The 72,089-nt window shown below is 44.7% G+C and overlaps 1 protein-coding gene across 2 annotated transcripts; it reads right to left on the reverse strand.

Annotated features, from left to right (window-relative positions):
• Window positions 1-26,176: 26,176 nt before the first annotated feature.
• On the reverse strand, window positions 26,177-55,986 carry LOC115777514 (bifunctional heparan sulfate N-deacetylase/N-sulfotransferase 2-like). 2 transcript variants are annotated; one of them, XM_030725436.1, is made up of 15 exons: window positions 55,641-55,986; window positions 50,979-51,021; window positions 49,057-50,681; window positions 46,605-46,692; window positions 45,279-45,433; window positions 42,449-42,634; window positions 38,036-38,164; window positions 35,398-35,580; window positions 34,790-34,886; window positions 34,588-34,711; window positions 32,386-32,560; window positions 32,114-32,284; window positions 31,213-31,322; window positions 30,934-31,036; window positions 26,177-29,445 (listed from the first exon to the last, which is right to left on the reverse strand). In XM_030725436.1, exons 3-15 carry the CDS (start codon window positions 50,128-50,130, stop codon window positions 29,320-29,322), a joined length of 2,721 nt encoding a protein of 906 aa, XP_030581296.1. In that variant the 5' UTR covers window positions 50,131-50,681; window positions 50,979-51,021; window positions 55,641-55,986; the 3' UTR covers window positions 26,177-29,319. The 2 variants fall into 2 exon arrangements, with proteins under 2 accessions (XP_030581296.1, XP_030581295.1); XM_030725435.1 differs by having other exon boundaries at window positions 50,979-51,024.
• Window positions 55,987-72,089: the final 16,103 nt, after the last annotated feature.

Genomic DNA, 72,089 nt, shown 5'->3' on the forward strand with positions numbered 1-72,089 from the left:
TAACTGGAGCTGAGGGAGCGAAAGGGACCTAAACAGGGACTGAGGCTAAAGGGCAGGAGGGAGGGAGCAGGAGCTGTGGGTGCTGAAGCTAAAGCTAAGGGAGCAGAGGCCAAGGGAACTGCTAAGGCTGGCGTGGGCACAAGAGAACGTGGTCGTGGCTTGGGGGCTGCTGCAGCTAGCAGCTGTGACGGCTGAAGGGGAGGCTCCAAAGATGGTGGCTGTGAGTGCTGACGTGGGGCTGCTGCAGGCAGCTGATGTGGGGCTGCTGCAGGCGGCTGCGAGGACGTGGGCGGTGAAGTCCGCTCCGGCGGTGGTGAAGGCGTGATCCGCCCCGGCGACGGTGAAGACGTGATCCGCTCCGGCGGCGGTGAAGGCGTGGAGCAGGTAAGTTGACGGGTAACAGGAAGAAAGAGAGGTCATGTGGCAACAACTTGAAGCAGGGAGGATAAATCCACCTCCTTAACTGGGTGGCCAATGTGAAACAGTTCGTACTGAAGATTATCTCAGAGGGAAATGATTGAGTGAGCCAGGGAAGCTGTGGTAGGGCATTCTTGAAGCCAGGGCGTGGAGGAAATGAATCCACTGCAAAAGGTGAGTTGCAGGAGTCTCTCGCACTTGTCCTTGGCATTGAGAATCCGCAGAATATAGTCCATTAACTTATGAAGCGCTTCTTCCACCTCCCGTACAAATTCATTAGAGTCCGCAGGGTCCATTTCATGTTCCGCTGGTGCAGGCAAGGCTGAGGACCCCAATGCAGGACTCAGAGGCAAAGCGTACTTTAGCTCGGATTTTATTTAATACAGTCTGGACAGGTGCCAGCAGTACCAATTGCTAAACATAAGCATAAACATAAACATAAGCATAACTATGGACATGGCACGAAACGTGAAGCACACAGCAGGGCAGTGCAGACGACACTGCCCATACAGAGACGAGGACGTGACATAGAACAAAGCAAACCCAGGGGCTTAAATACATACAGGAGGTAATGGTGGGTAACAAGAAACAGCTGGGGAACACTGGGCACAGGTGAACAGAATCTACCTAACAAAGGGAAGCAAAACTAGACAGGACACACAGGGAGTACTAAAGTATCAAACTAAAACAGGAAGTAAACAAAGACACAAATGCAGACTAAGCACAACATAAGGAAATAACAGACAAGAGGCCAGTAACTAAAACGCTGAACACCGAGACGTGGAAAGACAAGAAAAGGATACAAAACCCCAACTAAACTCAAAACCATAACCAACTGAAGACCCACATGAAAGAAACCAAATAAACATAATCAGAGATAACAAAACATAACCAAAATGGTAAATGGACTAGTTCTTATATAGCGCTTTTCTACTCAGATATGAGCACTCAAAGCGCTTACACAACACGTTCACATTTACCCCATGCACACGCATTCATATAAGCACTTCCATGATTAATTAATTGAGCTAAGTGCTTTAATCGTCTAACATTCACTCACATTCATACTCCGACGGAACGGTCGGAGAGCAACTTGGGGTTAAGTATCTTGCCCACGGATACATTGGCACGCAGCCTGCAGTAGCCAGGAATTGAACCACTGACCTTCCAATCAGTAGGTGACCTGCTCTACCTACTGAGCTACAGCCACCCCAATGGGCAGGATCATGACAGAACCGGTGAAACGCTTAAGAACGGGCCCACGTTTCCACCGTGTTACTGTGAACTGCTCCTTTACTTATGAGTGTGTGTGTGTGTGTGGGGGGGGGTCCTCGTCTGTACACAGAAGCCGAAGCGCACAAACGTGGGAGAACAAGCTCCCCTTTCTTGTGCTGCAAACATGTTTTAGGGTCCAAACCAAACTACTGCAGCATCTGTGTGCAGCACAGAGGTAAACACAGACAGCGATTAGAGCAAGACGACAAGTACGCACTTTGTGTCCTTTTATCTGTGATATGAACTGATACAAAGCAGCAAGTTCAGCCTTAGAGCCCAACCTAATTCACAGCCGTGAAAATCTCTTCCCTTTTCTCATGTAATACACATGTTATATGGTAGAAATTTATTTTGAGATGGCAGAGTCACGCCCTTCTGCCGCTTTCATCACACATTCTTGTTTCGAGACCAGCTAGCTTGCGGGGCCCGAGTTGAACCCGTTTTTCGGCCGAGCACCGAGTTCATTCACGGTGGAAAACATCTGAATGGTTCAAATACTGGCACCGGTACCAGAACCCCTTCGGTGGAAAAGCGGCCTGTGTTAGCCCTGCAACAGGCTGGCGACCTGTACTGGGTGTACCCTGCCTCTCGCCCTGTGTCAGCTGGGATAGGCTCCAGAGATGACATGGGCCCGCCGTCCTGTAGGCCCACAACCTGCAGGAGGCATTGTAGGGGTTGGGTGCAGTGTGTGTCGGGCAGAGGGCCTGGCGGACCGATCCCCGGCTATCAAGACTGGCTATTGGGACATGGAATCTCACCTCTCTGTTGGGGAAGGAGCCTGAGCTAGTGCGCGAGGTTGAGAGATACCAGCTAGATATAGTTGGGCTCACCTCAACGCGTGGCCTGAGCTCTGGAACCAGTCTCCTGGAGAGGGGCTGGACTCTGTTCGAGTCTGGAGTTGCCCTTGGTGAGAGGCGGCAAGCGGGGTTGGGTATTCTCGTATCCTCCCCGGTTTGCTGCCTGTACATCGGAGCTTTCAGTGGTGGGTGAGCGAGTTGTTTCCCTGCGCCTTGGGGGAAAGGGTCCTGACTGTTGTTTGTGCTAAATGACAGTTCCGAGTACCCATTTCGAGTCGCTGGGTGGGGTACTCGAAGATTTTCCTTCCAGTGACTCCATTGTCTTGCTGAGAGACTTCAATGCTCACGTGGGCAATGACAGTGAGACCTGGAGGGGCATAATTGGGAGGAACGGCCTGCCCGATCTGAACCCGAATGGTGTTTTTTTATTGGACTTATGTATGAACCACAGTTTGTCGATAATGAACACCATGTTCAAACATAAGGATGTCCATAAGTGCACGTGGCACTAGGACACCCTAGGTCACAGGTCGATGATTGATTTTGTAATTGTATCACCAGATTTGCAACTGTATGTTCTGGACACTCGGGTGAAGAGAGGAGCTGAGCTGTCAACTGATCACCACCTGGTGGTGAGTTGGATCAGGTGGTGGGGGAAGATGCTGGACAGACCTGGGGCACCTAAATGTATTGTGAGGGTGCACTGGGAATGCCTGGCAGAAACCCCATTCCACGAGATCCTCTTCTTTTTTTTTTTCAACTCCCACCTCCAGCAGAACTTCAACAGCATTCTGAGGGAGGCTGAGGAGATCGAGTCTGAATGGACCATGTTCCGCACCTCCATTGTTGAGGCTGCTGCTCAGAGCTGTGGCTTCAAGGTGGTTGTTGCCTGTTGTGGTGGTGATCCTCAAACCAGATGGTGGTCACTGGAGGTGAAGGGAGCCATCAAGCTGAAGAAGGAGTCTTACTGGGCTTGGTTAGCCTGTGGGACTCTGGAGGCAGCTGACAGGTATCGACAGGCCAACCAGAACGCAGCTCGGACATTGGCTGAAGAAAAAAACTCGGATATGGGTGGAGTTCGGTGAGGCTATGGAAAAAGACTTTCAGATGCCATTGAAGTGATTTTGGCAAACCGTCAGGCGTCTCAGGAGGGAAAATCAGTGCTCTACTCGGGTGGTTTATAGTGTGGGTGGAGTGCTGCTGATTTCAACTGAGGTTATAGTCAGGTGGTGGAAGGAATACTTCGAATACCTCCTTAATCTCACTGACACACCTTCTGTTGTGGAAGCAGAGTCTGGGGATGAGGGGGATGACTCACCCATCACCGGGGTGAGGTCACTGAGGTGGTTAAACAACTCCTTGGTGGCAGGGCCCATGGGGTGGATGAGATTCGCCCTGAGTTCCTGAAGGCTCTGGATGTTGTAGGACTGTCTTGGTTGACACACCTCTGCAACATCGCATGGAGATCTGGGGCGGTGCCACTGGATTGGCAGACCAGTTGTTTTGAGGCTCACTGAAAATTTTGTTCCATGACTTCGCCCGGAACACCTCACCCAAGAGGCACCCAGGAGGCATCCTAGTCAGATGCCCGAACCATCTCAACCGGCTCCTTTCGATGTGGAGGAGCAGCGGCTCTACTTTAATCCACTCCGGAATGGCTGCACTCCTCACCCTATCTCTAAAGGAGAGGCCAGGGACCCTGGCTCATTTCTGTCACTTGTATCCGCAATCTCATTCTTTCAGTCTCTACCCAAAGCGCGTGACCATAGGTGAGTGTAGGAATGAATCAACAAGCTCAACTCCCTCTTTACTGCAATAGACAGGTGCAGCGTCCGCATCACTGCAGACACAGCCCCAATCTGTCTCACTCTCACTTCTCTTGTCACTCATGAACAAGGCCCCAAGATACTCAAACTCCCCCACCTGGGGCAGCAACTCATCCCTAAGTCGGAGTGGGCACGCCACCCTTTTCTGGCTGAGGACCATGGTCTCAGACTTAGAGGTGCTGATTCTCATGCCATCTGCTTCACACTCAGCTGCGAACCATTCCACTGTGAGCTGGAGGCCACCACCTGACTCCGCATCATCCGCAAAAACAGAGATGAGATTCTGAGGCCTCAAGGCAGAAGCCTTCCACCACTTGGCTGCACCTAGAAATTCTATAAAAATTATGAACAGAATTGGTCACTAAAGGCAGGCCTGATGAAGTCCAACACCTACAGGAAATGGGTCCGCTTATTGCCTGCAATACAGACCAAGCTCTCACTGCAGTTTTACAGGGACTGAATGACCCGCAACAATGGCCCAGATACCCCATACTCCTGCAGCAACAGGATACCCCACGGGATGGAGTCAAATGCCTTCTCCAAGTCCAGAAAACACATATAGACTGGATGGGCAAACTCCCAGGCACACTTGAATATACTTGAGAGGATGAAGAGCTGTTCCAGCATTCTGCAGCTAGGACGAAAAGTAAGTAAGTAATTAAGTAAAACTTTATTTATATAGCACCTCTCAAGACAGGTGTCATGAAGTGCTTCACAACAGGACAGAGAATGATAAAAACAATTAAACAATTGCGAAGCTAAAAAGATGAGTTTTTAAAAGACCTTTAAAACATATTAATGAGTCCGCTGCTCTAAGATGGCAGGAAGAGAGTTCCACAGACAGGGAGCCACTGAGGCAAAAGCTCTGTCTCTGTTCGGTTTCAGTCTTGTAGAATGTACAGCCAATAGTCCCTTATCACATGATCGCAGTGATCTAGAAGGGGCATATGAACGAAGGAGTTCACTGATATAAAATGGAGCTTACCTGTGTAGAGCACTAAAAGTAAGGACTAAAATCTTAAACTGTATTGTAAATTTCACAGGGAGCCAGTGTAACTGGATCAGAAACAGGGTAATGTGAGAATATTTGGAAGATTTAGTCAGAAGCCTAGCAGCAGCGTTCTGAACGGCCTGTAAGTGCTCCAGGGAATGTTTGCTAAGACAGGTAAACAATGCATTACAATAGTCCAAACGTGAGGATATAAATGCATGAATAATCATCTCGAGTTCTGAATGAGATACAATGGAGGTAAGCTTAGCAATATTCCTTAGGTGGAAGAAACAAGAGTGCTTCAAAGATTTAACGCGTGTCAAACATAAAAGCAGAATCAAAAGCTTACCCCAAGGTTCCTAATACACTTAGGAACTTCAGGACCTCCTCTCTGTAGGCTGCTTCATCTCCCCTCGAGATGAGTCTGACCACTGTGGTGTCGTCAGCAAATTTGAAGATGAGGTTGTTATTGTGGGCCGAACTGCAGACATGGGTGTAGAGGCAGTACAGGAGGGGGCTCAGCACACAGCCCTGTGGGGAGCCAGTGCTCAGTGTGCGGGTGGAGGAGAGATGGGGGCCAAGTCTCACAGTCTGGGGCCGGATGGTTAAGAAGTCCTTGATCCAGGAACATGTGAGAGGGGGGAGGCCCAGGGTGTGCAGTTTGGTGGTGAGCTGTAATCCACAAAGAGCATGCGAGCGTAGCTCTGCTGCTGCTCCAAGTGGCTCAACACAGAGTGGAGAGCTACAGCGATGGCGTCCTCTGTGGATCTGTTTGCACCATATACAAACTGATGGGTCTGAAAAGTGTGTGTGTGTGTGTGTGTGTGTGTGTGTGTGGGGGGGGGGGGGGGGGGGGCTTGATGTGCTGAAGAACCAGCCTCTCAAAGCACTTCATGATTACTGGTGTGAGGGCCACAGGGTGGTAATCATTTAGGCTGGTGATGGACCTTTTTGTCCGGAGCAGATGGGTGGTCCTGAGGTGTCTCAAAGCGAGCAAAGAAACAGTTAAGTTCCTCTGCTAGTGACACACTCAGGTCTTCTGCAGTCACATCACAGCCTCTGAAGTTTGTGATGCTCTGAATGTCCTGCCACACCTCCTGTGTGTTATTGCTGGACAGATGGGACTCTATTTTCCTCCTGTAGTTCGCCTTGGCTTTTTAAATTCCTCTTTTCAGGTCAGCTCAAGCAGCACTGTACAGAGCTCTGTCGCCTGACCTGAAGGCAGCATCGTGGGATTTGAGGAGTGAACGGAACTGGCTGTTCATCCAGGGTTTCTGGTTAGGGAAAACCCGGATGTCATATTTCCAATACAGAACTTAATGTAGTCCAGTACCATCCCTGTGAATGTTTCCAGGTCCTCATGGTGAATTAAGTCCCAGTCTGTGTGTGTGAAGGAGTCCTGTAGGTCGGAGAGTGCGTTTTCAGGCCAGGTTGTAAAGATGGTCGGACTGGCTGAGGTGGGGGAGGGGTTTGGCTCTGTAAGCGTGCTTAATGTTGGAGTAAACATGGTCCAGAGTGTTCTCCCCTCTTGTAGAACATTTGACATGTTTGTAGAATTTAGGGAGTATAGTCTTCAAGTTGGCCTTGTTAAAGTCTCCTACAATAATATGAACACTGTCAGGGTGGCCGTCTGTACTTGAGTAAAGAAGCTGAATGAGTACTTCAGCTTTTACCAGAGTATTTTTAACACAAGTATCTGTACTTCTACAGATTGTCTGTACTTGGCTGTTCCTCTGTACTTTAACCCTTTAGCTCCACAAAGCAGCTGCTGGGGTAGGAGCACTGCGGGAATTTAGTTTGGTCTAAATAAGAGATCACACAAGGATACATTCAGAAAACCAGTAGTGACACTGACAGACTGATGGGGTTGGGCCAGTGAGATACTCCTTTAGACCCACCACTGATAGATGAGTCTGCCACATGGAGCCACTCTTAAATGAAATCTATGCAGTTTGAGAGGAGCAAAAGCTCAGCTGCTCCACTGAGTGGCTTCCAATCAATGAAAACCTCTAGATTTAGAAATGAAGTCAAGGTGGAAAGCAAAAATATCAGTTCCACTAGGTGCCATGAAAGGGCGTTAGTCCCCACAGGCACAGCATTTAAAAGCATATTCAAGGATTCTTTATTGTCATTCGCATCACATTTGAATGCAGTGGAAAGGAAATTCTGTCCTCAGGTTCCTGTTGCCCATGTAATACTTATGACAGTTTAAGTAATTTAGGAAGAAGAAATATAAGTAACAATAATATAAAGAAAATACACACACACACACACACACACACACACACACACACACACACACACACACACACACATGCACACACATACATATATATACATATACAGGGGTTGGACAATGAAACTGAAACACGTGGTTTTAGACCACAATAATTTATTAGTATGGTGTAGGGCCTCCTTTTGCGGCCAATACAGCGTCAATTCGTCTTGGGAATTACATATACAAGTCCTGCACAGTGGGATTTTAAGCCATTCTTCTTGCAGGATAGTGGCCAGGTCACGACGTGATGCTGGTGGAGGAAAACGTTTCTTGACTCGCTCCTCCAAAACACCCCAAAGTGGCTCAATAATATTTAGATCTGGTGACTGTGCAGGCCATGGGAGATGTTCAGTACCTCCTCACTGGAGGCTTGCCACGTGCCTGTCTGCTTTAAAACCGCTACCATTGTTCCTGTCCCCAAGAAGCCAAGGATCACTGGACTTAATGACTACAGACCTGTGGCACTGACCTCTGTGGTCATGAAGTCATTTGAGTGTCTGGTGCTGTCCCACCTCAAGTCCCTCACAGCCCCCCTTCTGGACCCCCTGCAGTTTGCCTACAGAGCCAACAGGTCTGTGGACGACGCCATCAACCTGGCTCTGCACTTCATCCTACAGCATCTGGACTCCCAGGGAACCTACGCCAGGATCCTGTTTGTGGACTTCAGCTCTGCCTTCAACACCATCATCCCTGATCTCCTCCAAGACAAGCTGTCCCAGATGAACGTGCCAGATCCCATCTGCAGGTGGATCACTGACTTCCTGATGAACAGGAAGCAGCACGTGAGGCTGGGGAAGAATGTCTCGGACTCCCGGACCATCAGCACCGGCACTCCTCAGGGCTGTGTCCTCTCTCCTCTGCTCTTCTCCCTGTACACAAACTGCTGCACCTCTGACCACCAGTCTGTCAAGCTTATTAAGTTTGCAGATGACACGACTCTCATCGGACTCATCTCAGATGGGGATGAGTCGGCCTACAGGATGGAGGTCAAACGTCTGGTGTCCTGGTGCAGCCACAATAACCTGGTGCTGAACGCCCAGAAGACAGTGGAGATTATAGTGGACTTTAGGAAGCACACAGCCCCTCTACCCTCCATCATCCTGACTGGCACCCCCATCACCACAGTGGACTCTTTTCACTTCCTGGGAACTACCATCACCCAGGACCTCAAGTGGGAGCCCACCATCACCTCTGTCGTCAAAAAGGCCCAGCAGAGGATGTACTTCCTGCGGCAGTTGAAGAAATTCAACTTGCCAGCAAGGACCATGGTGCAGTTCTATACTGCCATCATTGAGTCCATCCTTACCTCCTCCATCACTGTGTGGTACGCTGGAGCCACCACTAGGGACAAAAAGAGACTACTGTAGGAGTCGGTGGAAGGAGACACGAGCAGGTATGTAGTCTCAGCTTTATTCGGTAAAACACACACACTAGAACTCCAAATATCTCTCCTCCAAAAGGAGGAGTCAAGCCCTTTTATCCCAGGCCTCTCTCTCCCGCCTTTTCCAGATCTATTCCCGTCTCTCTCTTCACAATAAGAGCTTGGGGCATTCTGGTGTGAAATGTGCATATATGTGGCCACCACACAGGCCCCCCCTGAACACACAGAATGGCAAACAATACAATCATAAAAACAGCAACCATTTTCAACACAACATAGCAAAAATAAAATACCACCTCAAGAGTATCTCCTAGGGGGTTTAACAAGGCGGCCGCTACGGCTGTGCTTGGCGACCACAGGTGGTGAAAACGAGGGAGGGGCATAGCCCCGACCACGGCGAGACTGCCCCCTGGCAGGGGAAAAAAACAGCAGCTGGGGGCAGGTCCTCCGAGTGAGGCATAGAAACGGGAGGACGACCGCGGCGCGGAGGTTGGGCCAACTCAATAGGACCATCCGGAAACATGTGAGCAGGCTTAAGGCGATCCACCGAAACCCGCTCCTGACGACCTCCCAGCTCAACCAAAAAATCCTTAGGTCCCACCTCTAGCACACGGAATGGACCATCATAAGGAGGTCGAAGTGGAGAACGGTGCGCGTCATGGCGGATAAAAACGTACTTGGCAGACATCAGGTCCTTTGGCACATATGACTGTGGAAGGCAGTGATGCGCCGCTACTGGGGCCAAAAACCTATCATTCCCCGGGAAAACCGGCCCGCTCCTTTTGTCGGCCCCCGAAGCAGATGCACCAGGAAGGAATTCCCCTGGAACCCTCAAAGGCTGGCCCAGGACCAGCTCGGCTGAAGAAGACTGCAGGTCCTCCTTAGGTGTCGCACGCAGGCCCAGCAGGACCCAAGGAAGGCGGTCAACCCAGCTGCTGTCCACCAGCGCAGCCCGTAAGGCAGCCTTCATGGTACGGTGGAACCTCTCGCAAAGGCCATTGGCCTGCGGGTGGTACGCGGTAGTGCGATGGAGTCTGACGCCAAGGTTCTCCGCCACAGCAGTCCACAGCTCAGACGTGAACTGAGGACCCCTGTCAGATGTCAAGTCAAGCGGTACGCCAAACCGAGATACCCAGGAGGAGACGAACGCACGAGCAACATCTGCTGAGGTGGTTGACGCCAAAGGAACTGCTTCAGGCCACCGAGTCGTCCTGTCCACCATTGTCAGGAGATGGGTGAAACCCCGGGAAGGGGGAAATGGACCTACCAGGTCTACATGGACATGTTCGAACCTTCTCTGGGGTATGGGAAAGTGCTCCAGAGGGGATTTGGTGTGTCGTTGCACTTTGGCGCGCTGACAAGCAACACATGAGGAAGCCCACACCCTGACCTCTTTCCGGAGGCCGGGCCACACAAACTTGGCCCCTACCAACTTAACTGAGGCTTTAACTCCTGGGTGCGAAAGAGAATGAACTGCCTCAAAAACCCGCCGACGCCAGCAAGCAGGAACCAAGGGGCGAGGCCTGCCCAATGAGACGTCGCAAAGTAGGGTTACGCCACTATCCTGAAATGAGACATCTTCCAAACGCAAACTGGACTCGGCCCTCTTAAAAGCCTGAATCTCCGTATCCGTAAGTTGGTCGGCAGCCATGGCAGAGTAGTCCACTCCCAAATGCACAGAACTAACCTGCGCCCTGGACAGACAGTCAGCCACCCGCTTACACTTGCCGGCGACGTGCTGAATGTCAGTGGTAAACTCTGAAATAGCAGAAAGCTGCCGTTGCTGCCGTGCAGTCCATGGTTCTGAAACCTTTGCCATGGCAAATGTGAGAGGTTTGTGGTCTACAAAAGCGGTAAAGTCACGGCCCTCAAGCAGGAACCGGAAATGACGCGTCGCGAGAAAAAGGGCAAGGAGCTCCCTGTCAAACGTACTGTACTTTCTCTCCGCATCCCGAAGCTTCCTGCTAAAAAAGGCGAGGGGCTGCCAAGCACCACCCACCCATTGTTCGCACACGGCCCCGACTGCAAAATCGGAGGCATCGGTAGTAAGGGCAACAGGCGCCTCGGGAGACGGGTGGGCCAGCAGGGCAGCGTTGGCAAGAGCAGCTTTGGCACTGTCAAATGCCTGCACCCGCTCAGGTGTCCACTCTATCTCTTGGTTGCCTTTCTTGCCCTTAAGTGCATTGTACAGAGGGTGCATGAGGTGAGCAGCCCGGGGGATGAAACGGTTATAAAAGTTCACCATCCCCAAAAACTCCTGCAGGGGCTTCACTGAGGAAGGGCGCGGAAAAGCAGAAACCGCCTCCACCTTAGCGGGCAGGGGAAACGCCCCTTGGGGCGAAACGAGGTGTCCCAAAAACTCTATGGCCGGCAGACCGAACTGGCATTTAGCTGGATTCACAATCAAACCGTGCTCACTGAGACGCTCAAACAACTGGCGGAGGTGCACTGAATGCTCCGCGGCGGAAGGGCTGGCAACCAGTATGTCATCCAGATAGACGAACAAAAATGGCATACCACGCAAAACGGAGTCCATGAGGCGCTGAAACGTCTGTGCCGCGCCCTTCAGACCGAAGGGCATTCGCAAAAACTCGAAAAGGCCAAAAGGAGTGATAACCGCGGTCTTGGGCACATCACGCGGATGGACAGGAACCTGATGGTATCCCCTCACCAAATCCACCTTTGAAAAAATAGTTGCCCCCGCAAGATGAACCGAAAAATCTTGAATGTGGGGAACCGGGTACCTGTCATTAGTCGTCGCATTATTAAGGCGCCTAAAATCCCCACAAGGGCGCCACCCACCGTCAGCTTTAGGGACCATGTGCAACGGGGACGCCCACGGGCTGTTTGAGCGGCGCACAATACCAAGGCGCTCCATGTTTGCAAACTCCTCCCTGGCTATCGCTAACTTCGCGGCATCGAGACGGCGTGCACGCGCAAAAACCGGCGGACCCACAGTGGTAATGTAATGCTCCACACCATGTTTAGCTACGGCTGCAGAGAAGGTGGGAACCGTGAGGGTGGGAAACTCGGCAAGCAAACGCTGGTACTCATCACCTGTGGCAAGCATGTTAGCGAGGGGCAGGGGGCCAGGACTACCAAGTGTACAGGGGTAGGTATCAAAAGACACAGCATCTATCAAGCACCTATTAGCTACATCGACCAACAACCTGAAAGCACACAAGAAATCAGCGCCGAGTATAGGTACTGACACAGACGCTATCACAAAGTCCCAGTTAAACTGACGTCCCTTGAAACACACAGTCACCAACCTCATTCCATATGTGCGAATGGGGGTACTGTTCGCCGCGTCCAGCAGGGGTCCGTGACATTGTCCCAAGGCGTCCGCAGCTGAAGCCGGCATGATGCTACGCTGAGCACCCGAGTCCACAAGCAGACGGCGTCCCGAAGCAGTGTCCTCAATGAAGAGCAGCTTGTCCGAGCTGCCAGCGCACACAGCTGCTAGTGAGCACCGGCCCTCTCGTTTCCCTGGTGCTGGAAGGTACACGGCGGAATGCAGCGCTTCGCCTTCACTCCGAACCGGCGATGATAGAAGCAGAGCACGCTCTCCTTCCTCCGGCGCTCTGCGACGGCGGCCACAGCACCAGCTTCTCTCGTCTCCGCCCCTTGTAGAGCCGCACTCGGTAAAAGTGCATGCACACCGGAATGCCTGGATGCCAGCAAAATCTTGTCCGCCTCTTCAGCTAGCCCGCGGTAATCCTTGGCCCGTATCAGAGCGGAGCTGGCTAGCGCGGTGCGCACGGGAGGGGGGAGCTGGCGCAGGAACAGATGCGTAAAGAGAAACGAAGCGTCGCCCGGGCCGAGCAGAGCCAGCATGTGCTCCATCAGCTCGGAGGGTTTACCATCTCCCAAGCCATTCAGGGATAATAGGCGATCAGCCCGCTCTTCGTCTGAAAGCTGATAAATCCGCAGCAGGTTCTCCTTCAGCGCTCCATACTTGTTAGCAGGCGGCGGGTCCCGGAGCAGTCCCATCAGCCGGCGGGTAGAAGCAGAGTCCAGCGCCGCGACGACATGGTAATACTTGGTGTCGTCTGAGGTGATCCCGCGGAGGTGAAACTGGGCCTCCACATGCTGGAACCAAGGCTCTGGATCGTGCTGCCAGAACTCCGGGAGCTTGACCGTGGCCGCAAAAATAGCGGGAGAAACGGCGGCGGCTGGTGAGGAAACGGCGGCGGCTGGTGAGGAAACAGCGGCCGCGGCCGTTGAGCTGTCGTCAGCAGACATGTTCTTACGTCGGGGTCACCAATGTAGGAGTCGGTGGAAGGAGACACGAGCAGGTATGTAGTCTCAGCTTTATTCGGTAAAACACACACACTAGAACTCCAAATATCTCTCCTCCAAAAGGAGGAGTCAAGCCCTTTTATCCCAGGCCTCTCTCTCCCGCCTTTTCCAGATCTATTCCCGTCTCTCTCTTCACAATAAGAGCTTGGGGCATTCTGGTGTGAAATGTGCATATATGTGGCCACCACACTACAGCGCGTTGTGCACTCTGCTGAGAAGGTGATTGGCTGTAACCTCCGATCTCTCCAGGACCTGTACACCTCCAGGACACTGGGGCGTGCAGGTCGGATCACAGCCGACCACTCTCACCCTGGGCACAGACTTTTTGACCCTCTCCCCTCAGGCAGGAGGCTATGGTCCATTCGGACCAGAACCTCCCGCCATAAGAACAGTTTCTTCCCCTCTGCTGTTGGACTCATGAACAATAACCCTAAGACTGTTACCACCACCCTCCACAAATGCGGATGACCCTATGTTTATGCACCTGTCTGTTTGCACTGATGTACATATTATAAAACTGGTGTAGTGTCTGATCGATCTGTGTGTTAAATTGTGTGTTAAACTGCATCTATGTATAGGTTTTCTCCTTTAGGATTAAGGCCTTGAGTCAGGGCTGCTTTAGGAGTGAATGGTATGAGAGAGTGTAACCTTTTGTTGCTCTCTCTAAAAAAGGAATGACCTCACATACATCCAGGAAACAAGCTATACCTGGTTATTCAGAAAATACTTTATGTAGTGTCTGTATTGTTCTGTTAAAATTTCTATGTGTATGCATATATGGTCTCTTTCTTTTAGGCCTTTATTGTTTGTGCAGAAGGGTAACCTGAGCTTTAAGGTCTGGCCTCAAGCCAGAAGGAATGCACAAAGAGGCCCCCTCTTCTACCTCTCTGGCTTGCCATATAAGGAGATGTCCAGATGTTTAGCTGTAGGTTAGGAGGCTGAAGTTTGTTTTCTTAACCATGTATGGAAGTTAGGATGTGGGGGTTGCTAACACTATATAATGTCTGTCTCCCCTTTTGTTCACTGGAGTTAGGGCGATTGGAATTCCCTGTCCCCAGATGTCTATGAGAAGCATCTGTTTTGACATTGTCTTTTGTGTAAATAAACTCTATGTTATACATTAAGACTGTCGGCGGAGGATTTCTTCAACCACACAATGAAACTACAATTTTGCCACCATAAACTACACTGGACTATAGTTTACATTCTTTTATCTTTTAATTATTCTCTGCACTGTATATTTTGTAATATTGTATTATAGTTATAGTTCTAATACCTCTGTATATTTGTAATTTGTATATTTGTAACATTGTCTTATAGTTTTTATACTTATTGTTTTTTATGTAAGCACGAAGTACCGCAGCAATTTTCTAATGCTGTGAACCTGTTCACCGATATGGCAGTAAAACCTTCTGATTCTGATTCTTCTGATGTTCATCAAACCAATCTTTCACCAGTCTTGCTGTGTGTATTGGTGCATTGTCATCCTGATACACGGCACCGCCTCCAGGATACAATGTTTGAACCACTGGATGCACATGGTCCTCCAGAATGGTTCAGTAGTCCTTGGCAGTGACGCGTCCATCTAGCACAAGTATTGGGCCAAGGGAATGCCATGATATGGCAGCCCAAACATCACTGATCCGCCCCCATGCTTCACTCTGGGCATGCAACAGTCTGGGTGGTACGCTTCTTTGGGGCTTCTCCACACCGTAACTCTCCCGGATGTGGGGAAAACAGTAAAGGTGGACTGATCAGAAAATACATGTTTCACATTGTCCACAGCCCAAGATTTGCGCTCCTTGCACCATTGAAACCGACGTTTGGCATTGGCACGAGTGACCAAAGGTTTGGCTATAGCAGCCCGGCCATGTATATTGACCCTGTGGAGCTCCCGATGGACAGTTTTGGTGGAAAAAGGAGAGTTGAGGTGCACATTTAATTCTGCTGTGATTTGGGCAGCCGTGGTTTTATGTTTTTTGGATACGATCCGGGTTAGCACCCGAACATCCCTTTCAGACAGCTTCCTCTTGCGTCCACAGTTAAGGCCCTTTCACACCGGACGCGTAAATTCCGTGCGAATGTTTCGTGCGTTAAAAATATTTTTCGGACTCTCCTGTTCTTAATGCAGCCGTTCACACCGACCGCGTCATTTCACAGGACGAATTTGCGGCATTTATTTTTTCGGATCAGGGCAGCACGGTGGCACTTTAGCTGTGGTTAGCACTGCTGCCTCACAGTTAGAATAACATCTGGAAGGCCTGGGTTCGATTCCACCTTGGCCCAGGCCTCTCCCTCTCTCTGTGTGGAGTTTGCATGTTCTCCCCGTGCTTGCGTGGGTTTCCTCCGGGTACTCCGGTTTCCTCCCACATTCCAAAGACATGCACTTACTGGGGTTAGGTTAATTGGCTAATCTAAATTGCCCATAGGTGTGACTGAGTGTGTGAATGTGAGTGTGAAAGGTTGTCTGTAACTCTGTGTTGGCCCTGCAACAGGCTGGCGACTTGTTCAGGGTGTACCCTGCCTCTCGCCCTATGACAGCTGGGATAGGCTCCAGCCCCCCCGCGACCCTGAACAGGATGTGCGGAAGCGAATGGATGGATGGATGGATGGATATTTTTTCGGATCAAGTTCGATTTTTCTGACTTTCGCAAGCGAACAAACAGGACTGACCAATCAGAGTGCTGCATTTAGCAGCATGCAAGGTCATAGCTCAAAACACGAACCGATGTACTGAATATACAGTGATGTGGGAACAATAAAATCATAATATTTTACCTCAGACACACAGCTACACGCTGCTCCGGGTCAGTCGGCTCTCTGATATTATCCTCTGCCTCCTCACATGTGATCCCAACTCTGCCAACAAGAGCTTAAACTGTCCCACTGACATCCAGAAATTTGAGTGAAAGCATCCGTGATGCAGCTTCAGCTCCGTGATCAAACCATGAAACTCTCCCTGCTGCTGCTTTCTTATGAGTTGGATGAACCCATAAACTCTGTTTCTTCCTTCTCTTGTTTAGAAACATCAGGACCATTACATCATCACTTGATGTCGGCTGCATTTTTTTTTCCACCGTGCGTTATATAGGGATGACTTAGTCGCAAAAACGCAACGCATCCGGTGTGTATATAGGTTACACGACAGGTTCGCATCCGAAAGATTCGGAATTTCGTGTCGTTTTTACGCAACGCATCCGGTGTGAAAGGGCCTTAAATCATGTTGGATGTGGTTCGTCCTTCTTGGTGGTATGCTGACATTACCCTGGATACCGTGGATCTTGAAACATCACAAAGACTTGCTGTCTTGGTCACAGATGCGCCAGCAAGATGTGCACCAACAATTTGTCCTCTTTTGAACTCTGGTATGTCACCCATAATGTTGTGTGCATTGCAATATTTTGAGCAAAACTGTGCTTTTACCCTGCTAATTGAACCTTCACACTCTGCTCTTACTGGTGCAATGTGCAATTAATGAAGATTGGCCACCAGGCTGGTCCAATTTAGCCATGAAACCTCCCACACTAAAATGACAGGTGTTTCAGTTTCATTGTCCAACCCCTGTATATACACTGCTCAAAAAAATAAAGGGAACACTTAAACAACACAATATAACTCCAAGTGAATCAAACTTCTGTGAAATCAAACTGTCCACTTAGGAAGCAACACTGATTGACAATCAATTTCACATGTTGTTGTGCAAATGGAATAGACAACAGGTGGAAATTATTGGCAATTAGCAAGACACACTCAATAAAGGAGTGGTTCTGCAGGTGGGGACCACAGACCACTTCTCAGTACCTATGCTTTCTGGCTGATGTTTTGGTCACTTTTGAATGTTGGTGGTGCTTTCACACTCGTGGTAGCACGAGACGGACTCTACAACCCACACAAGTGGCCGGGGTAGTGCAGCTCATCCAGGATGGCACATCAATGTGAGCTGTGGCAAGAAGGTTAGCTGTGTCTGTCAGCGTAGTTTCCAGAAGCTGGAGGTGCTACCAGGAGACAGGCCAGTACACCAGGAGACGTAGAGGAGGCTGTAGGAGGGCAAGAACCCAGCAACAAGACCACTACCTCCGCCTTTGTGCAAGGAGGTGTCATGGTCTGTTAGTTGCTGGTTTCCTTGTCACCTAGGATTAGGCGGTTGAAGTGGATCTCCATCCTTCTAGGCGGAGCCTGGATTCTTCCATCAGCTGAGCACCTGTGTCATATCAAGCCTCGTCAGCTGCGGTCTTTCAGGACCAGCTCCACCATCCAGTCTCTGCCAGATTATCTGCCTCCTTAGAGTGGTAATTAGGTTCAGCTCTGCATGCTGCCATTGTGATCTGTATTTGTGTGCTAACATCCTGCTTTTTGTCCTCTTAGTCTGCATCCTTCTATCTATCGCAAAGAAGTGGACTGCCTGCTCATTCTCCTTCAGCACATCCTTCAAGCTCAAGGAATTGGCAATTAATCTGGACCCCCCCCCGTTCCAACAACTCTTTCAGGACCAAGTAAGGCCTCTCATTATCCCTCGAGGGTGGATTGCCCTTTGTGTAGATATTCCTGAGACTAAGACTTTCCCCTTCTCCCTTCTCAGAGTAATCCACCTGGACCAGTAGTTTTGGCTAACTTGTATTTTTGGATCGGAATTCCTGAGCCCCTTTTGATAAAATAAATGTTTGTGAAACACTGTTATTACTGTTGTGGCTTCTTGGTTGGGATTTGCATTTGAGTTCACCATTCCAGTTTTCAACTGATTCAGGACAGGAGGAACAGGAGGAGCACTGCCAGAGCCCTGCAAAATGACGTCCAGCGGGTCACAAATGTGCATGTGTCTGCACAAACGGTTAGAAACCGACTCCATGAGGATGGTATGAGGGCCCGACGCCCACAGATGGGGGTTGTGCTCACAGCCCAACACCATGCAGGACGCTTGGCATTTGCCAGAGAACCCCTTGTTAGATCCCACAGGTTCAGTTGTGACAGCTTCTCCGTTTAAACAGGGTCCTGGCTACACACGTCAGCGGAGTATTACCCCAACTGATCCAGTGTAACACTACTTAAAGCTGTGGCAGGGTAACTCGCCTGGCTTCTAACCACCGTTAATCCTGACGTCTGCCCCGCTCCCTCTGATCCTCGGTGCTGCCAGTCAGGGAGGTTCCTGCAGCTGGGCCCGAAGTTCAGTCCCATCAGTTGTGGTGGCTTACCCCTAATGGATCTGTGCACTTGTTACGTGCCAGGTTGAATTTTAAAGATTAGGCAGAAAGCCCTAGGGACATAACCAGTTTTAAGTGGATTCAATAGACTAGTGTGACCAAACAGAGCTAGATGTTAGGGCTAGATTGCCTAGAATTTTACCATCATGAGACTAAGTGTACCATAACGGGGAGAAATAATTGTCAAAATAACTTTTCTGACTTTTTAGAGTCAAATTTTATTTTGCAGGTTTTAGCTCAAGCAGTTTGCAATAGCTCAAATCAATCCTTAATCAATCCTTAAAATTCAGTAATCAACTCAGAATTCAGAACTCAGAATCATTTTAAATCAATCATAGAACTTATATCAAAACTAGAAGCACTCAGAGCGCAAACCTCCGCCAAGGCCATAGGGTCACCGACGCTGTAATACGTGTATCTAAATACTGTGAAATAATCTTTCATCTTTCCCAGACAACAATAACCCCTATCCCGCAGTAATGTGTTACCTTGACCAGATCGCGGCTCCTAACCGTAGTAGGGAGACCTCTGGTTTCTACTTCACTTGGCTCGTGGCTGGTAACACACTTTTTCCCTCGCGCTCGTCTCCCGCGCTAGCCCGCATACACACACACACACACATGGCGCAGAGAAAAGTGGGCGGTCTCTCTCAGCCTACAACATACAACCTGTGGCTTGAAATACATTTGCCATAAGGCTACATTCTTAAAGGGGAAGGCTCTGCCTGTATCCCGCAATAGTGAAGAATCCTTAAAAAAATTCCTGGATCCAGATCGTGATCCGGATCACCGTCAAAATTTAATCACTTCTTCTTCTTGTCATTTCCAACCATTCCACAAAATTTCAGCAAAATCCGCTCATAACGTTTGGAGTAATCCTGCTGACAAACAAACAGACAAACAAACCAACGTGACCGAAAACATAACCTCCTTGGTGGAGGTAATAAAAACAATATAGAAACAGACAATATAGAAATTAAAAATCTCAATAGCAGAATATCAAAACAGCTGCTGAAACTATATACAAAAAAAAAAGGAAGAAAGTAGAGAGAACAAAAATATAGAAATTAAAACCAATACAGAAATAGACAATATAGAAATTAAGAAGGGTGCATACTCTGAACTGTTACTCGGTGCATAAGCGCAAACAACAGACAGGACCTGTTCCCCGGCCCGAAGGTGCAGGGAAACAACCCTCTCGTCCACCACTGAAAATCCAAAGTACAGGCAGCAAGCCGAGGGGAAACAAGAATACCCACCCCAGCTCGCCGCCTCTCACTGAGGGCAACTCCAGACTGGAACAGAGTCCAGCTTCTCTCCTGCAGACTGGTTCCAGAGCCCAGGCCATGCACCGAGGTGAGCCGATAATATCTAGCCAGTATCTCTGAACCTCACGCACTAGCTCAGGCTCCTTCCCCAACAGAGAGGTGACACAGAGAGTGAATCGAAACCAAGATGGCGCCACTGTGTACGGCCTGCCGTCAGCTGTTCTGTGTATTGTTTGCTGTCGCTCTGTTCCTGGTAGTCATCTGCCCAGATGTCTCCGCTTTGATCACCTACGATCGGCAGACACTTCTAAACCTCCAGTTTGTTTTGGTACCAGCATATACTGTAAAGAAAAACTCAACGATTTTTCCTCCACACCTATCGGATGTACCTGAGAATTTGCGCCGGCTGCCCAGTGCTCCGGTCCCCAACAAACGCCAGAGGAGACGCGGAAAGCGGGGAGGTATCGCGGTGCGGGTCAAAACTTACCTGAGACTCCTAGGTTTGTCTGTTCATTACCCCCTGGATGGTGGTCTTTGCCGCCTCAAGGCTGTTGGGCTGCCTGTGGATTTCGGGCGTCGCTGGATCAGGCCGATTGTCCCACCTGTCATCCTGGAGACTCGGCGTCCCTCGTCCTGGCGCAGGATGCGGGATCGTGGAGGCGGCGTAAACCATGCTAACCTTCGCCTGTTGAAGCGGGCCCCGGCCTCAGCTAACAAGGATCTGGACATCCGAATGGCCCTACTAAATGCTAGATCGTTAGCCAACAAAACTTTCCTTCTCAATGACTTTTTCATCGCACAGCAGTTGGATTTTATGTTTGTGACTGAGACGTGGCTTCATGCTGGTGAGTCTGCACCTTTTTCCGAACTTTTACCTCCCGGCTGTTCTTTCTTCAGCTCCCCGCGGATCTCTGGAAAAGGTGGAGGACTTGCTTCAATATTTAAATGCAGTTTTCGCTGTCGTCAGGTCTCGGCAGACCTGTACGCCAGCTTTGAACTGCAGCTGTTGGAGATAAACTCTTCCCCCTCGGTGCTCTGCGCGGTGATTTACCGACCACCGAAGTGCACGAAGGACTTCATCGGTGACTTTGCTGACTTGCTGACGGGTCTCATACTAAAATATGACCGTATTTTAATTGTTGGCGACTTTAATATTCATGTGTGTTGTGAGAGTGGTCCGCTGGTTAAAGAATTTGCCTCGCTTATTGACTCTTTTAACTTAACACAACTCGTGTGTGGTCCCACTCATGAAAAAGGTCACACACTGGATCTGGTGTTGTCTTATGGACTTAGAGTCTGCATCACAGGGATACGTGACTATGGTATATCGGACCATTTTCCTGTTTTATTTACAGCAGTGCTCCCCAGCTCTGGGATAAATAGAGTATCCTCTACACGTCGTGTGCGCTTGGTTAACTCTTCATGCGCTGCTGATTTTGCAGCTGCTTTTAAAAACTCTGACTTAAGCAATTTGGATTTTTGCTTGAGCCTGAATACCGAGGACTTCACTAACTCTTTTATATCTGCTTGCACTGCTGTACTGGACTGTATTGCCCCTTTTACAACCAAACGCACCAAACCTTCCTCCCAGCCCTGGCTGGATGAGACAACCCGCGCTCTCAGACATGAGTGCAGACGCGCTGAGAGAAGGTGGAAAAAGGATAAGCTCCATGTCTCCTTAGAGATCCTGCGTAACTGTTTATTGAAATACCAGAAAGCAGTAAAATATGCAAAGTCTGCTTATTTCTCTAACATTGTTTCAAGTAACAGTCACAGGCCTCATTTTCTTTTTAGTGTTTTTAATTCACTCACTGATCCTCGCTGTAATGTGAACCAAGCGAAGGTCTGTCCTGCACTGTGCGAAAACTTTAAGAAATTTTTTGTGGAAAAAATTTCTGCCCTCAGGCCTTCATCACCTCAGGCTGAAACAGACTCATCTGCACCTCCTCCCAGCAGAGCTGTCTTTGAGCAGTTTGAGCCTGTCACACTCTCCACACTAAAGGAGGTGATTCAAAATATGAGACCTGTAAACTCTCCCACAGACTGTGTTCCCTCTCGCCTTTTTAAAGAGGCTTTTGATTCAGTGGGACCAACTATCCTCGCTCTGATTAACAGTGCGCTTGCATCTGGTTGTGTTCCAGCTGCCTTTAAACATGCAGTTGTACAGCCTCTAATCAAGAAGAAGAACCTTGACCCTGATGTTCTTTCAAATTACAGACCAATTTCTAAATTACCATTTTTATCCAAGGTTCTTGAAAAAGTTGTTTTTAAGCAACTTCAAGCATTTTTAAGTGAACATGGAATGTGGGAAAAGTTTCAGTCAGGTTTTAGAATGCGTCACAGCACAGAGACGGCTCTTTTAAGAGTTTTTAACGATCTGCTTTTAACTGTGGACTCTGGTAGTCCTGCAGTTTTAGTACTTCTAGACCTGTCAGCTGCCTTTGACACTGTGGACCACGAGATCCTTCTATCCCGCCTAGAACATGAAATTGGCATTAAAGGCACGGTTCTGACTTGGTTCAGATCTTATCTTACTGATAGAAGTTTCTCTGTCCATCTAGGAAACTGTTTTTCTACCACAGCAAAGCTTTCTTGTGGAGTGCCTCAGGGGTCCATTCTGGGCCCAATTCTTTTCTCATTGTATATGTTGCCTCTAGGGTCGATTTTTAGGAAACATAATATTTGTTTCCACTGTTTTGCTGACGACATCCAGGTGTATATGCCCATCAAACTGAACAGCAGAGATCCATGGGAACCCCTGCTGAACTGTCTAAGTGACATCAAGTCCTGGATGAGAAACAATTTCCTAAAACTTAATGAAAGCAAAACCGAGGTCATATGCTTTGGTAAATTTGACCCCTCAAGCTACTCCTCTGGCACTCCGAGTCATTTGGCTCCTCACTGTCGTGATGCTGTGAAAAATCTGGGTGTCATTTTAGATAGTAGTTTTAAATGGACCTGTCTTATCCTTTCACTTAAAAGGTGGTTCTGTGCTCTCCATAGAATTTGGTCAGCTCTATGTCCTTTTACTGTGGACCCAAGGTGCAAACTCTTGGGAACCAGTCTGGACTGTCTGCATCTCAAGTTGAAACGAAGGTGGTTCCTGTAGTCCGCTAGCTTTCTTGAGTCCCTTTCATACTCCCGCACCAATTGAAGGGTGTTCCTCCCAAAGTGCAAGGCAATATGTCTGTGTAGATTCTCAGTTATCCAGGTCATAGTAGTCTCTGGAGCTTGAAAAAGGCGACTGGACTTCTTTTTGTTTCTTGAAGACGTTTCACCTCTCATCCGAAAGGCTTCTTCAGTTCTCAACCAAATGGTGGAGAGACCCACCACCACAGGGGTTTAAATACCTGGGTCTCTCCACCATTTGGTTGAGAACTGAAGAAGCCTTTCGGATGAGAGGTGAAACGTCTTCAAGAAACAAAAAGAAGTCCAGTCGCCTTTTTCAAGCTCCAGAGTTCCCTTGGTGACTCTTCCATAAGGGTTGTTGGAATTGCTCTTTGTCTGACCTGTCACCCAGGACCAGTTTGCCACGGGAAACGCTACCAGGCCTGGACAGCATAGCTCCTGGGATTACTGGGACACACAAATCCTTCCACCATGAGAAGGTGGTGATTCACAAAGGAGAATAACCCTTTCACGCACTAATTATGAGACCCACAGTCAAGAATATTTGAGTGTTTTTATTCCTCTTTAAGCATGACAAAAACAATGCAATTGAAATTTTGTTTAGGAATCTATTTTTCATGGAGTTACAAACATGTCCACTCAGCTGGATACCATGCATTTGACTTTTGAACCAGAGAAATCTGTATTTTACAAAAAAATAACATGGTAAATGGACTAGTTCTTATATAGCGCTTTTCTACTCAGTATGAGCACTCAAAGCGCTTATACAACCTGTTTGCATTCACCCATGCACTCCCATTCATACAAGCACTTCCATTTTTTTTTTATGAAGCTAAGTGCTTTTAATTACCTAACATTCACACGCATTCATACTCCAACAGAACGGTCGGAGAGCAACTTGGGGTTAAGTATCTTGCCCAAGGATACATTGGCATGTAGCCCGGAGTAGCCAGGATTCGAACCGCTGACCTTCCGATCAGTAGGTGACCTGCTCTACCTACTGAGCTACAGCCACCCAGAAAATGATATTGCATCCTCAGATCAACTGTCACTACTACAAGCATTGACTAATCCTGGTCCTGTTCATTACAGTCAAATAACAAAAAAAAAACTTCCCAAGACTGGCCAATATTTAGCATTGTATACGATGACGCATGAGCAGCCACTGTATTGGCAACTATAACAACAAAAGACATGCATATACAAGAGAAGAGTTTTTGAATAACTATCCACTGTAGTGGCCACTATGCATGAAATAGATACTTTTCTTACTTCCTCCTCCACTACCAAGTATCCTTGTCCTCTTTCCTTGTCCAGAGGATACACCAAATACCTTCTTGGCAGTTTTCCTCACCACTAGTTTCCCATTCATCTGGTAAATTTGTCCTACCAACCAGAGCCAGTCTAAACTCCTCCCTGAACTCTGTGCAACATTCTTCAACCAGTGGTATTGTCAGGACTAGCATGGCAAACAGTGCATGTCTAGTCAAATCTAAAAATAGATGATGTACCAATGTGAAAGCAACCTCTCTCCTTTCATCTCAAACAGTAGAAGAAGCTACTTTTGGCTGCTTCCACACTACAAGGGTTTGCCACAACAGATAGCTCATATTGGACTTGGCAAAGTCTCAAAGATTGCTCTTCCTAACAGAAGGTAGAGCTCAGATGGTAGAGCAGGTCATCTACTAATTGGAAGGTTGGTGGTTTGATTCATGGCTGCTCCAGTCTGCATGCCAAAGAATCCATGGGCAAGATACTGAACCCCAAGTCGCTCTCCAATGCAACCGTCAGAGTTTGAATGTGTGTGAATGTTAGATAGAAAGCATTTAGATGTAGATAGCTGTAGACTCTACAGCGAGTAGTGAAAACAGCCCAGAAGATCACAGGGACTTCACTTCCATCAGTTGAGGACGTCCAGACGAAGCATTGTCTGCGGCGTGCTCGCAGTATTCTTAAAGACCCCTATCATCCTGCTCATAGACTTTTTGTCACTCTGCCCTCTGGCAGGGGCTTTAGGAGCCTACGGACCAGGACAACCAGACTGAGGAACAGCTTTTTCCCCAGAGCTGTCTCCCTACTGAACTCTGTCCACCATTAACACTCACTTACGTCCTGGACATTGACTGCACTACATTCATTTACATCACTTGTTACATGGTACATCACTGTATATTGTATATTATCATAGTTTTACTCATTCAGGACATTTTGTATATATATGCACACATAAATACATCTATCTCATATTGAGATTTAAATGATAAATTATTCCATACATATGTATAGCACCTTATCTTTTATATTTCAGCTGTATTTTCATAATAATTCTATCTGTATATTATGTCTATAATACCTCTAATATATTCACATTAATATACTCACATGCATACTCACTATATTCTATTACTGTTTAGCTACTGTTTATTGCACTACTGTTAGATGCTAAACTACATTTCGTTGCCTTGTACTGTACATGTGTAATGACAATAAAGTTGAATCTAATCTAATCTAATAAACCGAGTATCATCTGCATAGCAATGAAAATGTATGCAATGCTTTCTAATAATACTGCCTAAGGGAAGCATGTAAATAAAGTTGGTTCTAGCACAGAACCCTGTGGAACTCCATAATTAACCTTAGTGTGTGAAGAAGACTCCCCATTTACATGAACACATTGGAGTCTATTAGATAAATATGATTCAAACCACTGCAGTGCAGTACCTTTAAGGATAAAATATTCACTTGCTCCCTGATATATCCCACTCACTAACAGGAGCCATGATGAACAGATAATCAGTGTTATTCACTCCACCTGTCAGTGGCCATGTTATACTTAATCTGTGAAAAAATGCTCATTGATACCAAAAATGTCTTTTTCAAGGGAGCTTTGACCAAGAGGGCAGCAGAAATTGCAAGCAATATAACTAGGAGTTCTATAAAGATATTTTAAAATGGTCTGGTTTGACTATGATGTAGAAGGGTGGGTACAATAATGCAGTCATGAGGATACTTGTTCTTTATTTTTATAGAGAACCCCTTCATAAATCATATTGCCTACAGCCTGTTTATCAATATAAGCAAAGATAGACCAAAAAAAAAAAAAACACATAGGAACACTGGCAATCACTTTTTTGACACAGCACCAGTTTAATAAAACAGTCAAGTGGAACAGGTGCTGCCTCAGCCAGCAGCTTCAGATTAGGTTTGATTGAGTAGTCACTTAGCTGACTGACTGTGCAAAGTTCAACCAGCTGTTTTGTCAACTCACCTTCATTTTTATTACTATTTTGAATCCCCCTGTATCGATCGACTGTATCGATCGACTCAGAATCTCAGGTGTTTCATTCAGCTAAGGTTTTTCATTATTAATACATTTTAAACGTGAGGAAGCCTGTTTTTTCCAGAGATAAGTCCCAGGACCACCCCTACAAACATGATAGAATATGAGTTATTACTGGAGACTGAACAGAATATAAAGTATTTAAATGAGTTCAACCTTAAACATCTACATTATGTGAAGTGTTGAATGCTGTTTTAATCTGATCCAATTTGTCTCATTAGACAATGGAAGATGGTTTTTGTGTGTTTGTGGTGTGGCACGATGTCTGCTTGCCTTTCTGAGTCACCCCGTGCCTTCACTTCACAGCTCTAAATGAATAGAAACCAAACACACCTATAAAACACCTGACCGCGACAAAGAGAGGGGACCCAGGAGGGTGTCAAGATTTTATTAGTTTCCTTCATGGCTGGTACCACATTTAAAAACACAATGCACCGGGACAAGCATAGACTGGCAACAGCGTTGGCCAGTTGAATAACTCATAGGATCTACAAAAATAAAATTAAAAAAAATCACCACAGACCTGTAAATCCTGGTTTGGTGGTGTTTTTTTTCCCATACTTCTCCCATTCCTGGTGAACGTCGCTGTCTCTCTCTTACCTGTTCTGACCCACTTGTACAGCACTGGACTGACGCACTGACTGCAGGGAGCATGTTTGTAGTTAAAACCCATCTCTTTAGGCAAATACCTCTGCTAATGGACACATTTAAGGTACTATAAATTATACACCAATCAGCCATCAGTCCTGATCAATTCCCCTACAAACACCTTTCTTTCACCTCAACATATTTTCATCCAGGAAAAGTGGTTAGGAAAAGGAGACAGAGGTATTTTGGGGGCGCTGTTCAAATGTACCTCAGGTTTATACATACTGTACCAACTTAAACTAGAAAGTAAGAGGCTGACACGAGATTATACTGCCCCCTACAGTCAAACGCAGTTCAATTTTCAGTGCATGTGGATGCAGGGCAAACAGTGAAACTGCACCAAAGCCTCATGCCTCGACACTTCCTCTAATGTAGATTAAGCTTCACAGTGGGTCTTTATCAAAGCTCACACTCAGGCTTTTGTACAAGTAACACAGATGAAAAACTGAAACTGCTTTCAGTATTTTATCTGGTGTGTATCTGCAGTTGGAGCTGAAGTTGGTGCCGTCTGGATGAGGTTGATGGGGTTTTCTTGAGGCCAAACAAAGACAGCTGAAATCATTTCAGTCTCTCTGTGTTTATTAAGAGACAATACAATGTTGGTCGTTTTGACAGCTGTGCTAAACAGAAAAGACAAACGTTTGATAGGTCTGCTCGGCGACTCGGTCTCTGTTCTTGTCCTATGGCTGTTGTGAGTGGAGTAATGACCACAGAATTATCCACAGCATGTGAGTCACATTATGTCCATACGGAAACATTTCAGCGAGCCCTCACGCTCTGTGCTGGGGCACGGTCATTCTGGAAGAGACCGTTAGGATAGAAACATTTCAAAGGATAAAGGCGGTCACTCTGAACATTTTGGTATCGATTTGAAGTGCCGTTTCCTTTTAAGGGCCAAGCGGAGATAAATCATGCCAGCAAAATGCCCCTCACAGTTTAACTACCAGTTTTCCTTTAATTTGTCACCAATTGTGTGTGTGTGTGTTTGTGTGTGTGTGTGCCCCCCGTTCCCTAACAAGGCTGCTCTTACTGAGGTGTTTATTGCTGTCTCACAGTCAAACACAACCCACACTTATAATCAGTGGTCAGCAGCTCTGCCTTGCTACCGCATCATGTCAGGATCAGTGTTCTTACTGATCACTGCTAAAATGGAAAAAAGTGATGACAAATATAATATTTCCAGTCGGAAAAGTTCACTCGACATGCCCAGACGGCCGTGATGTCATCAGGGTCACGACAGCTCGGAGACGCAATAAAAGCGCGAGGCTTAAAGTGAAGTTTGAAAGACAGAAAATCCTTATAGCAGCCTTGAATTCTAAAGTTAAAACGTGTGGCTCCCAAATCTCTAGAATAATGCTTTAGGAGAAACACACCGTCTCCATCACACAGCCCAGCTCAGACCTGAGGCTATTCCAGCTTCACTGGTGTCTGCTGAGGTTGGGATGATGGAGACATGCTCAGTTTCCAGCTGCTGTCCACAGAGACTAAATGAAAGAACATTACGATGGTTCACTGGTAGTCTTTACTCCAGATGTTGTACCCTTTAGAGTCACAATATTGTATAGCACCTCAAACAATCCAGGCCCAAGAAACCACCTCAACTCAGTAGTGTTTGCTTCGTTTTCATTAACATGGATGGCACATCCTTAAAAACGGATGCCATGTAGGATGTAGGAAAATGATCTGCGAACTGAAAACAAAGCTGGAAAATAGCTGCAAGGCTGGAAAACACTGCCATCATTCAGAGATCAGATTTCCCTTCGGCTAAACGAAGCCTAATAAGACTGCTCGCTGACAGGATAGTGGCGGCAGGCACAGCATGGACCACACCTGGCTGTCAGTCACACCCAAATGTAAAAACATGATATTTACATGGACCCGTCGTCAGCCGAATCCCATTCCTGCCTGTTACTCCTGTTAACAGACTGGGGATGAAGGCTGAACCGCTGGAGTAGCTCACCTGCCCCCAAACCCGACACATACAAGCACTGTTAAAAATGGACTGCTTTAAAATCATCTTTGTGTGGGAGGTGTGCGTCTGTATGGCTGTGCATGTTAGTCCCGTGTCCAGTTATACACTTCACATTTACACACACTGAACTTTTCTCCTCACATTAAGGCCATCTACCGGCTCTTGATGCCCCGGACCTGCCGTTCACCTGCTTCTCTAGATCCACAGCACGACCCCCACTGACCACACTGATTGAGGCTAAAAGCTGCCTGGTGGGCTGGCAAAAGGTCAGGAGGAGGGAGTCTGCTGGAATCGTTCTCAAACAGTGACCAACACATTAAAGATCTCATATTGTACGTGGAACAGAGGCACCCTGAACATCTGCTCAAACATTGTAGCTTTTATAGTGCGTGCTGCTGCCGATTCCAGATCAGGTAGTCCAGTCTAATCCAGAGCAAATGTAGGCTCAACCACAGACTCGAGTCCAAGCTTTTCTGCAGCGTGTCTGAGCTCGTGGCCTCAGCTCCAGCTGGTGCTCTGGAGTTCTTGGCGAAGCCAGGATGGCAAAGGTTGACCCAACCGACTCAGCAAACGCAGCAGATCCATGTTGTGCTCATGGTAATACTCTGCAAGAAAGGCACGCGACTACACACACACACACACACACACACAGATTAAACAGGTCGGTGATCAGGAAAAACTACAGCAGTAACCATGACTTATTACAGCTGTATGAGTCTATCATGTCAACATGGACCAAAATCTGAGAACGACTAGCAGGTGTAACTAATGAAGTATGTGCTGAGATACACAATGACACACACAGACACACAGATAGACAGTCCAAAGTTTCAGAACACTTGCAGTTTTTTATTAAAATAATGAGAGAGAGTCAGACCACAATAACACTTAGAGGTGTAGGTCTCTCCTACAGAGAAACTGAAGAAAGTCGAGGTGTCAGCGAGTAGAATCTCCTTCAGTGGGGGAAACTGACAGGCAGAGGGCTGGAGGACCCAAAGCCACGACACAATCAGAAGACAGAGTTCTGAGAGTCAACAGCTCACAGGACTACAGCTTCAAGCACAGCTTAATAGTGGTCGTAGTAAACAAGGCTCAGTTCAGACTTCATGTTTCAGGTCTGCAGGTTGAGTTACAGCAACTAAGCCACTAAGACGGCAGAATAAGAAAGAAGTTTGCCATGAAGAAGGTGTTATGGACTGATGAACTCAAATTTGAAATCATTGGTTCATCACGAATGATTTTTGTATCTTGTTGAGCAGCTGAAAGGACGGTTCCTCAGTGTGTGACGACCGTCAAACACGGAGCAGGAATGACAGTTTTACTGGAACCAGGGTTGAAGTCTTGTACAGAAAGAGAGGCATCCTAAACCACGACCACTGCCACAGTATTCTGAGGCCCATGCACTATCCTCTGGTCTCTGCTTAGTTGCTCAGGGGTTGATCTTACAGCAAGATAATGACCCAAAACACGAGTCCAAGGTATGCCATGACTACCTTAGAAAACAAGAACAAGACGGTAAGCTTAAAAACGTGGAGTGGCCAGCATGGTCTCCACACTTAAACCCCATCGAGCTGGTTTGGAAGAGTAAGAGCAAAGCAACCTACAAGTGCCACATTTATGGGAACAAAGATGGGATGAACTTTCTGAAGAATATTTGGTTTCCATTGTAGACAGAAATCCATGAGTGTGTTCAGCTGTTATATCTGCCAAAGGTGGCTGCTTTTACATTTTGGTTTATAAACAGATTCCATGATTTTTTTTTTTTTACTTCAGTTGTTTATTTGTCCTTTGTTTTCATTTCAGAGGATATTAAACTGCTTCAATTTCAATAAAAAAACTGGAAGAACACCCCCCCACCCCCACCCACTTAAAGTAACAAAGAAGAAGGTAAGATTAGCAAAGGTATTGGTTTCACTTAGTTCTAGTCCAGTCAGGCTCTTTTTGGTGAAAACACTGCACTCCCAAATGTCAGCTTTAAGTACTGATAGAACTTATGGCCCAAAATTAAAAAATAAGATCTATGGTTTTAGTAAATAGGACTTACTCCCCAAGGAACTGCATAAATCAGGTAATGAGTAGGTGAAGCAATCAATGCGTAAAGTGTAGACGTACCTCAGAACTCATCTCTGGGTACTTTCTGCCTTTACTCTTTCCCAGACATTTGGCCCGACCTCCCTCCACTCGCTGACACCAGAAACCTTTGCTGTCGTCATACCTGTAAACACATGGCACGCTATTTCACTGAAGGAAACACATCCCCCAAGTGTTTGTTTATTTCTATATATATAAAGAGTTCATGTTTTGCCTTTGTCACCTGTCTGCAGGTTCTACAGAGGAACAGTGTTTATGTATAAATGTAGATGCATGTGTGTATTGAAGAGTGTCACGAACATTAAAGCCTGGGTGTAGTTGAAGATGGGGGTGACACCGAGGAATCTCTGTATTCCCTCCATCACCACTACTGGGTTGGACCGCAGCAGGGCCCCATCAACAATGTGCAGCTAAAGAAAAAAACACACAAAGTCAGAAACAGCATTATTGGGGCCGGACATCATTTCAGTGAGAGCAGGAAGTCAGCTGCTTTCATGTAAACAGTAACAGGACACATGGCGTCCTCCAGTAGTCTCTGTGGCTGATGCTGCTGGTCTTGCACTCAGACGAATGGCTCTGTGAGATGTTCAGATTGAAGTCTTAAAATGAAATGGCTCCATCAGAAAACAAACATTTCACTGTGCAACCAAAACAGGAAGCAAACACACTTGACGTTCCTGCAGCCTCCTGTAACTTTCTCAGGTAGCTGAAGTTGATGTGATGCTCTCACATTTACTCTTCTACCCTTGTTGGCCATCCAAAGTGCTTTGGGTTACAAGGCAGTGTAACTGTGGAAACTTTACTCATTCTGGGCAACATACTAAAGCCGATGCGTTCATCGCTGTGACTGTGTGTGAATGTTAGAAAGTGCTTGTCTGAATGCGTGTGAATGAGCTGTGCTGTATAAGAACCAGTCCATTTACCATTATATAAATGACTGTAAGGCATCAATGTGTAGGAAATAAATGGGTAAATAAACATAATTAGTAATGACATGAACTTTAGAAGGCAGTGGTACAACACATCTTACAATGTGGTTGCATTGGCCACAACACCTGCCATCAACCATCTGTAAGCACAGATGCACACAAGCCAAATCTTTAAACCATCTTTGTGCTAGCTGCCCCTACCATAGATGTCTTTGCCAGGATACACAAACTCTCACACAGACTGAGTGCAAACCTGCTGTAGTGTGTGTTACCTGGCTGGGTTGGTAATGTTGCAGCCAGCGGTCCAGGTGGATAGCATATGCCCCAGGATTAAGGCAGTGTCTCTGAAGGGCGAGCAGATCCCTGGGGGCCGAGGGGTCTGCTGTAACCACTTCATGGAAAGTATGGTTGAGGGCTACAGGGTCCTGATGAGCCCTCTGGTGCTGCAGTCACCAATACAGACCAACAAACAAACAAAAATGCAGTAATAAGTGATTCAAATGCTATAAAGAACCCTTTGCAACCTCCCTGTGTCAGTTCTCACCTGGTACCAGGAATAAGCCCTATCAGACGGGTTAATGAGCACTGCCAGGATCTTGGCTCTGGGGAGCAGGGCAGCAGCTCTTTTGGGAGCTACCTCTGTGTCAAAGTAGTTGGCACTCTTTTCAAACATGAAGTCTGTGCTGACATTGGAAGGGAATGGGAAGAAGTCCATGTACCTGAGAAGGACACACACACACACACACACACACACACACAATTACATATATGCACCGTATAAATGTGTAAGATTTATTCTAATGGTAGTGATGCTTACACAGACTCGTTTGGACTGTTTTGGTGGATCTTGTGAAAAGTCTTTGTGCAACATTCTGGACAAGTTGAAGCTCAAGTAACTACGTATGCTCCTTTGTGTCTCAGCTGCCCTATAAACACCTCTTTAGAACAGTATCTACAGTCTTGATAAAATAAATACATGAACTCCTCTCAGTGATGCTGCTTACGGCCCCAATTCTGACAAAGTTGGAAGCTGTGTAAATGCAAATTAAAAACTGAATTCAATGGCTTGCAAATCTCCTAAACCTATATTTTATTCGCAGCAACAAGTCTTAAAAGTGTTGGGATAGGGCTGTGTTTCTCACTGTGCAGCATCCCCTCTGCTTTAACAGTTAAAAATCTGAGGAGAGCAGCTTTCTTTCCTGATGCTCCAGATGTTCTCAGGTGGTCAAAGCAATGTTCACACACCTTTTCCAGGATCACATTCAAGCACTTTCAAGGTCAATTTTCAAGATCCCCCAGCACATTAACACTGGGATACATTTTTATACAAATACACAGATACAATTATTTCACATTTTTTAGTCACATTAAAAAGATGGTATTATGCCATAAGTCACTTGACAGAAAACAATAACTACTGATAGTCAATTCGGGAAACTTTATTCTCCAGATTGTGTTTAAAGCAGCTCTTATGTTGCTGCCGTGGTGTAACTCAGTCTAGCGCAGTAACCTGCACTATCCATCAAAGTGACCAATCACATTAGGCTCCATAGGCTCCGCCCAAATGGTGAAAAGTCAATTTCTTCATTGGTGTAGAACCTGCAACAACGTGTGTACAACAGACACTCGTGTGTCAGACACACCTTGTCAAAGGTCTGGACTGCAGGCAGGATGGTTCAGCCCTCGAACTCTTCTACTATAAAGCCATGCTGCTGGAACAGATGCAGGATGAGGTTTAGCATTGTTTTTAAATGAGCTTTGGCTCAGAGAAGACTGCAGTGTTTCTGGGGCATGTGGCTTCTTCTGTGCATGATGGAGCTTTAACCTGCATGTGTAGATGGCACGGTCAGCTGGAAGTGCTCCTGAGCCCATGCAGAGATTTCCAGGACAGAATCAGACCTGCTTTTAATGCAGTGCTGCCCGAAGGTCTGAAGATCACAGGCTTCAATATTGATTTTAGACACATCGCTTATGCACAGAGATTTCTCCAGAACTTTGGATGATATTATGTACTGTAGATCAGAGGTCCCCAACCCCTGGGCTGCGGACCAGTACCAGTCCATGGGTCATTTGGTACCGGGCCACACTTAAAGAATAAATAACTTACATTATTTCCGTTTTATTTATAATCTGAGTCTGAACGATGTTTAATTTTGAAAAATGGGCGGATTCTCTCCGTTACATCCGTCTATGACTCCCTCTTGATGTGTCAAGGCGCTTGTCCCGGCCACGCGATACGTCACCGCTAAAATTAAACCCACAAGCTTCACCGGTTCCCGTTCCTGTCTTACCTAAAGGAACTGCTCCTTTACGTATGAGTGTGGGCGGGTCCTCGTCTGGACACAGAAGCCAAAGCGCACAAACGTGGGAGAACACGCTCACCTTTCTTGTGCTGCAAATACATTTTACGGTCCAAACCAAACTACTGCAGCATCTGTGTGCAGCACAGAGGGAAACACAGACAGCGACTAGAGCAAGACGACAAGTACGCACTTTGTGTCCTTTTATCTGTGCTTTCATCACACGCTCTTGGTTCGAGACCAGCTAGCTTGCGGGGCCTGAGTTGAGCCTGTTGTTTTGGCCGATCACCGATTGTGTTCGTGGTGGAAAAAACCGCTGAACGGTTCAAACACCAGCACCTGGTTGGTGGAAAAGGGGCCTGAGATCCAACCTTTCCTTTAACCCCTTTGAGGCATCTGTTGTGCCTGGTGATGTCCTGAACAGCATATGCCGTGTGTGTGTTTACCAGTCAATGCCGTTGTGATAGTTTGCTCCACTGAAGAACTGGATCTCCTCAAAGGTGGTGGGGCTGGGGAAGGAGCTGGTGATTGCTGGATGGATGCTCAGGAATGAATGAAGTGCTGTAGTACCTGTGAGTAACACAAGACATTTACAGTAATAGAAATGAAGATATGAGAGGGGGTGGGGGCGGGGGTGCTGAGATGTACCTGTTTTTTGTGGTCCAATGATGAGAAACTTTGGCAACCTGTCACAGGTCTTTTCTTTAGACCAGATATCTTTGTGTCTCTTGTCATGGCAAGGGTTCTTCAAAAAAAAAAAAAAAAATTATGTCAACTTCCACAAAATTAACAGTTTTTAAATGAATTTAATGCAGCTGTGTTTTGTTTATTTCCTGACGTTTCATCAGCCAGAGATACAACAAAAACAAATGGCTGTAATCACTGCAATGCTCTTCAGTCTGAGGACATACAGCCACTGATGGCTGCAACAAACTGTGTTTTAAATTAAAATGGTTCAACAGCACTTTCCAATAATGCATCATGTTAACGACATTGAACAATATGCTTTAATTCTAATGTTCCTGTTACATTCACTACTTTTCACACAACCTGTGAGCTTAAAAGAAAACTTTATCAATTCTAAAACATACCAGAATAAAAAAATAAAATAAATAAAAATCATACTTTGCTGTGAGCTTTGCTTTAATTGTTGCTTCATCTGGTGATTCAGTGAGTATGAAAGGTGAGAACAGAAAGTGGATTTTCTTTATAGCTACTTCACCTGAAGCTCTCAAAAACTATGTAAACCAACCCACCTGCCAGAGAGGGTCTCTCTCATCAGGAAAGATCTGGAAGTACTTCTCAGCGAGCTGGACTGGGGGCAGCGTCTGCAGTCTGAGGTTGGTCCAGCACTGCACAAACTTCACCAAAGACTCAAACGTATACAGACCCAGACGATCGTTGCCATAGTTAGACAGATGGGTCATGAAGATACTAATCTGGATTGAGAAGGGACAGCAGAGTTAGAATAGTCTGAATATATATATTATATATATATAAAAATCAGTTTAGTTTATTTCCAGAGTGGGTTTCTCATTGTCTTTACTTTTTATTAGTTTCAGAGTGTTTTCTGGGCATATGCTGGAGGCAAGATTTAGAAAAACCAGTATAGGTATTATTATAAAAACAATTTAGCCAAAGCCTCATCAGGCTCAGATTTGACCCAAACTAACCAATACTAAAGCTAAGGATATTTCCTCATTTCACTTAAGTTTAAAGATTTTTTTCCAAACTGTCTAGTTCTTTATTTTAATTAACTAAAATGTTTTTTTTAATAGTTTTAAATGTTATTTTATTTTGAGTGAACTAAAAGCAGGGTTCAAATTCAAGCACTTTTTAATCACTTTCAAGGTCCATTTTCAAGATTTTCCAGCACGTTAACACTGGGATACATTTTTATACAAATACACACATACAATTATTTCACATTTTTAGTCACATTAAAAGATGGTATTATGCCATAAGTCACTTGACAGAAAACAATAACTACTGATAGTTAATTTGAGAAACTTTATTCTCCAGATTGTGTTTAAAGCAGCTCTGATGTTGCTGCCGTGGTGTAACTCGGTCTTAGCGCAGTAACCTGCACTATCCATCAAAGTGACCAATCACATTAGGCTCCATAGGCTCCGCCCAAATGGTGAAAAGTCAATTTCTTCATGGGCGTAGAACCTGCAGCAACGCGCGCACAGCAGACACTCGTGTGTGCGGCTGCTGAGTTCTACACACGCAAGTTGATGAATGAACACCTGACTGACAGGTCACACACAGACGTGCAGACCCAGGCAGAGAAATTTTCATTTTAGACTTTCCGACTCATTTTCTTTCTCCGACTCATAAGCGAACTATTCAGTCAGATAGTTTTTTTATTTAGAAAAAAAGCAGGATCAATTTCAAGCAGTTTCAAGCACTTTTCAAACCTTAAAAACACAACATTAAAATCCATGCATTTTCAGGATTTCCAACACCTGTACGAACCCTGTATAGCAGGGGTCATCGACTACATTTGTCCAAGAGCCGGAATTTTTCTCTGCAGACAGTGTGAGGGCCAGATGCTCTCGTAAAGTAAAACTGCCTGGACACTTTTCATATAAAAGAGCATTTTTAAAAATCTGGATCTTATGGTAAATTTTAGTAATTTTATTTCACATGCGATGGTGAGGTGCCTTTTTTCAAAAATGTAAAAATAGTAATTTACCTACTTTTTAATAAATAATATTTTGTTTTGCGGCAAAACCAGCAAAATCTTCAGTGCGTCCTCTGCCCAGTCTGAATGAAGGCAAAAGGCCCAAATATCAGACTATGATAAAAAAGATTTTGACATAGATTCACACAGTACAAGCGCAATGGCACAAAATGGCAGCACATTTATTTTAACAATAACAGAATAGAAGATACTTAGGCCGCGGGGTTCATTACAACGGACGCATATGAGGGACTGTGACCACATGCGGGTACCTACCCGTCCGGTCCCCCCGCAAGCAGACCTGTGAGAGACCCTCAAAGCACGAGACAGGAGCCCAGCCCAGGCCAGGAGTACGCTCAGCAGCCAGTAACGATCCTTCCGCAGGTTCACCGACGGAAATCTCGTTTTGACTTTTACTTCCGTTAGACAAGTTTGATCGCCAAACAGTTTTTCTACACAAATCAAGGTTAGACATAAGCCGGCTGCTCAGTGCAGCCATAAAATGCTTGAAGTCACATGATCTGATCTTGCATCCTCATTGGTTCTAGGGACATGGGGGCATTTATGGGCAATCGGCAATCGCGGTTGAAGGCTTTTGACAATTCAGACTAGTCAGAGATGGTTATTTAACAAGGTATGACGCAACATGATTGACTAGCATATAGTACTTCTGGCAGTACTATTCGGGGGGGCCGGATGGAAAGCTCTGACAGGCTGGATGTGGCCCGCAGGCCACCAGTTGATGTTCCCTGGTGAATAATACCCGTACGTCTAATAAGTTCATTTCATCTGGGGTGGCTGTAGCTCAGGATGTAGAGCAGGTCACCTACTAACTGGAAGGTTGGTAGTTCGATTCCTGGCTGCATGCCAAAGTATCCTTTGGCATGCAGTATACTGAACCCCAAGTTGCTCTCCGACGCAAGCGTTGGCATATGAATGTGTGTGAATGTTAGACAGTAAAAGCACTTAGGTTAGTTTCATATAAAAGTGCTTGTATGAATGGGTGAATGCAAACATGTTGTATAAGCGCTTTGAGTGCTCAGAGTAGAAAAGAACTAGTCCATTTACCATTTCAGCTTTTGTAATATCAACAAGTCAGTTATAATTTTTTATATATATATATACACACACACACACACACACACACACACACACACACACACACACACACATACACGGCTGTGGTGTGTGGATGGAGATTTTCTTACAGGGTTTAGGAGAACGGTGAGGAAGAGTTCTCCTCCTCTGATGCTCTTGTCCAGCTCTTTAGAACCTCCTGGGTATTCATTATAGAAGATTGTATGGGTGAATAGACCACAAGTCTGCCTGGGCAATACCTGAAACACACAAGCAGGCATTAAATGTTTGGGATCTATGTCTTCATACATTTTTAATAACCAGATAAGGAAATCCCAGAAGGCTGATTCTGTTCATTTGGATGCAGCTTTTTCAGTGAGAAACAGTTAATCACTCATCCAAGTGACTTCTTCGGTCTCAGAGATTTCCCCAACCTTAGAAACAGTAAAGTTGCATAATGACTGAAAGTAGCACCATTGACAAACAATGGTCCATAAGCTCAATTTGATAACCATTAATGTGAAAATTGCCATGACCATTGATCAGTGGCCATGAATATGTTCACGGAGAGTTGAGGAATGGCTGTAATCATAGCACTGCAAAATGGTGACTGATGCACTCTTATCACCATCCTTACAGCAGGTGCACTTTTTGGATAAGCCAGACTGACTATCACGAGAAAATTATGCTGATACATGGTGATAAAAAGATGTACATGAATATCAGATAAAAAGCATTGTATGAATGTGAGTGTATGTGTGAGATTGGGTGAACAAGACTTGTAGTAAAAAGTGCTCCGAGTGCTCATAATGGAGTAGAAAGATGCTATACAGGTACCAGGCCATTTACTTAAGCTCCGGTCACTGAAGCAGTGGAGGAAGTTTGAAGAGATTGCATGATGATCCCGCCCTCAGCAACAGGACCACCCTCAACATCAACCAAATGTGACTGCTCTTGGAACTGTGTCTTCAATATATACATTTCATATACAAGGGCCAGTACTACAAGCAGAAACATCGGTGTTTCACGGGTTCATCAATTTCACCCATTGCAGTGTTAATTTTGTTGACGAAATATTTTCATCATAGATTTCGTCAGCAACTCTTTTTTTCATGGCGATAGCGAGACGATAACTAAATAAAAACTACCTAAAATGATAAAAACGATAACGAAATTAACTGACAGTTTTGTCAACGAATGAAAATGAGACGAAAATGCTTGGCAGGGACGAAATCCAATCAGAACTGATTTAATTTTGTGACAGGGCGGGACAAGTTAGGAAAACATCCAATCAAACGCACAGATGAACAAATCTTCTCTAAACCCGGGAAGACCAAACTAGCCTGTGATTGGTCGTTCCTTCTGATAGAACTAAGTTATGTAAACAATGTCAGCAGGAGAAAGAGAAGAGCCGATGTATGGACACATTTGTCCTTTGACTTGTGACAAACAAAACGATGTGTAAACCATGTGGGGCGACTATCTCGGGTAAAAACACGACAAATCTTAAACATCTGCAAACCAGTCACCCAGATCTCCATGCAAAGGTCAGCATTTTAATGTCATGCAGGTTAAAGTGTTTTTCCCAGTTTGTGTTCAGAGAAAATCTCCACACCGCGGTGGATTAGCCTTTATAATCTTAGTCCTGAACACTGCCCTGTACCTTTCAGAGCGTCCTGCTGTAAAACGCTCGGATTATCTCAGTAAGGTGGTGTTAATGATCAGGTGTGTGGGAAGCAGGTGAAATGCTAATGTTAATATTATTAATAATATTCCATAACTTTTAATAAATGTTTAATTTTGTGTGTGTATAATGACTAATTCAAGGGAACTGAAGAAAAAGCATTTACACCCTTTATATTTTAGTCGACTAAATCAACTGTAGATTTAGTCGACTAAATTATTCTTACCATAATTTGTTGACTAAAACTAAAACTATTCAGATGACTAAAACTAAATTACATTTTTGTCAAAATTAACACTGACCCATTGTTCCTAACTTGTATATGGAAGAAGAAGAAGAAGAAGAGGACTCCTATCCTTATCCTGGAATACCACAAAACTATTGGTTCAGGTATGCAGATGACACCTGGGTGAATATCAAATCTCAAGATGTACTACAATCTGTCATTGCACCATCATACATGTACAATAATGCAATGAAATTGCAGAGCTGTCCACATCTGTGCAACAGAAGGCAATACATGAGTTATCTGAGAAGCAGGCAACAATTTGTGAAAATTGGTGAACATCAATCAGAGCGTGTCACCATTGTTTGTCAAGTCCCACAGTGGTTAGTATTGGGACCAAAATTGTTTCTCCTGTACATCATTGATATCACATTTGCTATACTGCAGTTTATTTTATTTGCAGATGATACAAATAACGTACAAAAAACGTGTAAACAGACTTCCATCCTTCAGTCAGCAGGATTTCAGCCAGCTCAGTAAATCCACAGACATTGCTCAATTGCCGTATTGAGCAATGGGTCCACCCGCTCAATACGGCATCTACGTATCCACCGGCTGCATCACGAGGACACGAAAAAGACCCACTTCCACCATTAAAGTCATGTGACTTACAGTACAAACAAACTTCTGCTATGGAGTTGTGGTATGGTGGCACACTCTTACCTTCAGCCTGGACTCTTGGGGGTCCTGGCGATGCCAAAGCGTATGAATGGGGAAACAAATCGCCAGGGGGGTTTGAAAAGCAGCTAAATCTAGCGACAAAGTCGCTGAGTTGGCAGCACTGCCATATGGTCGCTTCTTGCATGATTTACGGGTGAAGCAGAGAGAGGCTGGACAGCGCGAAGCTGTGCAGAGGTAAACTGTGAGAAGAGAAAAGTGAACTGGTGGCTCTACAAGTATGTTTGTAATACGACCTATAAACGATATTATCTCATCTTATATTGTGTATGAAAATATATCGATATTTCTTAAAAACTGGATATATCGCTCGGCCCTAATGTAAACTTCCAGACGAGCAATCAGGATCATTAATCCAGCAGGATTTAGAGACCACCCTAACATTCTGTTCATGGACCTCATAAAACTGCACAAATTATGTATAAAGCCAGCTATTATCTGTTGCAGAGAAATGAACAGAGGGTGTTTTTTGACAGAAGGAGACTACAACCTGAGGGGAAAGTTAGACTTGAAGACTCTTAACGCACGGACAAAAATGAATGTATGTATTTCCATTTGTGCAGTCAAACTGTGGAACAGTTTTCCAGTGGGCCTGCACCAGTGTTCAAGCATCATTCAGTTCAAAAAATACTTCTGAAACTTATGACTAAATATAAATATGTTGCTAGTGAAACAAATTAGTATAATTAGTAAAGCTAATCACATTTAGGTATATCTATATTCATACATCATTTTTTTTTCTTTTCTGTTTTCTCTCACTTTTTTGTGGAGTTAGTGTATACACATGCTGAAAGGAAGTGAGGGTGATGGTGAACATAGTACATTGGTAGAGTGTTTAGGAAGGGGTTGGGATTAATAAATATTTACATACTTCTTTCTACTCCATTTCGGGCTTGATGATTGAGTTATTTCAAGTCATGTATTTTTTCTTTGTGTGTATGTGTTAGGTTAATTGGCAACTCTAAATTGCCCATAGGTGTGGATGGGAGCATGAATGTGAGTGTGAAAGGTTGTCTGTCTCTCTGTGTTGGCCCTGCGACAGGCTGGCGACCTGTTCAGGGTGTACCCTGCCTCTTGCCCTATGACAGCTGGGATAGCCATGTAAGAATGACTGGATTGTTATAGTGTCGGGATATTAAAGACATGGAGAGAATTACTTTTTCTTTCAATTTAAATAAATGACTTCTCCAAGTCCACAAAAGACATAGAAAAATCCTCAAAGAGCTGGTCCAGTGTTCAACAACCAGGACAAAAACAACGGTTGCCCCTGAATCTGAAGTTTGACTAACAAATGGACTCTCCCCTCCAGTACCCTGACATAAATGTCCTATGATGATTCCCCCAAAGTTAAAACTAGGGCTGATCGATTATGGAAGAATCATAATCACAATTATTTTGCTCAATATTGAAATCATGATTATTTAACACAACTACTCACTGACTCTGTAAACACACTGCATTCATTCCACTTCAAGAACATTGGCAACAATGGGCAGACTGCCCCTAACAACATAGCTCATGGGCACCCACAACAAGGTGGCAAATTTGGGAGGGGCTTGATGATTCACGGGTTCCGAGTCTGTCTGGAGAAACTTTTTTTGGCCAGTTAGGCTTTATGTGATACTGATGCCTATATGACATCAGCACATCTAATTAAGCTCTATTTGAGCTGTTCCACACTACAGATTTCACTGACTTTGTAAATTCAAACTTTAACATCTTGTACATAGCTTGCCCTTCTGTACAAGATTCTTCAGAATTGTTTTCCAGACAAAAAACACTGCTGATCTGCTTTTCCAATGTGAATTCTATACCTGTCTTCATCTTGAATGAAAGGTCTGAAGAAAATTAGGTACTTTACTAAAACCAAGTATTCATTAAGGATAGTGGACTGACCTGGATCCCATTGTGGATGAAGCCACGTCGGTATCGAGCTGGCCTTAGATGAGGGTATTCCTCTGTGCTGGTCACCTTGATTCCCCACACAGACTTCCAGGCTTCATACAGCTGGCTGTGAACTGGGTAAACCCCAGAATGGTGTGGAGCTACTGCATAGCCCATATCTGTTGGGATACCATGCTCCTGGATAGAGGAAGGTACAATAAGAAAATAGCATGTGTACAAATTGAAAGGTAGCAGGGTGACAGACAGGTAGACAGGGTTGTGGTCAGAAGAGGAAAAACTGGAAGAGACAAACAGACAGTGAACTTGAAGTATTCAGACTCCTTCACAAAGTGAAAACCAATTGTGATGTAGTCTAAAGCAATTGAGTGTTCAGTATGACTGTTCTATAAATGCCAGAGTTGCACAAAAACAAAAATGACCAGCTTTAATATATGTTGAGCTTTTCCACACTCACTTTTCTCTACAATCTGGGATGGGTTAGAGCAATCAGACTCCCTGTTATTCAATTCCAATTCAATTTTATTTCTTCAATTTTATCAATTTAACAGTTGCCTCAAGGCACTTAATGTTAATGATTATAAAATCCATCCATCCATCCTCTTCCACTTATCCTGTTCAGGGTTGCAGGGGGGCTGGAGCCAATCCCAGCTGTCATTGGGCGAGTGATTATAAAAAAGAATTAAAAAAAAAAAAAGATATAAAAAATATATTAGCATGAGCAGATGTTAGCTTGTTCTTCACTTCACTTCATTATCTGCAGCATCAGACAACAGTAGTGCCCATTTAAATGTCCAAATTTTGACCATTAAGTACATTCACCAGCGTGGCACAACAGCAGTAACTAAAGTGCTTACAAGAAGATCTTACAGCATGTGACACTGTTCGCTTCAGATCAGTGAGCTGTCATGAGTCACAGTTTCACAGCTGTCTGATCTGTACTGTCAGCCACCAGTGCTACCTGGCAGTAGAATCTTTAGGTGTCACAAATTTTCAGAAATCTTAGAAAGTTGACCTTGACCCTGAGGTCAAGGTCGTGGAGATTCAAAGTAGATTGAGAACTTGTCCAAGATTTTTGCAGATGTGTTCATGGTATGAATTTGAACATCCTAGTCATCCTTCTAGAGTTATCGCATTCAAAAGTTGAAAGGTGGCCGTGTGCCTGTCCAGCAGGGTGACTACAAGGTTGATGGTTTATACCAGGGGTCGGCAACCGGTAATCCGGAAAGAGCCATTTGAACCCGGTTTCCACGGAAAACAAAACCGTGAGAGCCGCAAATACTAGCGGAAGCCGGTAGCCGCTACGCGAGTGACGCATATATTGAGAAACTAAAATAAATAAATAAAATGATTTTATTTTAATATTTCAAGATCACAATAATGTTCCAATTTAAAACTAAAACAAAAACAGAACTGACAAAAATAAAATGCACTTCAACTGGATACTTATAATTTACTTCCGCGAGCTGCACAGAGCCGCACATTAAGCCTGAAAGAGCCGCAGGCGGCTCCGGAGCCGTGGGTTGCCACCCCCTGGTTTATACTCTTGCCTGGATTACAACACTGATCGTGGACACAATAACAATAAATAATTTGCACGCACCACAGGCGGTCTGTCTCTTTCACAGCAGAAGATACAACTGAAAGTAGAATAACACCCTTTTGTAGCCACTGAAAATCTGAGTTTTTCCATAAAAAGTCCACACAAATGCTTCACAAGTCTCGTTAATAAATGTGTTTTATCCAGTGAATGCTTTTAATTTGAAATGAATACAGAAAATGCTGAGTTTGTGAAGCAATAATAGTGGATTAGATGTTCTAGTAGAGACTGATATTATGACATCAGCAAGTGAGGTCAAAGGTCAGTCACTATAGCATGAAATACACAGTTTATGTGAATGAAGGAAAAGTTCCCAACTTTGCTTTATGTTGGTTTGTTAATGTGAAATCATTACAGTCACTATCAGTGTTTAAAGTGTAATGTCTTGTGTAGTGTGTCAGAGAACACTTTGGTGATCACTTTGATCACCACTGGGTCAAACACACTTTAGTGCCAACTGAAGATGAACTGGATTACATTAAACAGACCCGTACACTTATGACTTCAGTTTCCCCGACTTGGAGAAAATACGTTTTGTTTTTCATCATTTACGGTTGTTGTGTGACCCAGCTGACATCCCCACAGTCCTGTAACCATTTATACTGATGCTTGAGGGATGTCGGATTTGCTGTAGTCATCCTGAACAACAGGTGTCACCACTCAGAAAAAAACACCACAAGCCCGTGAAAAGGAATAAATGAAGTTGAAACAGAAAGCAGCGCATCTGCGGGATCTTTCAGAGTTGCAGCATTTCCCTGAATGTAATCTTTGAATCTCTGAGCTCCTGTACTGATAAAGCCTGACACACCTGTACACTCATGCCTTCAACATGGTCATGCCTCCATTCTTAAGGACAAGGATGAGCATATACTAAGTGCAAGTACAGCTCCTCTCTAATGCTGAAAGAACACATTCCTTTAAGTGCTTACAGAAGCACCGCACTCAGACTTCTGGTGACTTCTAATCACTTCCCTAAGAAGGATGTGACAACTATAAAACTGGCTGAAAACAATCAAATTCAGTGTCTAGTGTTGCAGCAGCATTTTGAGCATGTTATTTTGGAAATTATAACATAATTAAATAGGTCTCTATTTAAAAAGAAAAGAAAAAAAATTTAATTATAGCAGAATTTGTGCAGGCCTGTCGGGCCCCTTGGCTAAGACAAATCCCTCAGATACCTTCCACTCTTAACATGTGACTCCTCGGTGCAACAGTGCTGCCCACCTGAGCAAAGACCTTGTTGAGTCTCATCTGCTCAGCCAGGACGCTGACATTATGGAAGAGGTGAGGCTGCATGTGGCTCCACATGTGAGGAAACCACCAGAAGTCCATCCTGTATTGCAGCAGCATGTCATCTCCCCGATCCTCTTCATCAGTGCCTGAAGACACACATAATTAACATAACCGCATCTACACTGAATTCCCTTTTATTTACAAAGAAAGTGTGACAGATGAGCTTGCCCTCTCCTATTCAAAATGCCCTGAAACCCAAAATGAACAGGAAGAACAGAGCACAAAGCTCCCTGTCTGGCAGCACATCCTTTTAAAGGAACAGTATTGGATTTGGTAGATATTTCTTTTTAAATGTACTTTCATAAGTTTGTATGCAGTAAAAACAAGTGCAAAATGCAGCCTTTTGTTATTTAACCCATTAAAGACCATTTTAATATACTTCTCATTGGAGTACGATTGTTTTGTATTTACATGGAAATACTACATTTGTAGCATTTATTTCATCATTTAGTAAAATACATTCAGAAATTTGGTAATAAAGTGAAAAATGTTTATGATGGTAAGTGAAATGTAAACATGAGGTCAGAGGTCAAATGTGACATGAGATTTTAAATCTTAATGTAGTTCTATCTATATGCTGACGATACACACCACACTAGTGAGACTCGTAGTTTCTAAAGCTTTTTGTCACTTTTCGACCAATAATTCAGTTGACCTTGAAGACCTTGGTGGCTGTAAGGCAAATTTGGATTGTTAACATGACCTCAGACCTCTACAACCCTACAAAGCTTTATCAGAATTCATTCAAATCTTTTTGAGCCATCATGTTTACAGACAGAATGACAGCACGCACGCAGCACAAACTACCAAAAACGCAAGCTGCTTGGCAGCAGGACTAAATTCATTTTTGAGTCAATGCCGTGTATTTATCAGTAAATCTGACCTTTGACCGCCAAATTCTAAACATTGCTGCCAAACATATTTCCCTTAAAGTGTTCAAGAGATGTCACCTTCACAGGAAAGGGAGAGTAAAAAGAATGGCTCCAGCCAATGTTACTGAGAGCGCAGAGGAAACTTCTGTCAGCTGCAGCTTTTTTAAATGTCACTAATCCAAAACTGTACTACATAATGTTTCAATAGGCAAGCTGTACTTCAATAGTTAGCCTTCTCACTACTTTGTGATGATTAATGCATGCAAGCAGCGAGGATAGAATACAGCAGCATCAATTTTTTCCATTTTCACCTGCGCCTTTGATGAGGGATGCCTAAGAAAGCTCAGGTCTGTCATGCATGTACAAAAACAAAGATTCTGCATACCTGTGTGATAGAACTTTCCAGAAAATCCCAAGTTGAAAGTGAAATTAGGGACCAGTGCTCGCAGCTTGTTTTGTGTGTTGAGCAAAGCCTGCAAAAGGATGACATGTTGATAATTACATAACCAGTATGGAGCCTTAACAGAATCTAACCTGAAGGATGATGGCAGAAACACAAGGTCCATCCTCATATGATGAAATAATCAGTCAAATGGATAAAGTCAGTACACTCCTACATTCATCCAACTACAATCAAATTAGAATAAGGAATTCCAGTTAGATGCCAATAACTGAAACCTTGAGAGGCAGTGAAAGATGAAACCTGCATTATTTAAACCTCTGCCATCTACCGCTGGTCTCTGCTTCTCTGGACCAAGCTTTGAAAAGTTATCGAAGGACTTCAGACAAAAACCCCAAAGAACCTGGTGAAGGATTTAAAAGATCTCAAAATTATTTTAAACCAATCATTCCACAGGAAGACAGTTCATCTATAAGGCAGCTAGATTTTAAATAAATAAGATGATCCAGGCCTGGATACCTCAGCACATTCAGCAACATGGCATGTATTGCTCCTCTATGTTTAACAGCTAGTCTCTAATTGTGGCAAACTGTAACATTAATAAGTATACAATATCAAACTGAATTGACATGCAGACTTTTAGCTTTTATTCAATGGGTTTAACAAAAGTATTACTTTTTTTGGTGGGTAGCTGTTGCTTAGGAGGTAGAGCAGGTCACCTACTTAAAAGGAAGGTTGGTGGTTCGATTACTGGGTGCTCCAGGCTGCATGCCAAAGTATCCTTTGGCATGCAAAGGATACTTTGGCATACAGCCCAGAGCAGCCAGTATACTGACTGAACCCCAAGTTGCTCTCTGATGCAAGCATTAGAGTATGAACACGTGTCAATGTTAAACAGTAAAAGCATTTAGCTTAGATTCAGATGGAAGTGCTTGTATGAATCGGTAATTGTAAACGTGTTGTCTAAGGGCTTTGAGTGCTCAGACAGAGTAAAAAAGCGCTATATAAGAACTAGTCCATTTACCAAGGGTTTAGGAATTCAAGCCATTTTTTTATACACAGATCCCCATTTTCAGAAGCTCAAAATGAATTGACCAGTTGATTCAAACTGTTTCATGGCCAGACGAGGCCCATTCCCTTGTTATTTCATGGCAAATTAAGCAGATATAAGAGCTGGAGATAATTTAAACTATTGAACTTGTATTTATCATTTAACTGGAACCCTTAATGAGGTCCAAAGAGATGTTGTCATCATTAGGCTAAAAAAGACTTATCAGAAAGATAGGGGAAAAAAACTAATGCTAAGAAAAAATTTGAGTGACCTAATCAACACTCTGGTACATTCTTAAAAAGAATGAATTCACTTGCCAGTTCAGCAGGATTAGGAGATTTGAAGGACCAGGAATTCTTTCCATCAAGAAGAACTAAGGAATACTCTCACAGAGGTAGGTGTTTCTTTAGCATAGTGTACCATCAAGAGACTACTTCATGAATGAAAATGCAGAGGGCTTACAAAAAAGGTATAAGCCACTGACTGTAATTAACAGGAAGACCAGATTTCATTAGAAAATTGCCTGGAATAATTTCTGGAAAAAAAAAATTCTTTGGACAGATGAAACCAAGGTGAACTTGGACCAGAATGATGTGAAAAGAGGTATAGAGAAGGGAAGACACTGCTCATGATCTGAAGTATACCACATCATCTGTCAAACATAGTAGAGGCAATGTTATATAATGAGCATGTATGACAACCAATGGAATGAGGTCACTAGTGTTTATTAATGATGTGCCTGCTAATAGAAGTATCAGGATGGACTGTGACGTATACAGGGCTATACTGTCTGCTCAGACTGAGCCAAATGCTGTAAAACTGATCCAACAGCACTTCAGTGACCCAAAGCATAGTGCCAAAGAAACCCAAGTGTTTCTTAAGGCAATGAAACTGAGTATTTTTCAATGTCCAAGTCAGTCCCCTAATCTCAATCCAATAGAGATGCTTTTCAGTTATAAAAGACAAAATTGAAGGCAGACACCCACAAATAAACAGCAACTTAATGTGACTGCAGTAAAGGCCTGGCAGAGCATGTCAAGGGAGGAAATAGCATTTGGTGACATCCATGAGTTCTAGACTTCATGTAGTCATTGGCTGCAAAGGATTTTCATCTGAGTATTAAAAACAATCCTTATGTATAAAATTACTTTTGAACCTTTGAAAATGGGGTAGTATGTATAAAAATGGCTGTAATTCCTTAACAGTAATGCAATACTTTTATTAAAGCCCTTGAATTTGAGCTGAAATTCTCCACTTCAATCACATTTTGATTGTTTGACTTCAAGTCCACTGCAGTGGTGTAAAGAGACAAAATTATAAAAATCCGTGTCACTGTCAAAAATCTAACTTAAGTGCCTGTAACTAGGGCCGACAACGCTCACCCACCTCCACATCAGACACCTTCATACGGGTTCCCTCCTTGCCAACAAATATGTCGTCCACGTCTACCAGGATGTGACGGTCCAAGGACAAACATAATCTCTTCCCTGTCAAGTAGGCAATAGCATCAACAAAAACCAGCTTGTGAAGCCAGTAGTTGAGATTATTTCCAAAGAGAACTCTTTGAATCCCATCATGGAGCCCCAAGTCTTGGACTACTGTGGCATGAAGGGCACGCAAAGGGCTGGATCCAAAATGTGCCAGTGTCTCAGAGGACTTGGTTCTAGCTAGAAGCACAGGCTCATAGGTAGAATGGTTTGACTGGAAAATGGTCCAATCATCCCCTGGTAAGAAGCCCTGCTCCATTTGGTTGGGCTTGGTTATGTAGAGTAGAGGAGCACTGGGATTGATGCGGTAGTCCCTGAGTCCCAAGTGTGAGTGTAGAAAGAGAGGGAAGCCTTTGAGCTGTGCGCTGAAAGGAGAGTTTTCATTAGCTTTGAAGAAGCCAATGACACCTACTCCATACTCAGCACAGTACTTGTCCAGTAAGTCACGGTTCCACGAGTCGAGATTGACATATTTCAACACATTTTCGTAGATAATCAAACTATAGCGTCCGCGGTTATGTTCTGTCAATGTGGGCACATCACCTTTACCAGGAGCAATCTCTGTCCGGTAGTGAAAGCGACTTGACTCCAATATGGCCACAATCTCCTGGCCCAGCTGGGAGTAGATACTCTCTACAAACACCAGAACCACAGGGTCTGTCCTCAAATTATCCATTGCCTTCACCTGACGTAGTCGTCCTTGGCGTGGAGGAAGAAAAAGAGGTGCCCTCTGACCACCTGGCCCTTCTCCAGCAGCCCCAGTACTCAATCCCAGTGAAATCCCACCACCTCCACCACAGTCGCTGAAGGGTAAAGGAGGGGCCTCCTTGATTTTGGGGCTGTTGGAGACATAGTAAGCTAAAAAGGCCATGGACAGCAAGCAGAAGACGATGAGTGCCAGGATGAGGCGATGAAGCTCTAGCTGGCGGACACCTCGCATTAGCTTCCAGACACCCAAGCCTGAACCCACCATGGTGTTTGGAGGGTAAAGGCAGGACTGGTTAGCAAGCAGCAATGAATAGGGAAGGACAGCAGATAGGGGAAGTAGGTGCAAAGGGAGAGGGGAATGGAAGAGAAAGATCGAGCAGTAGACACTGGCACCGGGATGTGCTGAAGAATAGCCATTTACACTAGGTTACCATGGCCAGCATCATCCATTACCTCTTCTCTACTTCTAGATCAGTGGTGCAAAAAATATCCTCAAATTAGTTAAAGGGAGATGGGAAGGTATGTGTAAGGGGACTGAACAGTCAAATGTAAGATGGGTCAATAAAAATGAACACCAACACAGGTGGTCTCTGACTGAAAACTGGTTGGGGTCCTGAGGTCCAAAGTTTAGTCTCGGGTTCCTGCTTCTTGATGAGCTGTTCTTCAGGAACTTAAGCAGATATCACAACATATGAGTGTGTCCTTCTGTAGATATCTGAGTAGCCTGTCAGCAGTGGAAGCATCAGTGCTGGTGATCTGTGTTTTGGGGCTGACCCTCCTCAGGACACCTAGTCTGGACATTGCACAAAAAGACACCTGGAATATGAGGGAAGAAAAGAATGAGGGTGAGAGAAGGGCAGTGAAGATGGAGTTAAAATTGCAACAAAGGTTAATAGGGAAAGAATGATTCACTTTAGATCAGCTTTCAGTTTTTAAAGCTATTTCAATACACCACATCTGCAGCCCCAAATAACAAAGATTATGACAAGAGCAAAGTTATACTCCAACAAAAGCCTAAAGAGCATTTTTTTTTCCTTTGGAGAAATAAAAATGAAGAAAATGAAATTGCTGAACTACACATTTTGCAGATTGTGAAAGGTATGGTGGTCTCACCTGGACAGCAATGCAGATCTTTTGATTAAATTCTTGATGTCACCTGCTGGAAAGAGTAGAAGGAAGGCAGGAGGGGAAGTACACAAAAAATAACTGTTACTACCGTCTCACTTTATGAACATCAACCTTGAATCATTTAACTGTTTATTTCAAATTAAAACCCCAATAAGCTTCATATTGAGGGGGAAAACAAATTTTCATTATAAGCAAAGACACCACAGCACAGCTTTGTAGTACCTAGCACTGTTTCCTCATATCATTAAGTTAGCTGCTTGGCTTTCACCTGTTTAGGTTTTCTCTGGCTTCCTCCCTCAGTAACATAAATACATAAAATAAATAACTCACTGTAAAGCACTGCATGAATGTATTGTTAAATACTATTGACTAACATTTTATTACAGAGATCAGAGCATACTATAGGTATTAAAGGTACTGCACTGCAGTGGTTTGAATCATATTTATCTAATAGACTCCAATTTGTTCATGTAAATGGGGAGTCTTCTTCACACACTAAGGTTAATTATGGAGTTCCACAGGGTTCTGCGCTAGGACCAATTCTATTTACATTATACATGCTTCCTTTAGGCAGTATTATTAGAAAGCATTGCATCAATTTTCATTGTTATGCAGATGAGACTCAGCTTTATCTATCCATGAAGCCAGATGACACACATCAATGAGTTAAACTGCAGGAATGTCTTACAGATATAAAGGCCTGATGACCTCTAATTTCCTGCTAAATTCAGACAAAACTCAGCTCCTTTCAATCTCTGTGTGTTCAAACACAACTCTGCATTTAATCATTAGTTGTTACTATTAATTGCCCTACCCCTACAATGCCTCCTGTGGGTGGTGAGGCTACAGGAGGGCAGGCCCATGTCTCCTCTTTGGGCCTGTGCCTGGCCGGGCCCCACAGGCTAAGGTCTGGCCACCAGCCAATCTCTCTCAAGCACCCTCCCCAGGCCTGGCTCCAGGGTGGGGCCCCAGTAACCCTGTCTGAGGCAGGGTAATCTGTTCTCTTGATTTCTCTGCCATAAGGGTCATTTGAATTGCCCATCACCCAGGATTAATTTGCCTTGGGAGACCCTAGCAGGGGGCAAAAGCCTCCCTGACAAGATAGCCCTTGGGATCACTGGGACACACAAACCCCTCCACCACGATAAGGTAGCGATTTGGGTGCAATGTGTGCTGGGCGGCAGTCAAGGGTGGAGGCACTGGCAGACAGATCCCCAGCTATCGAGGCTGGCTATTGGGACCTCTCTGGTGGGGAAGGAGTCTGAGCTAGAGAGATGCTGGCTAGATATAGTTAGGCTTACCTCAACGCATGGCCTGGGCTCTGGAACCAGTCTCCTGGAGAGGGAACCTCACGAGAACTGCCGGTGTCAGTTCTCGTGAGGCTAGTGCTGACAGCGGGAACAACCCCGGAAAAACATCTGGACCTCGGTTGGACTCAGTGTTGCCAACTTAGCGTTTTGTTTGTTTTTTTTTTTTCCTCCATAAAGCGACTAGTGACAGCTTGTTGCGGTGTTGTGTGTACATAAAGCCTTCTTACTGCATCCCTCGTACACTTTGGTTCCTGTTGGCTGTAACCAAAACTGTTCAGGCATGAAGGAATGAACCTGACTGACTGTCTCACTCTCACAGCATCACTGCTTCACTGATCACCACAAACACACACACAGGGCTGCCCCGCCCCCTTCTCCTCTCAGCCACTCATAAACAACTACAGTGATGGAGGACACATAACTATTCATCTATATCATATATATTCATAAAATAAAAGCTCAAGCTGTGTGTGTACATCTCTCTGTTTTTCATCCATTCTCTTCCGCTTATCCTGTTCAGGGTTGCAGGGGGGGTGGAGCCTATCCCAGCTGACAAAAGGTGAGAGGCGGGTACACCTGTACAGGTCACCAGCCTGTCGCAGGGCCAATACAGAGAGACAGACAACCATCCACACTCACATTCACACCTATGGGCAATTTAGACTCACCAATTAACCTAACCCCAGTAACTGCAGGTCTTTGGACTGTGGGAGGAAACCCACACAGACCCTGGGAGAACATGCAAACTCCCCACAGAGAGGCCCGGGCCAAGGTGGAATCAAACCCAGGACTTCTAGATGTGATGCTATCTGTGAGGCAGCAGTGCTAACCACCACGCCAGGCTGGAGCATATCCCAGCTGTCATAGGGCGAGAGGCAGGGTACACCCTGTAATGAGCAGATACACCTATATATTAGAATGTATGGGGTGTAATAAACTGATTTGAATTTTAATGTGAATGTGTACTGCACTGCATGTACATGCCGCCACACTGTACACAGTGGCAGTGGAGCTGGTCTTATTGCTGGTATTTATATTGTTGTTCTCAGTTTCACACTGGCCCGGTTCCCCTTTTCCATTTCTTGGGATTCCCAACGGGTTGTGCACAGTAGCAAGCGCTCAGAGAGGAACACACAAAAGGAAGAGGACGTTTTTCCTTAGCTGTCCCAGCAGCTCTCCATTGAAGCCCTAATGTTCACCAGTGTGCCCTGCTCATTAATTCGAGCAGTAAAAGAAGTCATTACACAAGAGTAAAAATTACACTGCAAATGACAATATGAAACTACACCAGCAAGCTGTGGCAGTGACTTGAAAATTGTATAGAGTATTTGACTTTTGCATGCACACCATCATTTAAGTCTCTTTCTGGCTGGCATCCATGTTTGTGTAGCTGGTTTATGCGTGTATGAGGCTGTTTAAAATCCATATGAGTGTTACCAAGGAAATCAAGTGGCTCCATTTACCACAGGGCCAGGTTTTAATAGCTGCACTCTCATACACAAACACTTTCTCTTTGTGAAACCACCCCAGGGCCTTCCTCTTAATTATCAAGTCTTATCACAGACATTAGTAATATGTTCTCAGGACAGAACTGGGCCTGGGCTTACAGCACACCAGTAATTCAAGAACAGAAATGATCAAGTCAGACATGAGAGAGGGGAACATTACAAAGGGAAATTAGGTTTTTAGAGCCCAGCTGCAAAGGAGCGTACAGAAACAACCACCTCAGTCTACGTGCCACTTCAGAGCCTCATTCATCGTTTCAATTCTAGCACAAAACCAGCCCTAGTTTAAGAAGAAAAGTGATTCCTAATACATTACTATATGTTGGCCTGCTTTCAAATCCAGCAGGAAGACTGGTGAGGATCTAAATCAGGGTTCACAGTAATGACCTACTGATCCAGGACAACGTTTCCTAAAATATAAAGTTGACCTCTGCTGGCACATTTTACCTGCAGTTGCCAGTTTAAATGGGTGTGGTGTTCACCATCAGGCTGAGGCTCTATCAGTGACTGGTGAATGTTGTTAGTCTGAGTAACATACAGTTAGGTCCATGAGCATTTGGACAGTATAAAGCACTTTGAGTGCTCAACATATAGAGTAGAAAAGTGCTCTATAAGAACCAGTCCATTTACAAGGAAACTATTCATTCAGACAGCTGTCTCAGATGTGTGTCCAGCTTGGCAGTGTTCCTGTCTCACCCCTCAGTGTGCCCTCAGTTCTCTTCCTTTATCTGTCAGTGTAATCACTTCTGAACCGCAGGTTACCCCCGTGTAGACTCACGTTACCAAATCTGGGCGTCTGACCTGATCTGAAGCCCAGCTGCAAAGGAGCGTACAGAAACAACCAACCAGCAGCAAAGTTTGGAGTGAACCTAAAGTGAAATTACAGAAACCAGCAACGCTGGCCCGTGATTCATTCCAGCCTGAAGTCTTCGTTACAGGAACTTGGTCATTTAAAAACTGGTTCTCTTATCATTTAGACAAGCACAGAAATTAAATTTACTGACAAGAAACCTGTGACATCAGAAATATCCACATGTGAACATTACACTGGCTGTAGGACTAAAACAGCAGCTTGACATTCAGGCGGATTGGAGTGAAGATGACGGCGTAGAGGAGAGTGGTGATTCACGTTTTTCCAGGCCGCGTTCAAAATTTAAATTAAAAAAAAAAAAAAGACACTTCTATGTGGGTTTTTTTCTAGCTAATTTAGTAGGATCTTAAATAACATGTAATTGTAAAGTGGACTCGGACTAACAGGTTATCTGCTGCGATCAGCTCGGGTTATCTGGCACCGACCAAAACACCCAGCGGCCGCCACCGCGGAACTCCATCAGGTAGTCCGCCAACGCTCCTTCACCGGACACGAGTGAAAATACGGAGCTTAGCAATAAACCAAACACGGGGGGCGAGTTGCCAATGCGCATACCTCTCGGAGTCACCGTGCTATTACATGAAGGAAAACAAGAGCAGCACAGCAAGGTGCAACTTGAAATGTCAGCCACGGCTCACCAAGCAGAAAGCTCCAAACAGTCCGCAGCTAACGCTAGCATAGCTAACACGAGCTGCCTCTGGGTAACAGTCCAGCCTGCACCTATAAAACCGAGACCTGGTCCTAAACTCCTGCTGTTTTAGTCTTACTGTAGTGCAGACATATCCCTGTGCTGTCCAGTCGGTAGCAATGATTCCCAGTACAAACATCAGTCCCATAATTACGGCTCTGACTGGTACCCGCAGCTAGCTGCTGCGGCTACAACAGCGGCTCAAGAGCCCACAGACAACCGGGCTGCAACTCTGAACCTCAGTATAAAACCGTCCCGTGACTGCGCACCTACCAGTATTTATCGTCCGCAGATAGTGATCCGACCATGGCACAGAGGCACCAGCAGCTGCGGCATTTACTGTGGAAAAGTGAACTTCGGCTCGTCGGTACTCAGGAAGCCATCTTGGTTCTGCTGGGGCCTGGACTCAACCAAATCCGCCAGCGTGGGGGAGGGCTTCAGCCGTGACCCCGAGACGACTGATCCACGGGGTGTTTCCACGGCCCAAAATCCGAATAAAGACGGGGCTGATGGGCTGTTCTCGGCTAGGATCAACTAAACACAGGAGACACTGTTTCTGTTAGCTGGAGCTCTGCAGCTTACACAGATGTTTTGTTTCTGCTGAAGTTCCCACACCTCCGACGATACACACACTAATGCCACAAGTTCACCACGTGACTTTACCACACCAAAACAGCGTGTTAACAGACAGTGACGGGATCACGCCGCCGAAGCCTCCGGTTTGCTGTACTGTTTAAATACAAAAATATGATCGCATTACCTGATTTTCCACTGAACAAGCGAGTCAGATGAAGAGTCATAAGGATTCTGATGTGGTTTCCCATTTATTCATGCGTCCATCCTGTATCCAAATGAGAGCAGGGCGGAATGGACTGCACAGGTCTGCCACAGGAACAAACGGTATAAACACGCCAACAACTGCATTAAGCTAAACTGCTGTCCCTTCTACTGGAAGACTGTACTGTACCTGAACTAATTACAAGGCAGCACGGCGGTGTGGCAGGTAGCACTGTTGGCTCACAGCAAGAAGGTCTGTGTTTGAATCCACCTTGGCCGGGCCTTTTTGTCAGGAGTTTGCATGTTCTCCCCTGTCTGCATGGGTTTCCTTCCACAGTCCATAGACACGCAGTTCGTGGGGTTAGGTTAATTGGTGACTCTAAATCGCCCGTATGTACCAAGGTATCACCCCAATAGAGCACTTTGATACAAAGCGCCTTGAGGTGACTGTTGTGATTTGATGCTATATAAATAAAATTGAATTGTGAATGGTTGTCTGTCTCTATGTTAGCCCTGCGACAGGCTGGTGACCTGTATAGGGTGTATAGGTTTTGAATTTGACGGCAGCAATCACAAAAGTGTTACAGGGCTGTGTTTCCCGCTGTGCAGCTTTTCTGCTGCTTTAATGGTCTGTAAACATCTGGGAACTGAGGAGCTGCTGGACTTTATGCTACTGATGACCAAGTGAAGCCTCATGAGGATCTGATTAAATAAAAGGTTCTTGAGACTTCATGTGCCCCCCTGGTCAAAAGTCAAAACCTTTATTGTAATTTCAGCTATCTGTGATGGCCTCGGCTGTCCTGCAACTTTGTTAGCATGGGAATAATCACTGCCAAGAAGAAACTGTGTGGTTCATTAATTCATGTGTTTGTGATTAATGCGTGGGTAATGGAGGTCTATCAATGTCTAAATGCTGTCACTATGACTCCCTTAATAGGTGACGCTATGGTTCAGTGCAATTTATTATGTGTACATTAATACAGTATGTTCTAGATTTATATTTATTATCACAGCCACTGCCTTAATTGTATTCATGAGAATTTCTATGACAATAATATATCGTTTTGGTTTTCATATTATTAGTGTTTTTGGTTTGAAATTATTTAAATGATTAGTTGTTAATTCTTTCTATATGATAAACGGTTGCAGCTGTAACAACTTAAATTTCCCTCTGTGGTCAGTAAAGTATTTCTGATTCAGTCAGTGTTTCAGTGACGCCAACAGGACACGAGGTGTTCATGTTAAAGCTGTTCAAAAGATGGGACAGTGCTTGTGTTTATGAATACTGGGGTGATGGTGACGTTATCCATTTTTGTTAAGACATAATATTTTTTCTGCTGTGCTTGGACTCATTCAGTTTCTCTTTTTTGAAATAGACCCCCGACTGAGAAAATCCTTTGACATGGTACTGAGGAGGCAGGGCTGTGCCACAGCACACCTGTACAGGCTCTGGCATACACACCTCTGCACACATGATACTCATAGATGAGGTGTTGCTGTTCTACCCCAACTGCAAACACTTCACCCTGGAATGAAAAAAAAAGACTTGTGAATATTATAGTAGTAACACATTTATTTACAGGCATATTATGTTCGTTACTGTAGAGATGAGCTCAGTGCTGCCATACAAACCTTCACGTTTAGCTGGCTTCATGAAACCAGCTCCTGTGTGTCACAGCAAACTGAGAAAACACAAACACCAACACGTACATTTTGCAATTTTTAACTGAAATAAATGAAAATGATAATTAAAAGGAAAAAAAAATGATAACTAACTGAAGCAGCATTGTAGGTTTACAAAACTAACAGAAACAAACTGAAATTATAGATAAAATGTTTGTTTTGCTGTTTGTCAGTTTATTTAAAAGCCTTGTGGATTAATGTGAAATCACGTTTTCCGCTCTGTTTTAGCAGGGAGCCATCCAGAGAACAACAATTAGGAATAATAATCAAAGCATCAACATAAAGACTCAAATGTCATCAAATTCCTGGAGGGAGACTGCTGAAACTGGAATGGGCCCGAGGGAATGAACAAAGTGAAAAAATAACCACAAAGAGCGAGGACCAAGGAGGGGAAAAGTCCCAGCATTTTGTGTGTCTGTCGGTCGGTACCTAACGCACATAATGCAGCTCACACGAGCATAAATGTGGCCACTTACATACAGTAGGCTGCGTACCGAGGCCCCACAAAGACCCAGCGCTGAAGTCTAATTATTGAATATCTAACCAAGCTAGCGTCTCCGACCAGCTCCTGAGAACCAGCATCACAGCCATGCAGCGAGGTGACAACCATAACGGACTGCTTTCACCAAAAAACCCCAAAACTGCTGGCTAGTTAATCCACAGGAAGCGGGAGGACGGACTGATAAATGTGTTTATTAAAGTGGGCTGTGCACACAAACCAATACAGGCTGAAAAGCTGTACTTGAGCTTTTATTCCTCCAAAGAGTTCAGTTTGTTTTTGTTTATAATGTCAGTGATGTGACAGACCACATGTCAGCCATTGTTAATCTGCTGCACTGAAGCTGCAGAGCGGTCTCAAACTCCCAGCATGGACCGCTTCCCCCTTAATTCAGGCCCGTTATTTGATGTCAAAATATAAAATAATTTGGCCCCTTAAGTTACTTTTTAAACTTTTCGCTAACTCATCTTAATTGGAGGGGAAAGCAAAATGTCAAAAAAGTAACTTAAAGGGCCAAATAAACATCCATAAACATCCCTCACTGCTTCAAATAAAGAGCCAGAACATAATCATTACCTCCTCCTCACTCACAAAATTTGTTCACACTCAATTCTGCAGAATTTGGTTATTTAAATAACAGGTTCCTGCTTACCTTTTTTATGAGGCGCCCTGTGAGTGTTTTGAGGAAATAAGATCCCGAGGTGAGTCGTGGAGAAAATATTCCCCTTTTTCCTCTCATGCCAATCGTCCTCCTTCACAAATCACCTGTTATCAAAAAGAATTCCTGGATCTGCCATTGGGTATTATATGTGCCAGAATTTAAGATAAACTAATTATAAAATAAACAACAAAAAACACTGTACTACTGGATCCTTTTGAGATTATTCAGGATTCTTTGTCAAGTAAGATTTGGGGGTCGGGCTCAGTTTACAGGCATAAACTACAGTAAGTTACATCTCTGACATCCAGTATTGGAGAACAGTGAAATTAATAGCACACTCTTTTTTTCACTTTATACTCAGTTTCCAGAAAAATACTAGATGATATTTTGTCAGATCTTCAATCTTTGTGATAGACATATCTTGTATTCTTCAAGATATATTTGTATCCAGATAATATCCATTTAAACATCTGTGACAGATCAGATCTTCTCGTATTCCCTCCAGAAACATCATGGATACGTGGCAGATCCTTATATTTTATACTGCCGGATTGTTCCGGATACAGGCCGTTTTTGTCCAGTGCTATTCCATGAAAATGGAGCACAACTAAAAGATGCCTCTCTGCAAGTTTTAGTTGTAATTTTAAGCACAATTATCTGAGGACACGAGGGCTCACAGTGTAAAAGTTAATGAGAAAAATAAGAAGACCTTGAACCATTCAGAGTCTCAAAAAACAGTAAAAGGATCTTAAAAATCAACTCTGAATGTTAAAAAGCACTGGTCCCAGAATTGACCCCTGTGGAACACCATAGTTAGGGCCTGAGCACGAAATGTGCGAAGGCCCTATTGTAATTCAGTTTGTATCCTCTATTGGTAAGATGTATTTTAAACCAGTTAAAAGCAGTACCTGAGAGTCCAATCACCCTCAATTTGTCTAAAAGTATGGAGTGATCTACAGTACAGACAGCACTGAGATCAAGAAGAACAAACACAGAAGGCTTTTTCAGATCCTAATTGGTCCTGAGAGCATTTAAAATCTTGACCAGTGTTGTCTCCATACTGTGTCTTTCTCTAGACACATTGATTGATACTTTTCATAAATATTAATTTTAATCATAAAGTCATTCAGCTGATTATAAACAAGTTTTTCTAAAACATTGAATCTGATTTATCCTAATTACTCTTCTTCAGAAGGGACTTCGCAGCAGCTATCCTAAGAGCTGCAGTGAAGATACTCATCTGAAGATTTATAATGTTCAGTAGTTCTTCATTAAATGAACCACAAACTGATTTAAAAAATGAAGTGGGGATGGGGTCTAAGTGACAGGTAGTGTTGTTTAGCTGAGGGAGTATTTTTCTCAGCATAAACCAGGACAAAGTTCTCCAGTTTTTCTTTGTGTAAAAACAAAGGTCGCATGTTCTGGGACTGTTGCTCTCTTGTTATCAATTTTACTTCTGAAGTGGGCTGCAAAGTCCTAACAGTTTAGATCAAAAGACATGCTGATAGAATTATTAAAACCAGGGTTAATAGTGGAGGAGTCTGGGATTGTTCTGCTTGTCTGAAAATAACTTGGATAAATATGAATTTCTTGTCTCTCAGAGCTGTATTGTAAGTTGCCAAGTGGTCTTTAAGAATCTGATTGTTAACATTAAGTTTGTTTCTTCGCCATCTTCTTTCTCCTGCCATGTAACGTCTCTTTAATTGTAACATGTATTGTGTGTTCAGTCTGATGTTATCCAGGGAGGTCTTGGGTTGTGATCATTCTGTTGAGGGCCAGCCTGGTTCACTGTTTGAACAATCAATCATAAGATCATATGATGAGGGTAGAATGTCGGCTGGAATGTCTTGAAGGAGGTCTATAAAGCTTGCAGCCACTTCAGTGGTAAGATAGCATCTCCTCACAGTTCTCAATCGTATTGTGTTGAAGGTTAAACTAAACAAGATGCAGTAGTAGTCTGAGAGGCCTAGATCAGTGATTGATGTAATCTTCACAGGCAAACCATGGGTTATTATCACATCTAAATGAGGTCCTTTGTTGTGAGTTGGCTGGGTAGCAATTTGAAAATATCTAAATAGACACAATAGAGTCAGATTGATTGTCAACATGCAAGTTAAATTAACCAGAAATGAAAATCCTGTCATATTTAGAATGGGTAAGTGATTAGAGCTGAAAATTCTGCAATAAAAGAGGTGGTCTGTAAAGTGTAATTTTCACGGTCCTGGGTCAGTGGCCAGTGGCCAGCGAACGGCAGGAAGTTGCATGGGCTAATTTGCAAGAGCTGGTGAGGTGGAAACCATGGCTTGCTCTAGAATGCAAGCCGCAGTTCCAGGCACATACATCTCGCCTTGGGGGGATCCAGCTGGGATAAGGATCTCCCCACCAGTGCTCGCCACTCTCTCCACTTCAGTCCCCTCATCCTCAGCTTCAGTCTCCTCATCCTCAGTTCAGTCCCGAGCCCGGTCCCCCCCAGCCCTGCTCCCTCATCTTCAGTTTCAGTCCCAGTGCCCTCTGCCCCTGCTCCCTCTGTAGTTTTGGTCCCCTTAGCTTCCCTGTAGTCAGAGCCTCTAGTGTCAGCGTCTCAGTCAGCTTCCTCCACTACAGTCACCTAAGCAATCCCCTAAGCAGCCCCAGCTGTCCAGGGAGACAGCTGTGTGCCCTGCACTGCAACCCCAGCCTACGCATCCAGGGCCTCGCCCTGAAGGCATCATTCATTCCCAAGGGTCCGGCTCAGTCTGAACTGCGTCTAAAGCCCAAGGGTTGTGCTCGGTCCGAGTGTCTGGTTCAGTCTGAGCCTCCTGTCTCGCCTCGCCGTTGCAGCTTGGAGCATGGTCGGGCCCCCAGCCTCGTCTCCTCGTCGCTGCCGCCACTGGAGCTGCGGGTCGGCCCCTGCCTCGTCTCCTCGTCGCTGTCGCTGGGAGCGCAGTCGGCCCCCTGCCTCATCTCCTCGCCGCCGCCACTGGCACTGTGGTCGGCCCCCTGACGGTTTTGGGCTCTGCTTTGTGGCCCCTTGGCCTGGGCAGCCCTCTGAACTTTTGAACTGTTTACCTGCCTTTGCTTTTTTGGCTCATTTTTGACCCCCAGTTTTGGACTGTTTTCTGACTTTGTGCCATCACTTTTTGTTTTGTTCCGTTGCTGTTGCTTTATTGCTTACCCTTGGCCCTTGTGCACTGTTCTAGCCCCTGTGCTTCCTTGTCCCCGTGTTTTGTTCTTGTTTTTTGGACTGTTCTGGACTTGTGCCCCTATTTTTGTTTTTGCCCCTGTTTTTCTCCTTGTTCTGGGCTTTGTTCCTCTGTTGCTCCCTGCCTGGTTTTATTTTGGTTTTGGATGTTGCTGTGCCTGAGTGTTTCCGTCTTCCTTGCTTCCCGGTGTTCAGCTCTTCGTCTTACTCCCAGAAGGATTTTGTATTTTGTTTCTTTTCTCTCCCAATAAACACCTTTTATGTTATGTCAGTATCCAGAGTCCTGCATCTGGGTCCATCTCTGCCCGTCACACCGCCCAATATGACAATTTCTCTGATTATCTTTATTAGTTTTCTTTTGTATTCCTCAGTTTATTCTAGTCCCTTGTGTTTCCCCGTGTCTAGTCTGCGTGTTCCTTGTTTCGTCACTTCCTGTATTATTTTGAGTCTTGTGTTCCCTGTGCTTTGTGTTTAGTTTTGCTTCCCCTGTTATTAGTTTATTTGCTTCACCCATTGTGCCCTGCTGTTTCCTCTTGCCCTGATTACCTGCTGTGTATTTAAGCCCTCAGTTTTCATCTGATCATTGTTGCGACATTGTTTCTCCTTCCTGCTGTGTGCTTCTCAGTTTACTTATGCCCTAGTTCTCCCAGGCTTGTTTTTTGTGTTTTGGCCTTGGTTGAGATTTTGTTGTTTTGGTTATTTTCTCCTGTGAGCCTCAGCATAATAAAGCTGTCAAAGTTTAGTTCCAGTGTCACACGTCCTGCATTTGGGTCCTACCCTTCCACCACACAGCCAAACCATGACAGTAATACATATAATGGGAAGACTGTTAAAAAACAAACCGATTGTATTCAAACAAAGTAAAATATCAGAATGTCTTTAGAGCCAAGTGACTCTAAAATAATTGGTGCTGTTCCCACATCCCTTTCTCCTTCTCTCACAGAGTATAAAGAGTTGTAATTTGTCAGTGCAGTCTCTAAAGGGACAGCAGGCCCATCATGCTCCGCCAAGCTAAAAACAATGCTGTTGTCTAAGATCAGGTCATTAATTAAAAATGTCTTCATCAGAGAGAGATCTGATGTTCAGCAGAGCCGTATTCAGAGTTACTGGGGTAGATGGATGGCAGGTTGGGGAAAGTTCATGGTTGAGTATATTCAAAAGGTTGTGATGATTTACTCCAAAAAGTCTATTACTGTGTTGTATGCATGCATACTTGGTTGTGATAATAACAGGAATAGATGTATTTGTTGAGACAGATCCAAGTCCATTAAAATAGACACGCCAAGTAGAACTAGTCCCCCGGGACTAGGGGGATGTCAATCACTGACGGGCAGGTCTGATGGCGTGGGCCGCATGCAGTGTTGGCCCAGCTGGAGGTGATGGAGATTAAAACACAAGAACAGCGGGTGGTTGCCTGCAAAGACATGGTGGTGTGGTAAGGGACTAGTTCACTTGGGAATTCAAGCTGTCATTCATGTGGATTTTAAAGAGCTGAGGACCAAGATGCTTTGCTTATGCCAGGGCTAAATTCATTTACAAGAATGCAAAGAGTCCAAAAATACAACACTCAGAACAACCATGGACTGAGGGGATGCTGATTAAGAATGAAGCCCCTGCTCCAAAATTGATGTGTTCAATGAGATTTGCAGCTGCTCACATGGATGATCCAATACCTTCTGGAGAAAAGGATTATGGTCAGATGAGACAAAGAGTTACAGTGTATCACAAAAGTGAGTACACCCCTCACATGTCTGTTTATCTTTCATGGACAACACTGACAAAATGACACTTTGACACAATGTAAAGTAGTCTGTGTGCAGCTTATATAACAGTCTTCATGTAGAGCAACAATTCGTCTTTAAGATCCTCACAGAGTTCTTGCCATGTTGGAACTTTCAGTGAGCAGTATGAGCGAGTGTGAGAGCTGTACTACAAAACTGAACACACCTGCTCCCTGTGCACACCTGAGACCTGGTAACACTAACGAGTCACATGACATATTGGAGGGGAAATGACAAGCAGTGCTCAATTTGGATATTTACGGGTGTAGTCTGTTAGGGGTGTACTCAGTGTTGTTGCCACTGGTTTAGACATTAATGGCTGTATATTGAGTTATTTTGAGGGAAGAATAAATTTACACTGTTATATAAGCTGCACACAGACTACTTTTCATTGTGTCAAAGTGTCATTTTGTCAGTGTTGTCCCATGAAAAGATATACTTAAATATCTGCAGACATGTGAGGGGTGTGCTCACTTTTGTGATACATTGTATGTTTGGATGAATAAAGGTGAGGCTTTCAAACTGTAGAACACTGTACCAGCTGTAAAGCATGGTGGTAGTAACATCACGCTCAGGGGCTGTTATGCAGGCCGGCTGGGTGACGGTGAGGAGGAAGCGTAGTCCTAAGCAGAAGCCCCGGGTACACCACCAACCTGTTCACGTCTCTAACCGTTTTTCTCCACTCTGTGACACACCCGCCGAGGAACAAATTCTGGTTATTGGTGACTCTGTTTTGAGAAACGTGAAGCTAGAGACACCGGCGACCATAGTCAAATGTCTTCCAGGGGCCAGAGCAGGCGACATTCATGGAAATTTGAAACTGCTGGCTAAGGCTAATCGTAGATTTGGTAAGATCGTTATTCACGTCGGCAGTAATGACACCCAGTTACGCCAATCGGAGGTCACTAAAATTAATATTGACTCGGTGTGTAACTTTGCAAAAACGATGTCGGACTCTGTAGTTTTCTCTGGGCCCTCCCCAATCAGACCAGGAGCGACATGTTTAGCCGCATGTTCTCCTTGAATCGCTGGCTGTCTGAGTGGTGTCCAAAAAATGACGTGGGCTTCATAGATAATTGGCAAAGTTTCTGGGGAAAACCTGGTCTTGTTCGGAGAGACGGCATCCATCCCACTTTGGATGGAGCAGCTCTCATTTCTAGAAATCTGGCCAAATTTATTAACCCTCCTAAAAACTGACTACCCAGGGTTGAGACCAGGAAGCAGAGTTGCAGTCTTACACGCCTCTCTGCAGCTTCTCTCCTCCTGCCATCCCCCCAAAACCCCATCCCCATAGAGTCGGTGCCTGCTCCCAGACCACCAAAAACCAAAGCTAAAATCAGCAAAAAGCTATTTAAGCATAAAAATTCAAAAACAATAAATAATACAGCTTCATCAACTGCACCAAAAAATAAAACAATTAAATGTGGATTGTTAAACATTAAATACAAGATCCGGAGAGGCAAAGAGAGCTTCAGGAGGAAGATGGAGGAACAGCTCCAACATAACAAAGTCCGAGAAGTCTGGAGAAACATGAAAAAAATCTCTGGCCACTTCGAGGACAATGGAGGAGCCACAGTGTCTGCTGACCGGGGGTGGGCTAACAACTTGAATCTGTTTTTCAATAGATTTGACTGTGGGTCGTTGACCACCTCCCCCACCCCTCAGCTCCCATCTGCCCCCTTCCCTATGCTGACCCCCCTCTCTCCTGGTGCAATGCCATCATTGCCTGCGCTCTCCTCACCCTCACCCACAGCGGAGCCAGCCCCATCAACCACCCAAACCCAGCCTCACATCCACCTCACATCTGATCAGGTGAGAAGTCAGCTCAGGAAGACGAAGATCAGGAAGGCAGCGGGTCCAGATGGAATCAGCTCCAGACTGCTCAGGGATTGTGCAGACCAGCTCTGTCAGGTGGTCCTGTACATCTTCAACCTGAGCCTGAATCTGGAGAGGGTTCCTGAACTGTGGAAGACTTCCTGCATAGTTCCAGTGCCAAAGATCGCACATCCCAGGGAGTCCAACCACTACAGACCTGTGGCCTTGACTTCTCACCTGATGAAGACCATGGAGAGGCTCATCCTGCACCACCTCCGCCCACTGGTGAGCTCAGCGCTGGACCCCCTGCAGTTCGCCTACCAGCCTGGCATCGGGGTGGACGATGCCGTCATCTACCTGCTGCACAGATCCCTCTCTCACCTAGAGCAGGCAGGAAACACTGTGAGGGTCATGTTCTTTGACTTCTCCAGTGCTTTCAACACCATCCAGCCTGCACTGTTGAGAGGGAAGATGGAGGGAGCCGGAGTGGACAGGCAGCTGACGGCATGGATCATCAACTACCTCACCAACAGACCACAGTATGTGAGGTGCCATGACTGTATGTCTGATGTAGTAGTCTGCAGCACGGGGGCGCCACAGGGCACTGTCCTCTCACCCTTCCTGTTCAGTCTGTACACCTCAGACTTCAGGTACAATTCAGACCATTGCCACCTACAGAAGTTCTCAGATGATACGGCCATCATCGGATGCGTATCAGATGGGAACGACCAGGAATACAGGGGGGTCATCAGTGACTTTGTCGGCTGGTGTGAGAACAACGCACTCCAAATCAACGCCAGCAAGACGAAGGAGATGATCATAGACTTCAGGAGGAAGCCACCCCCTACAGCACTGGTGAACATCCAGGGAAAGGACATTGAGACAGTGGTCTCCTACAAATACCTGGGTGTTCATCTCAATAACACGCTGGACTGGAGTACAAACACAGACGTCCTGTATAAGAAGGGCCAGAGTCGACTCCACCTGCTGAGGAGACTGAGGTCCTTTGGTGTCTGCAGGACTCTGTTAAAGACCTTTTATGACTCAGTGGTAGCATCTGCCCTTTTCTATGCAGTGGCCTGCTGGGGGGGTGGATGCACCGAAAGGGACAGGAGCAGGATCGACAAACTGGTGCGGAGGTCTAGCTCTGTGTTGGGATGTCCTCTAGAGTCTGTGATGGTGGTGGGTGAGAGGAGGATGTTAGCAAAGCTGACATCCATCATGGACAACCCCCATCACCCTCTTCATGAGACCGTGGGTGAGCTGAGCAGCTCCTTCAGTCAGAGACTGAAACATCCTCACTGCAGGAAGGAGCGCTTTCGCAGGTCATTCATCCCAACAGCTGTTAGACTGTACAACACTTCATAATGTCTTGAGTCACTTGGACACTTTACCTCCTCTGCCATCACTTTATCCATACAGTCCAGATACATTTTATTTATTACACTCACCCATATAATGCATACCGTGTATGCTGTGTACCTTACCGGCTACAAATGTATATAATATTTTGATATCTTTATATAGTGTTTTGATGTGTGTGTGTATATGTGTGTATATGTAAATGTGGGTATTGACACTGATATATATATTTATGTATATAGTGCTTATGTATATGTGTATAGTTTTTTGCTATTTTATTTTATTCTATTGAATTTTAGTTTTTAGTTTAGTTATTTGTTCTTACTCATCCTTTTCATTTTTTCTCTGTATTGAGCTGCTGTAATGCACAAATTTCCCCATCGTGGGATTATTAAAGTTTTATCTTATCTTATTAGGTCTCTCTCTTCCAAGTCCCTATTAGTAAATGATTTAATAATTGATCAACGTATTGATTTATTCTGCCTTACAGAAACCTGGTTACAGCAGGATGAATATGTTAGTTTAAATGAATCAACACCCCCGAGTCACAGTAACTGTCAGAATGCTCGAAGCACAGGTCGAGGAGGAGGATTAGCTGCAATCTTCAATTCCAGCTTATTAATTAATCAAAGACCCAGACAAAGTTTTCATTCTTTGAAAGCCTGACTCTTAGTCTTGTCCATCCTAATTGGGAAAATCAAAAACCTGTTTTATTTGTTATTATCTATCGTCCACCTGGTCCTTACTCAGAGTTTCTGACTGATTTCTCAGACTTTTTATCTGATTTAGTGCTCAGTTCAGATAAAATAATTATAGTGGGTGATTTTAACATCCATGTAGATGCTGAGAATGACAGCCTCAACACTGCATTTACTCTATTGTTAGATTCAATTGGCTTCTCTCAAAATGTAAAGGAGCCCACCCACCACTTTAATCATACTCTGGATCTTGTCCTGACATATGGCATAGAAACTGAAGACCTAACAGTATTCCCTGAAAGCCCCCTCCTGTCTGATCATTTCTTAGTAACATTTACATTTACTTTAATGGATTACACAGCAGTGGGGAATAAGTTTTATTACAGTAGAAGTCTTTCTGAAAGTGCTGTAACTAAGTTTAAGGATCTAATTCCTTCATTATTATGCTCTTCAGTGCCAACACAGTGCAGAGCAGCTACCTAAACTCTGCTCCCAGTGAGGTCGATTATCTCGTCAATAGTTTTACATCCTCACTGCGTATAACTTTGGATACTGTGGCTCCTCTGAAAAGGAAAGCTTCAAATCAGAAGTGCCTGACTCCGTGGTATAATTCACAAACGCACAGCTTAAAGCAGATAACCCGTAAGCTGGAGAGGGAATGGAGTCTCTCTAAATTAGAAGATGCTCATTTAGCCTGGAAAAAGAGTTTGTTGCTCTATAAAAAAGCCCTCCGTAAAGCTAGGACATCTTACTACTCATCATTAATTGAAGTCTCTGGAGCTTGAAAAAAGGCGACTGGACTTCTTTTTGTTTCTTGAAGACGTTTCACCTCTCATCCGAAAGGCTTCTTCAGTTCTCAACCAAATGGTGGAGAGACCCAGGTATTTAAACCCCTGTGGGCGTAGTACAGGGGTTTAACTACGCCCACAGGGGTTTAAATACCTGGGTCTCTCCACCATTTGGTTGAGAACTGAAGAAGCCTTTCGGATGAGAGGTGAAACGTCTTCAAGAAACAAAAAGAAGTCCAGTCGCCTTTTTTCAAGCTCCAGAGACTACTATGACCTGGATAACTGAGAATCTACACAGACATCATTAATTGAAGAAAATAAGAACAACCCCAGGTTTGTTTTCAGCACTGTAGCCAGGCTGACAAAGAGTCAGAGCTCTGTAGAGCCGAGTATTCCTTTCACGTTAACTAGTAGTGACTTCATGGATTTCTTTACAAATAAAATTTTAGACATTAGAGAAAAAATTATTCATAACCATCTCAAAGATTATTCTTCATGTTCGGCTGCTTTCAGCACTGCTGGTATTTGTTTAGACTCTTTGGCTCCAGTTGATCTTTCAGAGTTAACTTCAATAGTTACTTCCTCCAAACCAGCAACATGTTTGTTAGATCCCATTCCTACTAGACTGTTCAAAGAAGTCTTTCCAATTATTGATGCTTCAATCTTAAAAATGATCAATCAGTCTTTATTAGTTGGCTGTGTACCACAGACCTTCAAGGTGGCTGTAATTAAACCTCTACTTAAAAAGCCATCAGTGACCCAGCTGTCTTAGCTAATTATAGGCCAATCTCCAACCTTCCTTTTCTCTCAAAGATTCTTGAAAGAGTAGTTGTAAAACAGCTAACTGATCATCTGCAGAGGAACGGTTTATTTGAAGAGTTTCAGTCAGGTTTCAGAATTCATCACAGTACAGAAACAGCATTAGTGAAGGTTACAAATGATCTTCTTAGAGCCTCTGACAGTGGACTCATCTCTGTTCTTGTCCTGTTGGACCTCAGTGCAGCTTTTGATACTGTTGACCATAACATTTTATTACAGAGATTAGAGCATACTATAGGTATTAAAGGTACTGCACTGCAGTGGTTTGAATCATATTTATCTCATAGACTCCAATTTGTTCATGTAAATGGGGAGTCTTCTTCACACACTAAGGTTAATTATGGAGTTCCACAGGGTTCTGTGCTAGGACCAATTTTATTTACATTATACATGCTTCCCTTAGGCAGTATTATTAGAAAGCATTGCATCAGTTTTCATTGTTATGCAGATGATACTCAGCTTTACCTATCAATGAAGCCAGATGACACACATCAATGAGTTAAGCTGCAGGAATGTCTTAAAGACATTAAGGCCTGGATGACCTCTAATTTCCTGCTTCTAAATTCAGATAAAACTGAAATTCTTGTTCTCGGCCCCACAAATCTTAGAAACATGGTGTCTAACCAGATACTTACTCTGGATGGCATTACTTTGGCCTCCAGTAACACTGTGAGAAATCTTGGAGTCATTTTTGACCAGGATATGTCCTTCAATGCACATATTAAACAAATATGTAGGACTGATTTTTTGCATTTGCGCAATATTTCTAAAATTAGAAACATCCTTTCTCAGAGTGATGCTGAAAAGCTCATTCATGCATTTATTACTTCTAGGCTGGATTATTGTAATTCATTATTATCAGGCTGTCCTAAAAGCTCCCTGAAAAGCCTTCAGCTGATCCAAAATGCTGCAGCTAGAGTACTGACAGGGACTAGAAAGAGAGAGCAGATTTCTCCCATATTGGCTTCTCTTCATTGGCTCCCTGTTAAATCTAGAATAGAATTTAAAATTCTTCTCCTCACATACAAGGTCTGAATAATCAGGCCCCATCTTATCTCAAAGACCTCATAGTACCATATCACCCCAACAGAGCACTTTGCTCTCAGACTGCTGGCTTACTTGTGGTTCCTAGGATACTTAAGAGTAGAATGGGAGGCAGAGCCTTCAGCTTTCAGGCCCCTCTTCTGTGGAACCATTTCCCAGCTTGGATTCAGGAGACAGACACCCTCTCTATTTTTAAGATTAGGCTTAAAACTTTCCTTTATGATCAAGCTTATAGTTAGGGCTGGATCAGGTGACCCTGAACCATCCCTTAGTTATGCTGCTATAGGCCTAGGCTGCTGGGGGGTTCACATAATGCACTGTTTCTCATTCACCTTATTTACTTTGTTTATACTCCACTCTGCATTTAATCATTAATTGATATTAATCTCTGGCTCTCTTCCACAGCATGTCTTTCTCTCCCCTCAGCCCAACCGGTCGCGGCAGATGACCCCCCCTCCCTGAGCCTGGTCCTGCTGCAGAAGGGGGTCGTTTTGACTGTTGGGTTTTCTCTGTATTATTGTAGGGTCTTTACCCACAATACAAAGCGCCTTGAGGCGACAGTTTGTTGTGATTTGGCGCTATATAAATAAAATTGAATTGAATTGAATTATGCTGCCAGTGGTACTGGTACATTGCACAAAGCAGATGGAATAATAAAGGAGGTGGACTATCTCCAAATTCTTAAATTTCATCACAAATCAACAACTAGATGGTTGAAGCTTAGACACATTTGGGTGTTCAGGACAATGACCCTAAACGCACATTAAAACTGGTTTTGGAATGGACAGAGCCCACCGTCACTGTCCCTTCAGAGAGGCACAGAGTATCCAGGTAGCTCATGCAGTGGTGAAAATGATGTTTCATTCATGACTCATGTTGGTTCTCCAGCAGTAGCTAATGTTCAAGTGTTATTAGTGATCATAGCCATTATCTGCTGGGTGTTGGGCCCTAGGGCCCCGCCGCCAGCCTGTGCAGGGGGGCTCGACTCTCGGGGGCTGGCTTCCTGTTGCCTCGGGTTCTCTGGGGTTCTTGCCCCTCGGCTGGAGGTTGACAGGCTGGTTTCCAGGTTTCCAGCCTGTCAACGTCACCACAATGCATATACATTTATGTGAAAAAGAACAGAAATAAATAAAAGGACAAACACTAACAAGAGGAGCAGAGAGAATCTATAGAGCTCATCTTGGAAGAGCAAATATGTTTGGCACAACAGAGCATTCAGCAGTGGTGGACAGTAACGAAGTACAAATACTTTGTTACTGTACCTAAGTAGATTTTTCAGGTATCTGTACTTTACTTGAGTATTTATTTTTCTGACAACTTTTTACTTTTACTCACTACATTTTTACACAAGTATCTGTACTTTATACTTCTTACATTTTCAAAACAAGCTCGTTACTTTAGGTTTTATGCGTCTGAAAAACGTTTGCATTTCCGGTCAGTGTGGAGCCGGCTTTGATTGTAAGCGGGTTTTTCTTGGAAGTCTCAACAACAGGGCGGGAGGGAGCGAACAGACACCCCACACGGTAGAGGGAGAGACTCCGGCAACGCTCGCTCGGAGACCGGAAAGAGCCAGAGGAAGTTGCGCTTTACTTAGAGGCTGCACGCCGGAACGGT

The sequence above is a fragment of the Archocentrus centrarchus genome, unplaced genomic scaffold, assembly GCF_007364275.1.
Source record: "Archocentrus centrarchus isolate MPI-CPG fArcCen1 unplaced genomic scaffold, fArcCen1 scaffold_55_ctg1, whole genome shotgun sequence".
NCBI classification, from domain to species: domain Eukaryota; kingdom Metazoa; phylum Chordata; class Actinopteri; order Cichliformes; family Cichlidae; genus Archocentrus; species Archocentrus centrarchus.

Bases quoted from the DNA above. Each gene is read 5' to 3' on its own strand.
- LOC115777514 (XM_030725436.1), bottom strand. From the start codon at position 50,130: ATGGTGGGTTCAGGCTTGGGTGTCTGGAAGCTAATGCGAGGTGTCCGC. The intron at 34,887-35,397 runs GTGGGTTGGTTT...TTTTTTTTGAAG, and splicing joins AGAGAGACCCTCTCTGGCAG to AACCCTTGCCATGACAAGAG. The intron at 32,285-32,385 runs GTGAGAACTGAC...TGGTGACTGCAG, and splicing joins GGGCTTATTCCTGGTACCAG to CACCAGAGGGCTCATCAGGA.